Source organism: Cryptomeria japonica, chromosome 10 (assembly GCF_030272615.1).
Source record: "Cryptomeria japonica chromosome 10, Sugi_1.0, whole genome shotgun sequence".
In the NCBI taxonomy this organism is placed as follows: Eukaryota; Viridiplantae; Streptophyta; class Pinopsida; order Cupressales; family Cupressaceae; genus Cryptomeria; species Cryptomeria japonica.
In genome coordinates this window covers 559,983,080-560,055,168 of record NC_081414.1, presented here as the reverse complement: position 1 = coordinate 560,055,168, position 72,089 = coordinate 559,983,080, and the positions used below count along the sequence as shown (strand labels likewise).

General features: G+C 36.2%; 1 protein-coding gene across 2 annotated transcripts; it reads left to right on the top strand.

The window, feature by feature from the left end:
• Positions 1-33,605: 33,605 nt before the first annotated feature.
• Positions 33,606-59,339, top strand: LOC131060737 (nucleobase-ascorbate transporter 12). 2 transcript variants are annotated; one of them, XM_057994099.2, is made up of 11 exons: positions 33,606-34,917; positions 35,017-35,349; positions 36,957-37,054; positions 37,220-37,390; positions 37,556-37,656; positions 51,432-51,567; positions 51,704-51,754; positions 52,017-52,304; positions 56,846-57,080; positions 57,238-57,518; positions 58,784-59,339. In XM_057994099.2, the coding sequence occupies exons 1-11, from the start codon at positions 34,638-34,640 to the stop codon at positions 59,003-59,005; spliced, it is 2,196 nt and encodes a 731-aa protein (XP_057850082.1). In that variant the 5' UTR covers positions 33,606-34,637; the 3' UTR covers positions 59,006-59,339. The 2 variants fall into 2 exon arrangements, with proteins under 2 accessions (XP_057850082.1, XP_057850081.1); XM_057994098.2 differs by having other exon boundaries at positions 33,609-35,349.
• The last annotated feature ends 12,750 nt before the right edge of the window (positions 59,340-72,089 follow it).

Below are 72,089 nucleotides of genomic sequence, written 5' to 3'. Positions count from 1 at the left end.
AGCTTACTGCAAAAATGATAGAAGAGGTACAAAAAGCTCTAGCTATTGGCAAAGTCAAACTTGTCAAATTCATTGCTGAGTTGTCCCCTCAACTCAAGCACATTCTTTATTTATTTCAGAAACTCTATACATTTTCTATATTCATTAAAGATATTAAGAATAAAACTAATGCAATTGAGAAAGAGATCACCGATCTCTCAAATAAGTTGACCCCAGAGCCCAATTCAGTTCATAATTTTTATACCAACCTTCAACAGCTCATGGCTCAACAATTGGAACTAAGAAATGAAGAACACGAGATCAAGATGGATATAATGACACTCCAGACATTATTCCTTCCTCATCTTTCATCCGTCCAAGAACAGATTAACCGAGCCACACGCCTATCTACTACATAAGAGGGAAGCACTCTTGATGGCTTAATATCACTATTAGCTGATATTCAAGCACAAAATTCTTTAATGGAAAGTGTAAAGGATGCACTCTCTGTCACTCTCACCGATGCCTGGAAAAAGTACAAATCCATTTTTGACCAGTTACCGCCCCCAGATGGAAATTGAAGTTTTTGATGTTTGTCAAAAAGGGAGAGTAATATGATAGTCTTGAGGGAGTGATATAATATATTTGGGGAGTGATACAGTTTTGATACATATAGTTTTGATATAGTATTGAGAATGATATAGTATTCGGAGTATTGTATACAGGGGGAGTATACCGAGCAGAGTATGCAAAGTATCCAAGGATAGTAAGTAGAGCACACAAGCACAGAACCGAGCATGCAAAATTAGAGTTATGTACAGTATAATGATAAGGGGAGTATATCTGAATATACTATTTCATTGACTATTGTATATACTGTCAAGTATAGTCATTTTGCAAAGTATATAGATTTTTGAGTTATGACTTTGAAAGTAGTTTTTGTCAAACATCTCAACTAATGTCAAAAGGGGAGATTGTTACTACTTATCAAGTTGCCATTACTTTTTATATTCAAAGTCATACTATATACTCTAGTCGGTTAACAGTACTGAATCATGCAGTCGGTATACACAGAGAAGTTGGTATGCACAGTCTAGTTAGTTACAGAAGAAAGCAGTCATAGAACGCAGTACACACCGAGTTGTCTATCGAGTATCTTTTTATGTCTACCGAGCAACAAAGATGACACACTGAGTTGATATACACTGAGTGAAACGTGTTACCAGATTCATTGAACCTAGACATGCATATGAAAATGTGTTACAAGATCGAGGCACATCTAACCGTTATCACATTGGAAATTGCACTAGAAGATTGTGTATGATTTTGAGATCAATATAACCAATGAAATATTTTGTATAGTTATTCATTTGAGGAATTGTGTTTGTAAGATCGAAGCAATGAATTGGATCACCGTCTTAAGAGATCTATTTATACAGCATGAGTTAAGAGTTAAAGGTGTGTGCATGAGTGTAAGAAGATTGTTACAGAGACACAGAGGTCACCGAGAAGGTTTTCAAAGAATAGTCGAAGAACAGAGTAAACAGAAGGGTTTACCAAGTTACTATATGGGTTACCGAGGTATGCTATAAGCAAGGTAATCTATTCTGAGCACATAGAATCTGCTATAACATTTCAGATGTAAAGTTGCAGATATTTGTATTGATTTTATTGTAATATTGTGACGTTGTAAGAGAAACCTTTAACAGGGTAAAAGACTCTAATCAATTCTATAAATTGTAAAGCCTCTAACTAGGTGCAGCATTTAGATTAAATGTTGTAAAATCCTTTAGCAAGGTAGATCTAACAGATCTTGTTACTCCTAACAGGGTAAGCTATCAGAAATAGCTAATATGTAGCTCTAACTGAGCAATCTTTATTATTGCAGTAGTGAAGTTGTGGGTGCCATCCCCACTACAGTTTTTCTCTCTAACCAAGAGTTTCTGTGTAACCAAAATATATGTGTTATGGAGTGAATCATGTATGATTGTAATCTATTTGTTTTAACTTTATTTTATGTTACTGCACTATTCTATTTATGCATAATGGAAAAGTTATTATTCAAGAAAAGTTTTGGAGTACTGATTCACCCCTCCCCTCTCAGTACATTAGCTTTCCATATTGGGCCTAACATAAATGGGTAGGTCCTAACATGCCTCACATTGTAAAATCCCCTAACAGGGTGACTCAATATCTGAGTTCTAAATCCTCTTGCGAGGTTGATCCTAACAAATCAAAGCTCCTAACAGGGTTGAGGTAAATCCCTTAACCGAGTGACTCCTAATAGGGTGTTCTCCTAACAGGGCATCATTGTAAGCTTCTAATCGGGCTTGGCTCCTAACAGGGCACATTACAAAAGAGTGCAAAATATTTGTGGGTACCAATTCCCATCGTGGTTTTTCTCTATTTGGGTTTCCACGTGAAAATCATGGTGTTCATATGGTGAATATTTTGATGTGATGGTTTTCTTTACTTTCAGTTTATGCATGGTTAATGAGCACTTAATGTGCAACATTGATATATTAGTTTAGCAGATGTTTATCAGTAGATACTGATACTGATAAATGACTCTAGTGTTGATCTATATTTGATTTGGTGAAATTTTTATGAGTCTGAGTTTCTGATTTCAAATTCTTGTTAATACTAATTCACCCCCCCTCTCAGTATTAACCAGATCCTCTAAGATTAACATTGACAATAAGAGAGGTCGGTGGCTTCTCTCTATAAGATGGAGGAGGAACCACGCCATATAAAGGAGGAATGAGAGGAGTAGGAAGGAGATTGGGTCCATTATGAGGAGGAGGGATAGGTATAGCCTTAGAAGGAATAGATTGATGTTTAGGAGGAAGAGTTTTTCCACCTTTGGGAGGAAGATTGGACTCATCCATAGGAGAAGGAATAAATTCTTCTTTAGGAAGGGGAATATCTCTTTCCTTAGGAGAAAGGATGCTCTTCTCTTTAGGAGAAGGAATAGGTGCATCTTTAGGAAGAAGATTATTTTGTTCCTTAGGAGGAAGAATAATCTTATCCTCAAGAAGGGGTATATGATCATCAAGAGGAATGTTAAGTGTTGGATTTCTCGGTTTACTTAGTGACAAAATTATTTCATTTTTTAGTTTTGATATGATCTAAAGAGAGCATCACTTCTAGGTTGAAGAGGCTTGAATTGTTCGGACCAAAAATAGTCAAGACAAACATCTCCACGCCTCATTGTAGGTTGTTATATGCTATGGTTAATAGTTATGAGTTCACCATTATGAGGAAATTTTAAACACTTATGAAAAGTAGAAGCGATCTCTTTCATGGAAGAGAGCCAAGGATGTCCCAACTTCGCATGAAATTGATCGAATGTAGGAATGATAGCAAATTGAACATCTAAGCATTTAGTGCCAACATCAATGGGAAGTGTTATAGAACCAATAGTAGGACAAGAGAAGCCATCAAAAAAATTAACCATCACATCAATATCATCATATATCACTTGATGCAATTTCAAAGTATAAAAAAATTCTTCAGTTATCACATTAACCACGCAAGCAAGATCAATAAGCACTCCTCTAGCAGGTATATCTTTGATTTTCACACTTATGTATAATGGGCCATCGGATGCCTTAATGGTCTCACTAGAATCAAATTTTATGCACAAATCCTTAGGAGGTTCTTGTTGATCTACAAGGTTCACCATATTATTAGATTCAAGGGTCACATCATTGGGAGAGTAAGTAGGATGATCAGTCTCAATCACATTTGTGGAATGGGATGGTAAAGGATCAGTAAAAATTTGAAGGTTTCTATTAGGAGGAGCTACGAATTTATTTCCTTTATCATTCACACCTGCCACGGATATAGTATTGTTATCAATCAATTCTTGAATCTTACTTCTCAATGAAAAGCACTTTTCAGTATCATGACTAGGCTGATGATGATATTGACAAAAAGATTTAGCATCAAAGTAAGGTGAAGTTGTCTTAGATGGATCAATTGGTTTGATTTGGGGAAGTTTTAACACATTTCTTTTTATTAACTGAGATATAATGCTATGCAAAGATTCATTCAAAGGAATAAACTCCTTTTCTCTTTTAAAGAATTTAGACAAAGGAGGCACACCTATAGTGGCTGCTACTTGAGTGTTGTTGTTGATGTTGTCATTGAATTTGATGAATCCTTTGTTTGGTTTGAACTTTGAAAATGGTTGTTGAGCACTATCACCCTTATCACTCGGAGCCATGGAAGGAGATGATTGCTCCAATTGACTCACAGTCAACTGATAATTGTGAAGTATTGTGCACAACTGTGGAAAGGAAGTAAACTCAGTTAAGGGAAGTTTATCCCTAATATCTTTTTGTAAATTAGAAATGAAAATATTTTGAATGTCTTGATCAGGCACATGAAAATAAATTTGAGAATACAAATGCTTATATCTACCAATAAAATCAGCCACTTTTTCTTTAACTCCTTGTTTACAATGCATCAAATCAGTCGAAGTAACTTTAGGACCAATGTTATTGTGAAATTGTTGAATGAAAGCATTAGCCAATTGTTAAAAAGAAGTAATAGAATAAGGAGAAAAAGAACAATACCATTGCAAATCTCTATCCCTTAATGTTCTAGTAAAAACTTTCACTAACAACCTTTGATCATGAGCAAAGTCACTACACAAAGTTTGGAATATTTTAACATGAGTTAAGGGATCACCTTTTCCATTATAAAGTTCCAATTGAGGGACTTCTACATGTTTAGGAGGGACGACTCTAACAATGTCATTGGATAATGGGATCACTATATCAAATGTGGGTACATTATACTTGTATTGATCCATAGAAGCTATTTGTTGTTGTAAGGAGACATTGTTTGGGTTAGACTATTGATTGTAGCTTCAGTAGAAGGATTCAAATTAGACATGTTGGATTGAGAGGGTGGAGTAATATTATTAAATGAAGGAAGAGATTGAGAATAAGGGGGTGGAACAATGTGATAAGTAGGTAATGGAGAAGATTGGGTAACACGTGGAAGACTCATAGGAGGAATCAAGGAATTGTGATTGAGTGATTTGCCCCCTTGACTAACATTTATAGGTGGTGAATGTGACTGGGTAACAAGGGGAACATTTATGGTAGGAGAAACGAAAGAAGAGGCATTTCCCCCATGACTAACACTTTTAGGTATAATATTTTGTGTAGAGGTATCCATGATGTTTGATGTTAAGGTAGGAATACTAGTCATAGGAGTTGTTAAAGGAATATAATGATTAACTTGACTAGGAGGTTGTGTATAACCTAGGTTTTCAGCACAACTCTTCATAGGCATGATATTAGAATCTACAATATGAGCAATACCACACAAAATATCAACACCATGTTTATCACTTTGAATCATTATTTTTAATCCTTCAATAAATGGGAAACTTCACTTTCTGGATATTCTTGACTCATCCATTGTTGAAGATTGTCAAAATGATTGTCCATCTTCGCCAATTGGTCAACGGATACTCTAGTTAGTGAATCATCCTCATTGTGAGAATTATCAAGAGGATAAACAAGAATATTTGTATGATTAGAAGAAGCGCTGATATCCTCATTGAAAAAGCTAGCCAAATTAGGCTCCATTTCCTCAGTAATTAAAACCTTAGGTAGCCTTAACTCTACAACATCTTCTAACAGGGATACTCTAGGTAGGACTAATAGTGGTAAAACTCATGCACTAGGAAAAAGAAATTGGAAAGAATAATGCAATCTCCTAGGAATTTAAAATTTGAAATTAGGGCTTTGTTAAAATAACCTCTGAAATTAAATTTGAAATTATCCCCTAGAAGATAGAAATTTGAATTTAAAATTAGGGTTGGAAATGAACTCTTAATTTTAAAAGTTTGAAAGGAGGGAAAATCAAAATTAAAATTGGGGTTGCCCAAATCTAACCACTTAATTAAAATTTTGAAAGTTTGAAATGTTGAAATATTGAGGAAATCAATTTAATTTTAAAAATTAGGGTATATGTAGTTAACCACTTAATTTTAAAATTTAAACTGAAAATAAAAATTGTTGAAATTCATATTTGTTTTTGACCTTAGGGTGACCTAAAATCAATAAAATTTCACATATCTCTAGAATTGTGCAGTAAAATACAGTCAAAACAAGGTCCCAAAATTTGAGCAGAAAAAATCGAGACCAAGGTGGTAGCAGCACGGTCCGAACACATGGTCCGACCAACTTTTTACCAAATTTTTGAGGAAGAAAGATATTGCAATTTTAATGTGAATTCCAAAAGGATATGGGAACTGGAGGTGTCTAGATATGCGAAAATAATCCTTGAAGGTCGAAATAGGGCACACTTAAGGGCAACCTTTTACAATGTTTAGAGGGATAACAAGAGACTTTAGATTTAATTAAATCAATTAAAAGCTTAAAGGAAAATTTGAATTTGCACAAGGTTAATTTAATTTTTAAAATTAGGGTTTGTTGCATAAACCACTTAATTTTAAAAAATTTAATTTGAAAAATTGAATGTTGCAAGGAGGGAAAATGAATTTTGAAACTGAAGCAAAGACCCAAATCTGAAAATTAATTCAAGATCTATACAATCCACAAGGTCAATTTTGAAATAAAAAATTAGGGTTTTGTGATTTAACCACTTAATTTTAAAAATTTTAAAAAATTGAAAGTGTAAATGAAAACTTGAATTCCAAAATTGAAGAGGTCTCATATCTGAAACAGTCAATCCAATTTGGACAAATTACAAGATCAATTTTGAATCTAAAAATTAGGATTTTTGTGAATTCAACCTCTAATTTTTTTTAAAAATTGCAACCTGAAATTAAACTTGTAAATGCAAATTTGAATTTAAAATTGCATACACTCAGATTTGAAAATCAAAATCAAAATTAAGGTTGTAAGGAGTCGGGTTCATCAAAATGTAAAGTGGAAAATTGGGAGCTTAGCAAATCCTCCACGTGGGAAGTGTGGAAATTTACTAAGCTCAATTTTCACTTGGGAAAAACTTTACATTCAAAAGAGGGGTTGGATCTACTAGATCCAATCCTAAATGATGCAAGGACTGAATACTAAGTAGATTAGTTGAAATTGGGATGTGTCTGACCCTCTTTTGTAAGTTGATTAATTGAATTAAGATCCAGTGCTGGAAATGAAGACAAAGTATGCAAAAACAACAAGCTACAGATTCGAGATGCAGTCATGCACCTATATCTGATAAGTTTGAGATGATTCAGAGCTTCTCTGGGAGATCGGGCAAAGGTTGTAGGGACCATGTGTTCGGACAAGGGCACCCTCCACTTGGTCCCCCGAACTTATCATGCGTCGAAAAGGGTTTTTCTGTCTCTGTGAATAAGGCTTAATTCCAAATGTACATTTGCACACCTGTTTCCTGCACACGAAAAGAAAGGGAAATATGTTGGGAATAGGGGTTTGCCTTCAGGCCAAACCCCGGTTTTGGAATTAACCAAGTGGTTGAAATAATGTAAATGAAATGACTGAAAATAGAAATCCTCCTCTTCGAGGGGATGTTGAATTGCTAATGAAATGCTTATACCTCCTTGTGAATTTTTGCTCGCCTCCACATGGAATTATGATTTCATGAAGTAGAATGATGATCTCCTCTTCAATGCTTGAAATCTTTACTCTATTGTTTCTCCAAAGCTTGAAGGAAGACTAAAAATGCTCAATTGCTCTTGAATGCTTGATAATATTTTTTGTTCGATTGTGTGTTATGTCAAATGAGGGGGGATACATCCCTCTTATATACTTGTCAGTGGAATTAAGTGACTGATTTTTCAACTTGAGACAACATATGGGGGATTTTCTCACTTCAAATTTGAGTTAGGTCTAAGGGAGGGGATCAAGATAGGCCCCAATTAAGGGGTCCTAGGGTGTGACACCCTTGTTCTGCCCTATTTTGGGGTAGGATCAAGGTGGCCCTTAAGTATATTATTGATTTCAAGGTGTTTTGGGTTTGCATGAGCATATTTAGGTATCTGATCAGGCCAAGGGGCACAAACACTAAGGTGAAGACCCAAATGCAATCAAAAATTACGAGGGGTGCAATTTTAGGATGTTACACCTACCATAATACAAAATTACTTATATAATAAGAATGGAGGTCAACAATGAAAAGTGGAGAAAACAATAATAAGAAAGAGGCCTACAAACATGCAAATGTGCCTATCATAATGAAAATTGACCTACGTAGTAAGAAGGAAGGTTTAGAACTAAAAGTGGTGCGAACAATAAGACTAAAATAATTTCATAGTGACGAGAACCCTACGACATCTATGTAAAACACATAAAAACATCCATTTTGAAAACGTAGGACACAAAAATAGCACAAGTGAGAAATATATAATGGACGAGACAATCATACTTACAACTAAACATAAGATAGACCCATCATAATACTTTCAACTTAGATAAACTAGCTTACACATACCATAGGAGAGTCCATCCTACTCGGAAACCAAGAGAGGCATCTGAAAGGAATATAATGCATCAAACATTTGGATTTATAGTGAAGAACAAAGTATCCATGACCATCCACAAACAAAAGGGGACAAAAACCAAGGCTTTACAAGCCAGTAAAGGAGGTCCACTCAAGAAAGAAGATTAGATATACAAGAGATAACTAAACCATAAAACTAAGTTATACACATGATACACACCATGTTATTTTTTTAAGAATGAAAGGTGGCTAAATAATTTTTTCTATAGGTAGAGAGAAGTAACTACCTTTTCTAGTTAGTTGTTTGTGTAAAATGGGTTTGGAAGAGCCCCAAAATAGCCAAATTCAAGAAAAATAAAAGTAGTTACATAAATCTCCTTGCTACTCTACACTCTACTTGAGTAGAATTCCTAGAATTACAATATTTTTAAAATGTTGTGCAATGGATTTCTTCATTCACTTAAGTGGGCAAGATTTTGGAAGGCTTAAAAATGGAAGTAAGTTATAAGGTGCATCCTCCTCAAGTGTAGGCTAATGTGATAATGGAAGGGGATCAAGTTGAAATAGATTAAACCAAATAAGTCCCTTAAACCATTGATAATCTCTCAAGGGATAGAGTAGAACAAAAAATTCAAACACCAAAATCCCAAAAGGGATTTATTCATTGCAGACATGGTTTCAAAATGGTACTATATTTAGTAACAATGCCCATGGATGTATCTTCAAATATTATAAGCCTATAAAAATACTTAGGATTTTGTAGCCCATTATTATCACTTATTACATTCAAGAAAAGAGAAGAGTCTTTTGCATCAAACGATGATACGATGAAAATTTCTTCAAAAATATCTTCTATGGGGGTTCCTCTTTATACACAGCCAAGTGAGAAGGATTGTCTTGGGGTACTAAAATATTGAGAACATGTCTCCCAAACACATGACAACACTTTCTCCGTTCTTTGTATTTTTACTCCCATAATTGCACTTCTTTTGATTACCTCCCTTCTATTCAATCTAAGGCATCTCTTAACCTTTGTTCCTACATGAACGTGACCACATGACGCTACTTAAAAGAATTCCTATCAATGATCATGGATTCATTTTTTCATCTAGAATCATACATCAACTCTTAGACCCTAGTAAATAAAGCTTTAGGCTCTTGGTTTCTTCTCATCTCATCTTCTCTTGTACTTAGATTTTGCATTTTATTAAGAAATTTAGATTCAGACATTTGTATGTTATTTAGTTCTTTTAAGGTTGCATTTAGCTTCTAAATATCATTTGTTACATTATTAGTAAATTCTTAGGGGAAAGACATAGTCAGATGTTCCATTTGGCACATGCAGAAAACACATAAGGACAATGATATTATTGTAATATGGTGAAATAGGGTTCACTAGTTCTTGCATGCAAACTAAGAATCTTAGGCCTATTCCACTCTTACAGTGGAAGGAAGATGATCCACTAGGCTCAAAATGATTCAATAACAAATTGGATGTAATGGTCCTTCATTGTGAGTTGAAAATGACTATGCAAATTGTGGGAAGAGTGAGGAGATGAATTTTTCTACATGTACCTGATTATAGTAGGTCGAGAATTTGATTTTGAAAGAGGAGACAATAAGGCAAATTGTAACAAACTCGTAGTCCAAATTTGAGGCAAAAGTGCAGGGACTCAATCACCTAGCTCGATCCACTCTTGTGACTTAGTCGTCCAACTCAGCCCACTCTCGGGACTCAGTCGCCCAACTCAACCCACTCCTATCAGTTTTGGCTCTGATGAACTGCAGACTGTAAATCTCCATGTGATTAGTCTATACTTATTTTCATAGCTTCGCCACCTATTCTTGCATACACAAAAAAGAGAGGAAATTGTTGGGGAGAAAAGGGTTTGCTTAAGTCAAACCCTTATTTTGGAATTAACCTTGAAATGGAATTGAAATGAACTTGAAAGAAAAGTGTGTTTTTAGGCAGTAGAGGCTAGATCTAAAAATGTTAGTGTCTTATACCTTGATGATGCAAATTATTATTTAAAGATGATCATGAATGTTGATGCAATAGCATGACTCCACATAAAAGACTTGAAAAGGACATCACAAAAGACATGTTTGCATGAAGGTTGTTGAAGTTGCCATAATGAAGAATATGGTAAGATGAAATGCCTTAAATGTTGAACACTTGAATTCATGAATGCCTTATCCTTCGTATATTCATGTTTAACCAAAATGAGGGAGGATACCTTGCTTATATACCTCTCCCAAGCATTTTAGGGTGCAAAACACAGAGCAAGTCAACATGAGAAAAAATTTCCCACTAAATCCACCTAACTGTCGTGTGATTTCAATTTGGGGCCAAAGTAAGGGGAGCGGGGTGCCCTAGGTGCCATGCTCCCTCCAAAGCATGCCCAAATTGAGACTCAAGGTCCTAAATGAGGAGGAGAAGCTAAAATGATATGTTGAACTGGGTTATGATGATCGAAACTAGATGCGGGAGGCCATACGTGCTAAAATAGGGACTAGTTGATCAATAAATTGCATAGGGATGCAATTTACGATACTACAATTATGTATGTGGTTGCTACATGAAACCACATCACTAGAGGATATGCATGTGAAAACCTATCATCATTATCAATCATAGGCATACAAACAATTAAAAAACTATATAATAATCTACAATGCTAGGTTCAACCATATAGTCATCAGGTGAATAAAATGTACTCTCACCTGAGAAAATAACTAGTTTTTCTTCACCAAAAACCATGATTTGAGTGTAAAAATTGTCAATAGTTTCCTCAAGATTTCTACCCAAAATATTGAGCTACTACAAATATGCTCAAGGTTTTCATTCAAAAAATAAGATCCTAGAAAACAAATATATTTATGAGAGATTCAAGAATGAAGTCCCATTGGGTGTGTCATAATTCTTGATTACATGTTCCAAATGAACAGTTAAAGGGATTAGAGGCAAGGGTTGCTAATTTGAGGGGCGGTAACATAGTTGTAGGTGCTTGTCCATTTGTCAGATGTGTAGGAAACCTCCAAATAAGATTGCTTCCTATCAAAATTAAGAAATAAAATAATTCTTGGAAGGAAAATATATAGGAGCAGACATAGGGTTCATAAAGGAGATAAGGGTTAGGAACTTTTTTTTTAAATGGTGGTCAAAGGGGCATACAAAGGGAGAGGTCAATAAACCATCCTTGTAGTACACAATCAAACTTCCTCCACAAACATGCAAATACTCATGGCAAGGTTGCCTCAACTCTCTCTTTATAGGTTAATCAGTGAATAAAATAACATTGAAATTCATCAATGGCCAATGGGTATTGAATGCCCATAGACAATCCACTTTAGTGAAAATAGAATAAGTAGACAAACATAAACACATTATACTAGAATCAAACTAGAGGACGTTCTTTGGGATGAGATATGAGAAATAAAGAACTTAAAACAACATTTTATTTACCAAGAGCTAGTTAACCATTTTCACAATAACGAAAGATGAATATAAAATTATAAATAATACCAAAATATACTTAGATGAAGAATAATATCTATATATGTAGATTGCTAATAGAAGGCAATCTCATCCATGGATCCAAATAGGGTTGATCCAAGAGACCATAATGACTTGCATGCTAAACCTAAAACAAACATCTCCCTTTTTAGGGCAACTTGCTTCATATTCCTTGCAAAGGGGGGTGAAGTTCTAGATTAAATATTTTAAGGGAAAAAGACAACAATAAATGTTAATTTGTTAGTTGTATAACTTTAAAAGATTTTAATAAAATATAGTGATTAATCACTATAGGTATATCATTAATGGTAGAAAGAAAATAATCATTATAAAGCTTATCACTTAGATATAATCACAAATGGACAATCCCAATTCAACACATTGATTGTTTTCTTGAGGACATATATAGGAAAAGGGACAAAAGTAATAAAATATATAGTTGTAGATAACAAGCAATATAGTCCAATTAACCCAATAAAGAGTTGTGATAGATTATGTGACATAATTTAGAAACTTGAAACTAAGAAGAGTGAAAGTATATATCTAATTTTGATGGTCAACAAATAAGTTCCCATTATTTTGATAACAAACTTTGAACAATAGCTCATAATTACTTAAACTTGGATTCATTAAAAGAAGAATGATGAAATATAAACCTCAAATCTACATAAGACTAATTTCATAGCTATGAGAAAGAATTTTTGTGGATCTAATTTTTTTATTAATGAAAATGATTTGTTGACTAAATTCATGTCAACCTTAGCCCTAAAAATTACCGATTTGAGAAAACCCAGTTGGCTAAGAAAACCCTAAGAAAAAAACCTCCTTGAAAAAAGCCCTAAAACTTGAAACCCTAAGGTTTTATACCTTTTAATCCTTCTCGGGCTCTAAATTTCTATTTTTGTGTTGACTGACCTGTTGTCACAGGGATTTGCACCCAATGCAAATGTGAAATATCTACAATCCCATGAAACATGGGACTACTCTTAGGCTGTGGGTATCCTATTGTGAGAGTAGACCTCCGGATTATAGGTCGACTTCCTTTTTATCACCTAAAACTAACTGAAATTCTGACGTGGGAAAAGGGATAGGAAGATGCTTTGGAAACTAAAACTAAACTAAGAAGGTGATGCACCAATAACTAAAAGACTTGTTCTTCTAATGATCTTACAAAAAATACTCAATAAGGTAGCTAAATCAACACACAACTCAAATTGACATGTCTACAATAATGTTTCATGTAAGAAGTTCACTGTTTTTAATGTTTGTAGAAAGGAAAACCATATTGTTTTCACAATTTCATGCATCAAAAATTACAACACACTCAATGACCTACACTATGACATGTTGTTTCTCATACCAAACATTGAAGAACTATATAAAAATAAAGGAATACTGAGTAAAATTCACAATATTTTAATCAAAACATTCACATACAATACTGGAATAGTCAACAAATGAGAAGGAAATGAGCTTCTTTATTGAGAAATAGGATCTATTTTCATTACAAATCCAAAAATTCTTACAATGTAACTGAAATACTCATAAGAAAATGAGCTACAACAATACAAATCTTGTTGCTATAGCAAAAACCCATACCGAGAACTAAGAATTCTAACTTATGACAAAAGAGGCTCCAAAATTTGAATTTCAATTGTTGGTTGTCAATGCTCCATGTTGATTGTTGCTCTTCCTCAAAATCAACTCTCTAACTGGCTGTGAATCATCTCCTTCAATAGTTGGGCATATGGAGTTGAAAATCCTTAAAAATCAGGGTCAAAACTGAAGATTTGGAGCTGATAACTGCTTCAAAAGTTCCCTTGATTGGTAGACAACCCTTTGAGGCCCTCAAATTAGGGGTTGAACTATTGAATAGGCCTCAAAAACCTCCTTAAATCATGGATCTTGTATTTGGCCACCCCTTGATTGAATTTTGAATTTTGGGCTTGAGCTTGCATTAAAGAGTATTTTGAATTTGAAATTCAAATCTCAATAAATGACTTGGATTTGAAGGATGAACTTGATTTGAATATTGCCTCCTCCTAACTGAACAAAAGATACATTTCATTCTTCTAACAATATTCTTATGGTGTCTTCATTGTCTTGAAGACTGAAAACACTGTTTGAACATACATGTCTTTGTTTTGACACTGAAGTGCGTTGTTTTGGGCCTGCAAAATGTTCTTGTATGACTGTGATGCAAGGTATTGTTTAAGTATTCTCCTATAGGTTTGAAACTGTCCTTATTGACTACACTTTGGACAGTATCTTCTCACTGAGTGACTAGGCAGCCTCTTTGATTTGGATAATAGCAAGCTCACTGTCTTTTAGGTTGCTCAATATTATGACAAATCCCTCCTATGGAATATTCAATGTACTTAATCTTTGAGTTGTGATACCTTGCTACAATGTTCTAACTCTAATCCAAGGATGGAACTTGTATGAGTTTTGATACCTTAATGCTCTCATGTTGTATCTTGTTCTACAACTCCAAGGACTGTAGTTTTGAAATTTATATGCCCTTGGTAGCATGCTATCTCTGTGTCCTTGACTGATATGATTGATGAATACCCTGGTATACTTTGCCTTCTGAATATGACTATCTTCTAAAAAAATTTGATTGATTGTTGTGAGATCCTTTCACTATATTCTTTATTCACTGTCATAATATCACATGAACCTTACTTTTCCATGGAAGACTCTCCTCTAGACATGGTTGTAACTGTAATCATGCATTCATTGTGTTATCCATGGCTTCTATGACCTATGAATGATGACTGTTATAGATGAAATGTTGTGGCAAGGTTGTCTTTGGCTTTTCATTGTGGTTGTATCTCCTTACTGCTATATAGAATACATTTAGTTGACCATTTGAAGATGCTAAGGATTGAAATTTATTGCCAAGACCTGAGCTATGGATTCTCACACACATTTCATATTGTAGCTTTGCATCCTTACTAATCCTCTAAATGTGGATATGACTGCACCTCATAACTTGTTATTTCAACTGCTCACTTGTTACTATTTTATAACCCTTTCTTTTTGTCAAAACAAGGTCACACTCTAATCTTCAAATGATTGCTCCTAATGTCTTGCATCAAGGTTACATAACCCATATCCTATTAGGATACCTTTAATGAATTTTGGAGATGCTACAAATACAGTGACACTCTTATCTATGATTGTCTTTCCTCTGATTTCTGATATATGACAGTGGCAAGCATACAAATGGTAGCTCACTCCATGATGCCACTATCATGTGACACATGTGTTGCAACAATATATTTCATTTGGAACCTTTCATTACAATTACTGATGCAATCATATCATGTTCCTATCTTTTGAGTTTTCCATTATTCCTGGAAGATATTCTAAGATACATGTGCAATCACTGTTGTTAAGATTGATTTCTACTACCTTTTCATCTTCTTTTGAACTTTGGGTATGGCTACTCCGCACCTATGAACAATGATTGTTTGTTCACTCATCTCTGTCATAGTGATTTTTGAAGGAAAATCACTACTATACAATAATTAAAGGCCTTTTCTATTGCTCTTTAATTCACTATTATTGTGGTTGAGAACTAAGGCTGCTCTGAGATAATGGACATGGTTGTCTACTGCTCATCTTTTCTAGACTTCTTGAGGATCATGAAAGCTTTATGTGATCTGTGCTTTCCATGGCTGATCATAACTACTCTTTGATTCTTTGACTTGTCATCAAAGGCATGACTATTCTAAACCTTGTTTGTTCATGGTTGCTAGCTTGTGGTTGTGATTCAATCTTCCCAGTGATTGTGATATGTTGATCACTGTTTTACTTTGACTATGAAAGGGTTGCATCTTCATTGATCCTCTTTTCTTTACATTAGTCTTGATCCATCACTGTCTATACACAAGGGCATCATATTGCTTTCTCACTGTGTCATCATACCTCTTTGATGGCTACCCTTAAAGACTTGGGACTTGTGGTATGAGACTGACCCATGCAATGATTCATAAACTTTCCTTACTCTCATTGTTTGGATACTTGTGGTAACAACTACAAATTTGTGTCTCTCATTACCAAGTATGACTGTATTTTCTAACTGTGAGAGTTGTACTTGATCATTTTAAGGCTGAGATCTTTTCTTTGGATTTTTGTCTCTTTTTCAATCATCTTTTGGACTGAATGCTATGACCGTGATTGTGATCTTGCTTCTCTAACTATTATTAGACCTCTATTGATTGTTATCTAGCTCTTTGGTCATGGTTATAATTGTTATTTTACTACTATGGTGACCTTAACTGTCATTTGACAGTGAATAGAAGTGGATAGATATCTTTTGAAAGTCCTTGAGACTATTCTTCTAGTGATTTGGCCTATTTAGTAGACTGTCCTAGTCTACTATTGTATTACACAAACTATAAACCTTGTCATTCAGACATGATATAGTTGTGTGATCTATCAATTTTTACTATTACTGCCCTATGATTCTTATTCAATATTTTTACAGTTTCCTCTATGAAAGGAGACTATCTTCAAATGATAAATCCATATCCAGTGTATATTGTCTTCCTTATTTGAACACAATACTCTCAAAGAATTGTATCTTCTCCATGAAGACTGCCAGTAGTGAACTGATCTCCCCTTAATAAGACTGCTTTATACATGTCATGATAGTGATTTTTACTATTATTTGACAGTCATATTGCCTTCAGGACTGTTGCCCTTGTCATTGTACTCTAGGCTATGTCACGTCATGGACTTTTCTTAGTTTCCTTTATCATTGTTATTGGTGTCTTTGTTTTATTCAGCTCCACTAAACTGTTCTTTATTATCAAAAGCATGTCTTTTGTTGTCTGATAAATATGTAATCTCTACTATTTGGTTTCATAGAGATCACAACCAATAAATCTCTAAACTTGTGAGATAAAACCTTTTGAAAATAACATCAATCTCATTGAAACAGAGCATAATAGTGAAACTCGTTCTCAAAATAATGGAACAGTAAGGTAATGAAACCATCATAGCTACCATTCAAACATTGTCATATAGTCACCTAAAATCCTTGAAGGCAACAAAATAATACTTTAAAGAACAATAAATCTTAAAAATAATCCTCATAGATCTTACTTATGAGAACTCAATGTTATTCATTGCACTTTCCTTTAGCTTGTTGTTACCACATAGGTTTTCTGCATGTCTTCTAAAGACTATCTCCATATGATTTCTTTAACAGAGTAACATGTGTAGAGTGAGATTGTATGGATCTCGTTTGGCAGAAAACTCAAGAGAACTAAAAGAAAACACTTTGATAACCCACTAAAAACCCTAGAACAACGTGGATTCATCTTTTAACTTATTAAAAATTCCCTCCCAAAAGACTCAACCTCATCTACATGAAAGGAGACTTTCACTACCTTCTTTACTCATACATCATGGGGTCCATTTTTCTTGAATGTATGGTCTCCAAAACTCTCACTTATGTGGAGTTTTTTGGTTTCAAAACTTTTTTCCTTTTGATGAATACAACACTTGACTTTGCCATTTTTTCCATTTTTTAAACTCTTGAGATATTTTTTAATAGAAATCCTAGGGAAGTCACAAGGTTATTTTTTGACCCCTGGTAAAAATAGATAACACGGCCCAGGTGGTCAAATCACTTAACATCCACTGGCCAAAGGGGCCTTATTCCATGGTGAGACCAGTTTCCCCTTTCTCCCTTTATCAACAAGCAAGGCTTCATGGTTTTCGCCATTTTGCGGACTGGGGGACTTATTATTTTGTTCCCCTCATGAAATTGCGAACTCAAGTAGTGACTTAAAGGGTTACTTCTATTTCGCGACGCTTAAGGCCAATGCAACATTTGAAGCTGTGAAATGGTGATAACGACTGCGGTGTAAAGGAGAACCTTTTTCGCAAGGTCACAACGACCAAGTTTTGACCGCTGCTTGACCTTGCGATTTAGTGATAGACATCGTTGTTTTGCAGTGATGGTTTTATAAAGGGATTTCAAAGCTGCGAAATGGTGATAGATTTCACCATATCGCAGGGACATAGGATGAAGACTTTTCAGGCGATGTGAAGCAACGATAGATAATGTAGACTTGGCTCGCCACGTGGTACATCTACGACCGTGGATTTTTACTTAAGGGGGTCGATCAACGACCATGTTTTAAACTCTTTTTGAACCCTTTAGAGGGCTTCGTGGTCTAATCTCGCACGTCCATTTGTGCGTGACATGGAAAATCCAAGGGCTATATTTTAAACTCACCAGTAGGATAATTTAAATGTTCTGTAAGTGGTGGTTGTCGACTAGGCAGTCAACAATCGATTACAGACACAAGATCAGATCAAATTCAATCCAACCACTTTCATAACTCCACCATAACTCCAGAAAAGACTCTTCAGACCAAATTCAGACGCCACCTTGTGCCCATTTAATGCAAAATGGAGACTTTCTTTGCTTGTAGGTGCCATAAAGATGCATTGAATGTAGAGATTTCCCTTCATCTGCAGATATTTTGTTTCTTCCCAGATATGGAGGATATTTTTTAACATTGTATGCACACTGATTGGATCAATTTGTTGATTTGATCCTCCTTTTGATATTTTGTAACCTAACCCTAGGTAGGGTTAGCATTTCTTAACTATAATCTATCTTAGTTATGCCTAAACTATAAAGGCAATTTTGTAACCCTGTTACAGTGATCTTCTTTTTTCTTCTGCAGAAAACTTATGTTTCTCTGTATTTGCAAATTTGTCTTGCCTTTGCATGAATATAATTACTTGTCTTGCCTTATTTCAGTTCTTATGAATTGTGTAATGTCTTTACCTTCTTGTTTGAATACATATTCATTTGTTTCCTTAGCATAGGTGATTGTGTTGATTCCTCTTTGGATGTCATCTGTGAACTAGTTTCAGTTCCTCTTGCCATCTTTGCAAGAATTCCAACTTTCACCAATTCTTATTCTTAGAACACTAATTTTGATAGAAGTTTGTACATCTGTTGGGTAGTTCTTATTGGTGTTTTGTGCAGTTATAGGCGGGGAAGATCACATATTCAATCTAGGTGAAAACCTTTTCGCTTTCAAGCATTCCTTCTTCCCCTTTTCCCCCTCAGATCAATAGATTAGGATTTATATGTGTTGGGTTAGACCAACACCTGCATCAAATTGATAAGGAAGTTGACCTTCTACGGAGACTCAACCACACATTTAGCAAGGTCCTACACTTGGAGGTTGTTTCAATGTGATGAGATCAAGATTTCATCAAGGGTGCAAACTTTTGTGACAACATGATCCTTTGTCATTTAATTTAACCTGTAATCCTTAGAAATTATGTTTCTACAATAAATGTTCATCCACTCCTATACCCTATAATAAGATGTGGTTGTACTCATACCTACAATTGAAAATCTTGGTGGTGTTGAGGAACACTAGGGGAGTTTTCATTGCAAGGATCTTCACATTAGACAAAGTTAGTTGATTGGCTTAATAAATTATATGGAAATATGAAGATATAATAAAAAACAATGCAAATGTTATGATAACTATGATGACAATAAATTGAAACTTGAATAAAAAGTGAAACGAGTAATGTGATGATCTAGTGCAAGAACAAGGGTTTCATAACTTGTTGAGAAAGGGAATATTTCATCACAATAGATGAAATAAAATGGTAATATGGCAGGGGCAAGATTGATCTTGAGTGACACAATACTAATGAGTGACTTTAGATAGTAAGGGGTAATTTTGTGACATTAATAATTCTAATGACTTAGAGATGATTTCCTTTTTTATACTAATATTTGGTACACAATTTGCAAGTTTTTATGTAGAACTTAAAACATAATGACTAGGTGGAATTATGTGTCTAGACTTAGGATAAAATTTGAATTTTAAAATCTTGATCTATCTCATAGATATGAACATAACTAGGGTCAAATCCATACTTACAATTTTGAATTTAATATAGGATTTGAAAATTGTATAAGCAAATAGTAAGTTCTATTTATGATGGGGAATTTTGGTCTAAGGTCTACAAGAGAATCATATCAGTCAAAATTATGTGCTTAAGCAATACTTAGAACACCCACATAAAATGACATAAAACAAAGGGTGAAAGTGTTTAGTGTGCACTTTTCATCCTCATGCTACTTTCTTCATATTAGTGGTGACATCTTAATTGATGATCCTAAGTACTTTAACAAGGCTACCTCTTAAAGGGTAAAGGTTCTAACAGGCCTTGAAGAAAATCCCTTAGCTGAGTGGCACCTGATAGTGTCTTTGTAATCTCCTAATAGGGTTGCCTCCTCACTGGGCGTACTCCAGAAGAGTGTAGATTTTGTGAGTTTCTACTCACACTATGGTTTTATCCCATTTAGGTTTCCACGTGATAAACGTTGGTGTTCATGTGTGATTTATTTTATGTGTGCATGTTTCTTATTAATTCTTCTTATAGTGATAAGTGTTAAGTTTGAGTAGAAACTTTGATTAAGGTTAAATCTGGTAGAACTGGTATAGTGTTGATTCACCCCTCCCCTCTCAGCACCGGTTGGGACCAACAATTGGTATCAGAGCTTTGGTCCTTAGATTTAGAAGAGCTTAACAACTTAAGGAAAGATCCAAGATGATACGAAAGGAACGTTCCAAGTTCTCTAAGGAGAATTACACATTATGGTGTGGTAGAATGAAGCTCTACCTAAGAAACTTAGGAGATCAATACTAGAATCATGTAAGAATAGAGTACATTGAATCTAGAAGGGTTCTCACTGTAGATCATATCAAAGAGAAGCAAGATAAAATCACAACTATAGAGGTGATTGCTAGTACTCTATTTGATAACGAGTATGTTGAGATTCAAGATCTGAAAACAGCTTATGAGATGTGGAATAAGCTGAAGACTATTTATGGAGGAGATCCTCATGTAAAAAAGGCTAAGGTGAACAGTTGGAGAGGCAATTTTGATGAGATGAGGATGCAAGAAGCAGAGAATATAGAACAATACAACAAAAGAATAAAGGATTTGGTAAATTCCATCAGAAATGTTGGAGGAAAACTTAAGGAAGATGATGTGGTCAACAAAATTTTGAGAACCTTGCTACCACAATATGCCATAAGGGTTTCTAAAATTTAGGAACTCAGATATTTGGGAATAGTTAATGTTACACTTGACTCCATGATCGGTAAGTTGACTGCCTTTGAACTGAACAACTATGATAACAGTATGCCAAAGATGGATGTTGCCTTCAAATTTTCCATGACACTTACACCAACAATGAGAAGAAAAGAAATAGGAAGTAGTTCTACTACAAGAACTGGTCATTCTCATGAACATGACAACTTGTTATTTGAAGAACACGAACAAGATGAGCTTGAAGCACTAATAGCAAGAAGGCTGCCAAGAGGAAAATGAAAGTACAAAGGTAAACTACCCCTGGAGGGTTTCTCTTACAATAAAATAGGTCATATTGCATCTAGATGTCCTGACAATGATAGGAAGGATAAGTTTAGAAGATACAAAGAGAAGAGAAAGGAGTGCGATCTTGCGGAAGAAGGAGTTACCGATGAAGAACCAGAAGGATCTGATGGAGAAGGGATTGAATTTGTAGTGGTAAAGGAAGATAGCACAGAGGAAAGTGGTATGGCATTGATTTCCAGTTCAAGCCAGTGTGGAGATTGGGTAATTGACAATGGTTGCACTCACCACATGACTGGTGACAGGAACAAATTCCTCAGCATGGAGGATTGGTGAGATTTGGCAATGATGCTCCTAGTGCAATAAAAGGTAAGGGATATATAGCCCTAAATGATAAAACCAATTGTGAAGATGTTTATTGGATAGAAGGGCTAAAGTATAGTCCATTAAGTGTTGCACAACTTAACAATAAGGGTTACCGGTTAGATTTTAATGAAGGAATATGCAAAATAAGTGATAAATCATGAGGTCTGATTACTACGGGTAAATAAACTAGAGGCAATTTGTTCTACGTAGACACCACTGTAGGAAGTTGCCTAATGGAAAAGGTAGAAGACAGTTGGTCGTGGCACAAAAGATTATGTCATGTTAATTTTGATAGCATAGAAAAGGTTAGTAAAATGAAGTATGTCAGAGGTATGCCTGACATTATGAAACCTGAGAATGCTATGTGTAAAGAGTGTCAACTAGGAAAGTTGACCGGATCAAGCTTTAGTAGCAAATCTTATTAATATGAGAATGTACTGGACTTAGTACATACAAAATTGTGTGGTCCTATGAGGACTAAGAATTTCTATGGGGACCGATACTTCATGTTGTTTGTAGATGATTTCTCAAGAATGACGCGGGCTGTATTCTTGAAAGAAAAATTTGAATCCTTTCACGTGTTTAAGGTCTTCAAGGATCGAGTGGAGAGAGGAACTAGTAAGAGTCTGGAATGTTTGAGATCGAATAGAGGAGGAGAGTTCACCTCTCAAGAATTCATAAATTACTGTGAAGAACAGGGGATTATGAGGCAGATGTCTGCACCTAGAATACCTCAACATAATGGGGTTGCTGAAAGAAGAAACATAACTCTAGTTGATTGTGTGAGGACTCTAATGATTCATAAGGATATTCCACATGTCTTCTGGAGAGAAGCAGTGAGTACTTCTATGTATACCTTGAACCAGATACAGGTGAAGAAGGGAATAAATAAGACTCCCTATGAATTATGGTGTGGATACTCACCCAATGTGAGTTACTTCAAGGTATTTGGAAGTAGGTGCTACATCAAGAGGGATGAGTACTCTGGAAAGTTTGATTCTAAGAGTGATGAAGGAATCTTCTTAGGTTACTCCACAAAGAGTAAAGCATATCGGTGTTTGAACAAAAGGACCGGTAAGATTGTGGAAAGTGCAAATGCCAAAGTAGATGAGTTCTTTGAGAAAAATGAATAGGACAACAAGAGTGAACCAGAGGACTATCAAGGATTTGATTACATTGTGTGATGGTGGTAAAATGATGAGTCAAAGATCAAGAGGAAAACTAACCCTTTCCCTGAAAGAGAGATGAGAGTTTCACTATTGATTATCCTTCAAGCACTTTTCACCATTACATTAGGGAGATAAGGGGTAATTCACTAGACCCAATCTCCACACAAAGATGATAGATTGAATTATGAATGAATTAAGGATGTTATGATGATCCCCTTATTCCTTTTTGTTTGATTTGAAATGGAAAGGAAATTGATTGAAATATGTAGTGCAAAAGTGACAAAGAATCGATTATAACGTGAGATCTGAATATGGGATGAAGTTGTGCACTTGATTGGTAGTAAAATGTTGAGACGAATTCGCCCTGCAAATTTGATGAAAAGTTGTCCGGACCATGGCCAGAATGTACACGGTCCTCCGAAAAATCTGCGAAACAAAAAGGATTTTTCCAACTCTTGTAAATGAAGCCTGAATATGAAAGTACAACTGCACACCTGCAACCTACACATAGAAAAGAGAGGGAAATGTGTTGGGATTGGTGGTTTGCCTTTAGGCCAAACCTTAGTTTTGGAATTAACCAAGTAATGAAAGAAAGTACTTGCAAGTAGATGTAAATGAAGGACTGAATTGTAAATCACCTTAAGGGAGGTTGTAGTAGCAATGTTGGTAGAAATGCTTGTGTGGAATTGAATGTTGAAAGGGATCTCCTCTTCAATGGTTGAATCCTTGACTTGAATGCAACCTAGCCTTGAAAGGAGACTTGAGAATGCTCAATGTTGGAAAAGAATGCATGAATGCTCTTGAATGCTTGATCGCTTATGCAAAATGACCTTATCCAAATTCCACTTATTGAACTTATGCAAATGAGAGGATGAATTCCCCTTAAATACATGTTTGAAGGATTTGAATTTTGTCACGGGCCGACATCGGGGAGATTTCTCGCTCATAGCACAACCCACAATGCTTGCACTAGAAAGGTCCTGACCCAAAATAGGGCAGGGACAGGGGCACCACGCCCTTGTCCCGGGAGGACAAGGGCACCACACCCCTGTCCTACCCCTTCCTCTAGGGCAGAGTGTGGACAGAGTGATGCAGAGGCCAAGGAAGAAGAATTTTTCACAAGTCGAGCACTCTCTGGTCTCCGAGCAGGCTAGAGGATCCAAGTTCACATGCGTGAGGAACCTAATGCAGTCGTAAATTGCTAGGGTCTCAATTTTATGACACTACACACTGTATCAGTCGAACCTTTTGCAGAGAATCCTAGTGTAGCTACAAATGAGGAAGCATGTGAAGTAGAACCTGCACAATCGGTAGAAGAAGCTCCAAGAAATGAACCGAAACCACCAAGGTATGTCAGAAACAATCATTTTGCTGACAAGAATGCAGGAGTATTGACTAGAAGAAAAGGAAGGGATAGTACCTGTCCGCTTTCTAAAATTGAGCCCAAAACAACAAAGGAGGCTCTAAAAGATGAAGACTGGATCAAAGCTATGGAGGAAGAACTGGAGCAGATTGAGAAAAATGAAACTTGGACCCTTGTGCCCAGACCGGAGAACAAAAATGTGATGGGACCCAAGTGGGTGTTTAGAAACAAAATGGATGAAACCAGTCAAGTAGTAAGAAACAAAGCAAGGCTAGTCTGCAAAGGGTATGCACAGGAAGAAGGTTTGGATTATGGAGAGACCTTTGCATCGGTGGCCAGACTAGAAGGTGTCAGAATCTTGCTTGCGTATGTTGCTTATAGGAAGTTCAAGGTCTACCAAATGGATGTCAAATCGACATTCCTGAATGATTTTCTAGAGGAAGACGTGTACATTGAGCAACTGGAAGGGTTTGCTTCAGAAGATGGAAGAGATATGGTATGTAAGATGAAGAAGGCTCTATATGGGCTAAAACAAGCAACAAGAGCTTGGTATGAGAGACTGCACTCATACCTGACAAGTATAGGGTTCATGAGAACCAATGACAATAGTAACTTGTATTTGAAGACTGAAGAAGAAGGAAAACATCTGATTGCAGAGATTTGTGTAGATGACATCATCTTTGGAGGAGATGATGAAATGAGCAAAGGTTTTGCAGAAGAAATGAAGAAAGAATTTGAAATGTCCATGATCAGTGAAATGAAATTCTTCATTGGTCTGCAAGTATTTAAGCTAAAGAAAGGTATATTCATTAGCCAAACCTAATACATAAGGGAAATATTGAAGACCTTTGGAATGGAAGATTCCAAACCTATTGGAACTCTGATGGTTATAGGCTACAAGCTCTCCAAAGATGATGAGGCTAATGAAGTGAATGAGATACTATACCGATCCATGATCGGTAAGTTGTAGTATGCAGTGCACAGTAGACCAAATATAGCACAAGCAATTGGCTTGGTTGCTATATTTGCTTCAAATCCAAAAGAGACTCATATTGTGGTGGTTAAGAGGATATTTAGGTACCTTAAGGGGACTGATGAGTATGGTCTTTGGTATCCACATAACAGAAATTTCAACGTATGTGTCTTCACCAATGCAGATTGGGTAGGGAATGTTGATGATAGAAAGAGCACTAGTGGAGGTGCATTCTTTCTCAGAGATAGGATTGTGTCATGGACAAGAAAGAAACAAAATTGTATCTCTCAATCCACAGTTGAGGCGGAGTATGTGGCTATTGCAATCAATTGTACACAGGTAGTATGGATTAAGCAGATCTTGGAAGGTATCCAAGAAAAGGTGACTGAACTTGTGGTGATACACTATGACAATACAAGTGCCATCAACATATCAAAAAACTCGGTAATGCACTCTAAAACCAAGCATATTGCAATAAAATATCATTATCTTAGGGAACAGGTGCAAGACAAAGAAGTTAGACTGGAATATGTGCCAACCAAGGAACAGGTTGCAAACATATTCACCAAGTCGTTACCTAAGGATACTTTTGAGTATCTCAGAGGTAAGCTAGGGGTAATTCCCCTGCATGCTCTAAGGTGAGTGAAGATTGGAACAACATCAATCCGGTATGATTTTCCTAAAAATTCTATGTATTTGGATTGATGATTATGGACTACACCTGTTAGGGGGAGACGTCACTGCAGTATGTGAAATAGGATGTCTATACTACACCTTTGACATTGTTGTCAAAGGGGGAGTGAAGTCAGATGGATCATGAAGGGAGATGAAGTCAGATGTGACATGAATGGAAGCTAGTGAAACATGAAGGGAGATGAAGTCAAATGTGACATGAATGAAATCCAGTGAAAGGGGGAGTAAGATCTTTACTCAAGATCAAACAAAGCAGCTAATCGGTACAATAGAAGCAAAAGCAACTGGTTGCTAAAAGAGAAGTTTGAAGTGTTGCCATCAATGCCAAAGAGGGAGATTGTTGGCATAACTGATGGTGTTGGCACAACTGGTTCATCGGTTAGTATTGTTATTGATGACTAACACTTACTAGTGAATAAGGCCAAGCTCATAGGCAAGGAGGTGTGGTAAACCTTAATGGTTTAATCATGGCTGCAAACAGTATGGAGGATTCAGTGCTTCCCTAATATGCATTTTTGACACACTTAAGTAGTGTGTTGGTTGAAGACTAATCGGTTGAAGGATAAAAAGAGTAGTTGATCAGTCAGTCAAGCATCCGATAGGTGTTGAGATCAGTTTCTTAAATTGGCAGTTGAAATGATGATGCAGTCACAGGAGGTGACTCAAAGCGGAGTTTAGGAGTCTTATGTACGACCAAAACACTCTAGACAAACATGTGATCAGTCTGCTTGATGATCAGTGATCGGTGGCAAAAGATGAAGAGTTACACCGGTGAATTGATGATACAGGCTGAAGAATGCTATCCACCGAGAATCTCGGAGCAGTGACCGGTAAGTTGGATGTGATGACCAAAGGTGAGTCAGTCATGGTGAGATATCATCAAACAAATTGCTAGTGAAGTCTACAGCAGTTAACAACCAGTTAAGGCAAGATTTGTGCAGATTTTTTGGTTCGTATTAAAAAGGCAGAACACAACCTAGAAGTTGCTAAAATTATGAGTTTCGGTGGCAGATAAGTATGAGTTGCTAGCGAGAATGATGGAGAGTGTGGAAAGAAAGTGTGGGAAGATTTGAATTTCAAATCTACTGAGTTTTAGGTTTGAACTCATTTAGGAAACAACAGTTATGTGTTGGCAAAACATGGTATAAAACTTTTTGGTGAAAGCCAAAAACTTAGATTGTAAAATTGCTAAGTGCAATTTTGAAGAGAGGCGATCCAACAAGGTGAGAAGAGTGCAAAACTGCTAAGCGAATAGCAGAGTGGCGAAGAGAGTGTGCAAAGCTCAGATAGTGTGAAGAATAGAGAAAGAATGCAGAGCACTAGTAGAGTGTAGAGCAAGTGAAATACAAAGCTCTAGTAGAGTGCAAAGCAAGTGAAATGCAGAGTACCAGTAGAGTGCAAAGTAAGTCTAACCGGTGTTCAAAACAAAGAGCTTCAATTGGATCTGATTAAGCTAAGAGTAGCTATTACTACAAATCATTCTCTCTGTTGTTTTCTAATAACTATAACAGTAAAATCCCTTAACTGGGTGGACTTTAACAGGTCCCTTTGTAAAATCCTTTAACTGGGTGACAACTTAATTAATGATCCTAAGTCCTTTAACAAGGCTACCTCTAACATGATAAAGGTTCTAACAGGACTTGAAGAAAATCCCTTAACTGGGTGGCACCTGACAGTGTCTTTGTAATCTCCTAACGGGGATGGCTCCTCACCGGGCATACTCCAGAAGAGTGCAAATTTTGTGAGTTTCTACTCACACCATGGTTTTCTCCCATTTGGGTTTCCACGTGATAAATCTTGGTGTTCATGTGTGATTGATTTTATGTGTGCATGTTTCTTATTAATGTTGCTTATACTGATAAGTGTTAAGTTTGAGTAAAAACTTTGATTAAGGTTAAATCTGGTAGAACTGGTATAGTGTTGATTCACCCCTCCCCTCTCAGCACCGGTTGGGACCAACAAAGACTTCATCTAGAATTGGCTCTATTTTGGCTATATATCATTCATGCATATCTAAGAGTGAGATCCCTACTCCAATTCTACTCCTACGAACATGAAAGGTAAAATTGATTTGGACAATTCGATTTGTTTCCGAAAATACATCAAGCTTCTAATAGTCCAATGCCTTGTCTTGGGCCACAAAGTCTAATATGAAATTTTAAAAGAGGTCCTATCAGCAAACTAAACTTTAACCAGTGGATCTGAAACATGTTAATGTCTGACATTAACAATCCCTCTCAAGTTATCACTAAGTCATTGTTATAAATCCATTTGGGATCACAATTATTTGATCAAAGAAATTAACTCCTTACTTAAAGAGACCAATAACCAAATAACACAATCACTATTTAGGCTGTAATGACAAACTCAAATACTCTAAGTATATTGAATTCATATGATTAGAAATGCACAAGTATGAAGACAACTTCATGACAATGATGCTGGTGCTGCACAAAATCTAGATTACATATTTAGAACCACAAATACTTTCTCAAAGCATTTAACTATCCCTTTGAAAGAGGTCCATGAAAAAATATTTCAATTACAAAGATTGACCATAAAGACAAAACCAAGTCTCCTTGAAACATGGAGCTTGTATGACCCTAACTGCAAAATATGGAAATTTTTTCATGATAGTAGCATAATGAATGCAATAATTGGCTAACAATTGCTCATAGAAATCAAACAATTGCAATAAACATATCCCTCTACAACCTAAAACTAAACACTACCTTATTTACATGCCTAAAAAAGAAAAAATCCAAAACCCACAAAGAAGAATACAGGAGAATAAAAAGGAAGAGAAGAAGCTTCTAGAGTTTATCTTTTACTAACAACTGTCGTTTTCTCCCAAGTATAATTTGCATTTGCCACTTGTCATTCTTCCAATCTGATTTGAAAATAAGACCACCTTCTTTCATCTCTCTGCAACTGAAAAATACTCTCCTTTCTCAATATCCTAATCTGCACTTTTCCCCTTTGTTTCAACTGAAAATATTTGTCATTTGTCTCTTTCCCATGAAAGCACTCCTTATTTGAATAAAATAATTGCCTTGTTGAACTTTAAATTCTTGACTGAAAAATTATATGAACTTATTTACCTTTTACATCAAATGTGAAAACAACTTCCACCATTTACTTTTCACATACTTGCATTTGTAACAAGTGAAGACTTGTCAATTTTGCATTTTCATTGAGAAGTTTATCTTATTCCCTTAACTTTTCAAATACATGATTTTCTCTGTGAAAACATTTTCACTTGCATCTTATCCTTTTGGGCAAAAAGATTATTTTGGTGAGAGCATTTTCCCACTCTTCCATGCTCACACCATTCATAAGAATATTCAATTGCACACCACCACTCTCTGATTCACTTGTTACACATTTTGCCCATTATTGTTATCATAAAATGTTTAAAATATGTCCACACTATACATGGATCATTCACTGATACAATGAAAATCACATCCATTAATTATCACTGCCTTATTCTTGTTCACTTTGATAGCGATACTCTAAGAAATCAACAGTTCCTGTATATGAGCGACATTTATCTATGTACCAACCAACCATAACTCAACACTCATCACTTATTGATGCTTGACATTAGATTGGGGCTTTGCCTTCATAGTTTGATGCCTCGCCATTAAAATGGAAAACTTCAAATTCTAACCAAAGTAATTTCATTAACACCTCAGTTGCAACAATAGTAACCTCATACAATTGACCCAATACATCCTGCTCCAAAACTCCACTTCAATGTGTAGGAAAGTTGGAAAAGGTCGTAAGATTTAGCTCTATGCATGTGAATTGCATTTGCTTGAAATTTCTAAAGCATTTTTCAACAAATCTATTATGGGTGCATTCTGTAATCAATGCAATCATTAGATCACATTTCTTTGGAGCACAATACCAAACATTTTGCATACGACATCAATGCAGCACAATACCAAACATTTTGCATACGACATCAATGCAATCGTCTATGGTTCCACATTTTGCATACGACATTACCTAACAAAGACTCCTTTATGCTTTGATGGATGCAAATACCCTAATCCAAAGCTTCTCATCATGGCGCAGGCAGAGAGGGTGCTCACAAAAGGTTGCTATCAAAGCTAACTTCACACATATGAATTGCATTTGCTTGGAGCTTCTAAAGCTTTTCATTCAAATATATTTTGTGAATATCTTGTGATCATTGCGGTCAAATAACTTACTTTGCTGCCCTCAATCTGGAATAGAAAACCCTAACCTTTTCCTGTGGAGGATTTGGGGAACAGTTATTATTTACTTGCCACTCATTGAAGCTTCTTTCCATTCTCCCTGAGTGCCAAGGAAAAAATTTGGAATCATCCTTCATACCATTTATCTCGGGCATTCGCTAAGGTGTAAATTTTATTTCACTGAGTTGCGGAGTTTCCAGTGAACAATTTTTTTTTATTAACATAATTTTCTTTTCACCCTTGGTTGACATGGCTTTACTCGTTACTCGTTACTCGTTGCTCGTTGAAGTTTGATTTTGATTTCACCGAGCCGCTAAGTGATATACTAGCTCAAGGAGAAAACAATAGAGCCCACATGTTGAAATATAAATTTGCATTTGATTGTATATATTTAATAATGTATTAAACAATGATTTTAAAATTTGCTTAAACCCCTTATTTCTTTGCCCGAGATATCCGGGTGCACGACATGAAAGGTAGGCCCCACATAACTATTATTTAAAACTATGCCCTCATTCCTCACATATACATGTTGTTATTTAAATCATGAAAATGATTTAAATAACAAAATATTAATATCAATTTTGATAACACAACCACAACCTGATGAGGTAAGTCGGGTCTCCATGTGGGTTCGACCTAATTTTTTTTGTTTGCAAATAGTTGGGCCCTGAAACTGAATTGAAACCATTCATGGATGCACTTGGGTCAAAAAATACAAAGCACATAATCATTGGAATTTGAATTTTTAACCTTTTGCAAAGTGACCAAAACAAGCTTGGAGCCTCCGGAAACCATCTTCAAAGATTGATCCAATGATAACTTGATACCATGGAAACTGATAGGCATGTAAAATGATATGCTGGGAATCATACTGCAGAGTGGATTTGCATGACGCTATCTGTAGTGTGAGATATTAATCACCAAAGTTGACTACTTAGTGTTTTCTGCACTGGAACTTGCTAGAACCCTTTCAAACCTTGTTTCATATGCATCCCGAAAAAATAGCAAAGAAATCACAAGGACTTGAAGACTTGCACAAGAGATCATTGAACTACAAAGAATTCAACGGACCAAAAGGTTTGATATGCAGGTCATTGGGTTGAAAGATAAAAATCAAAATGCAGGGCTACTTTGATAGTTTTAACACTGATTTGCCAATAAAATTGAACAATCTGCATTTGGTTTCGACTTGGGAAAGACATAAAATGAAGTCCGAGGGTTTTACAACCTAGCATGTAAGATCATTAAGATACATGGAATCACATAAAAAATATTGGTTTGCTGTAATAATCATTTGGATGTGAAATTTAAATGCTCAAAGTGAGCCTTTTGAAAAACATTTCTTTGTGCAAACTGCAAATGGTTTGGACTTGACAAACATGTCAAATGAAGTCCTTGGAATCTGAGAATGGATAGAGGGGTACACAAATATGTTGACAATACAAGGGAACAAGCGGTTTGTCATGACAATTAATCAGGTGTGAAATGCAAGCCTCCAAAGTAGGCTACTTGGAATATTCTAAAATGTGCACACAATGAACCTTTGTTGACCCCTCAAACTAGGAACTTGAAAAATGTGTCCAATCTGATCATGCAAAGCTATAAGTGAGCACATACACTTAGTGATAGCACGTGAACACATTCCTAGAGCCATTTCTCATAATATTCAACTAGCTTCAAAATGTAGCTCTCCAAAGTGAGCTGCTTAAATGTTTTTTTAGGGGTATCTTTCATGTGCCTTAGCAAAATTCCAACATAATCACTTCAAATTCCTTCTGAATTTGAAGGTGCCAATAGAAGCCTTCATTCATGCAAGAATAAATTCACCTAAACTAGAAGGGCTCAACACACATTTCATCACACCCAAAGAGACCATATTAGTGTAGTGAAAAATGAAGCTCAAATGCTTATTAAATAAGGGTCCCTAGGCTGTAAAGAATGACAATGATAAATCATGTCGTCTTACCATAGAGAAAAACAAATGAAGTTGGTACCATATCCAACCAAAATCTTTATCAAAACACCCTACAAACACATAATAATCCATTAAGAAACCTAGTTTTGTTACTTTTTAATATAAATAACAAATAATAATCTATAAAGAAACCTAGGAGGAAACAAAAAAAATCCAAGGAATTGATGTCATAAATAGAGAGGCCAAGAACTAGATTCCACATGTGTTAGGGGGTTGCACAAGCAATCATAATTCCCCATACACCAAGATTTGAGTAAAGGCTACCACTCTTACCCACCAATCCCTTACAAAATAACCATCAAATGCAAAATGTACAAGAAATAATCAACACTTCATAGGGTAGAAGGGAAGGTGACAACTAATCCTTGTAAGGAAGAAAAACTATGGAAAAAAACAATCAATCACAAGCCAAGCTTCCACACTTTCGCTATAAAGGGGAAACAAGGTGCTTGCTAAAATGCTAACATTGGCTTGCAAGTTTACCACCAAGTTTAATTCATGACAACAACGAGGAAACAAAATAGCATTACATGATTTATGCAACTCCATTGCTTCATTAAGGAAGCGCCTTTCTTCCAACTCAACTACGATTCCTTATTCAAACCTTGAGTCATATTGAATAATCACTTTCCATTACTACTCTCTTACGACCCATCAAAGAGGCTAAGATAACACTTACCACTAAAATTTTCCATTTTGCGCCCTCCCCGACCCTTCCCTTTCGCTCCTCCCCCGCCCCCCTCAACAACCCATCGAAATTAAGCTTAGAAAACACAACTAGAAGTTTCATCCAATTAGATTCCCTTCCCCTTAACTATGTATGCCTACCTCATTAACAAGGGATCTCTATCATATATTATTATTATACAACTAACAATATATAATTTAAAGTGACACATGGTACTTCACTAAATAAACTTAAGAAGACATTGTAGTAAGCTAATTTTTTTGTTAAAAATAATTAAATTACATAAATATCAACATCTTTGTCTTTATATAAAAGACTATAATATTATGAAGGAACATACATCTAAATTAAATATTGTCCTGTAGCTAAATTGTCACAAATGTGGGAATCCATATCCATCAAAACCATCTAATAGTCAAACTTAACTTAATCCTATAAAATAAAAATTGTAACATACTAATGTAAACAAAAAAAACATAACACCATCTTCACGGAATTTAAATTGTAACATACTAACGTAAACAAAAAAAACATAACACCATCTTCACGGAATAAATTCAACCACTTAAAATGTAAGTCTTAATCCCATTAACAATTTCCTTTATCAAAACCTACTACCGTCTTGATATGGGTATGAAAGTAAATAGAGCGTTTCTTTTGGTGGTTTAATACACCATACCTTCTTTTCCCGATCTAATGCGGTTGATTAATGAACTCTGCCTGGACGAGATATTATTAACGAAGTAAATTGATCAAACCCGGACGAAACGCCCACAGATCCGTTAGAATACTTGTTAGGATCACTACATTTAATAAATACCTAGTCAAATTCACCTCAATTATTAGTTTACCTGACAATGCAAAACTAGAAGTTTTCGGTACTTATTTGAGTTCCTATCTCCATCAAAATTCATCTCATCCAACAGTAGGGATTTGAGGTATTCAAATTCTCACACGAATAAGCATCAGAAAAACAAACAAAATTAAAAAAAAGTCCAACTAGCCAGTAGAAGCTCTTGTCGGCATATGCAACGGTTTCAGAATCCAAGGGAAAGCAGAAAAATCAGACTACTTCTTATCCTGAGAGCAGTGGCTCATTCACATTCACATTCTCATTCTCCACAAACATACTCTTTTAAATCTTTGTTTGGCAGGCAGCTGCTCTGTCAGTTAGTTCACTCGAAAAAATTCGGGGACAAATGCTTACCAAAATCACCCTAATCATCCACTCAATCTCATACATGATTCAGGTTATCAATGCTTGAATGCCTCCATTCTTGGATCGTGGGTTAACTCATTCTGCTGTTATCTGATTTCCCCACTTGAAAATATGGTCTATTGGTAACTCCCAAACTTGTGTTAGACACCTGAAACCACAACATAAGGCATACTGCCTAAATATAGCTATGATCTAGTTCGGCAATGATTGGCCAAATTATCAATGCACATTCGTCTGGGATGGGGTCAAATTCTCCAGTGACATTTTGCAAGAAAAGCTATTCATTTGTGTGATGTATTAGGGTGTTAGGCTGAGATCCCAAATCATGAGCACTGTAGTGGCAATTTCAGTTTGAAACGACATCTCAGGACAGGCTCTTGCATACCCATTCTTCCAAAGGCCAAAAGTTGCACACCCATTTAATATTGATATGATTTGAGGAGAATAAGTGAGTGCCCACATGATAAAAAGCTGTATATTAGGAGGAATGATTACCCCTATCTAATGCCGACTGATAACTGAAGTTCTTGACTGTATTGTCTGTTGGGTTTTCACTCATGAGCTGCTTCTGATCTAGCTTGGAGACATTGTGGGGCTATAGAATCATTTGGATCCTAAAATGTTTGCAGCGGGGAGAACAGGAGGCGGAGGAGGAGGCAGGATGCCAGGATCCCCACCCTCAAGGGTCTCGAATGCTCAAGAGCATGATCCAGAGTCACCTCCACTTGGGAAGAGGCCAGGACCTTGGCCCCCAAGGGCACTGGGCATAGAATCTGGCGGGAATGATCACAATCCAAAGGATATGGGCAATTGGGCTAGAAGAACAGGCTTCAAGACTACTGTCTCAACTGAAAGCTTTGTCTCTTCACCAAACACCAGTAAAGAGATCGGCAATGCAGGTAATCCTATTACCTCCCCTCCCGTGCTTCCCAAGCCTCCTGGATATGCAAATCGAGGTGTTAGTGCTTTTGATCTTGAAGCTGGCCCTACTCCAACAGCGACTTTTAAGGCAACGACGCTTTCAAATGGCATGGATGACACCACTCAGAAAATCAAGAAGCCATCACAAGTTCAAAAGCCGGAATTAGCTCCTCCAGATGCACTACCAACAGCATCCACACCTTTTCCTATTGCTGTTCCAGCAGAAAAGAAAGCCTTGAATGCTGATAAGAACAATGGGGTGTTGCCCAGCAACAGTCGTCCTAAGCCAGAACCTGTTAGAGTAAACAGAGACAGAGACCCTGAACAGGACCTTGTGTCGGAGGATGCTGAAGAAATGATGGCTAAGCAGTCTCACTTGAAGTATGATATTAGAGAGACTCCTGGAATTGGTAAGCTTGCCCATGCTCATCTAGTATGAATAGCATCATTGAATCTTCAAATCACAATTTCTCTTGTACTCTCTTGATAAGTACATTGCTTTTTATGTGTTAATTAATAAGTGTGGGAAGATACATTCATCGCTTGAGGACCGCTTGATTATGGTTTCTTATACAGATTCTGTCAAATCACGGCTCTCTTGAGGTCTATGTTAACAGATGGCTGAAGCAAAATGTTCACTTGCTCCCACATTTGGAAACCCTTCTCAAGAAATTGACGTTTCTTATGTTATCTCTGGCTGTGACGAACTGCTGTTCAATCAGCCAACAACATTGACACAGTCAAATATTAAGCTTGTACAGTTTCTCAAGAAATTGATGTTTCTTATGTCATTTCTGGCCGTGATAAACTGCTGGTCAAATCAGCAAAAAACATTCAACATTCAAACATTAAGTCTGTACATATTAGCATTTGCTCAAAATAATTGTCTTTTGATCTGTCACTCTGAGCTCTCCATTGAGATGGACTTCTCTTCAATCAGTTTTCTGTTCGAGTATTTCTCAGATTTTCTGCTGTATTATGTATTATATTTTATATCCGGACTCAAGGATGCCACCCATTGAAACTGAAAGTAAGCCGTAATTAAAGCTGTTGTCTTGTATGAACAAGTTTTGTTGTTTACTAACTCTCCATAAAATTCTTAATATGACGCGCCTGTATTTTATTTGTTGAAAGACGAATGATTTTTTAATTTTTACCCAATTATAATAGTTAAATTAATAAAAATCTAATAATTCTGGCAAATATATGAAACATTCCCAATTTTCTTTTTGTCCCTGAAAGCTTAGAACCCCCATTTCTCAGTTTTAACGTGTTTTCATTTCATTTTATGTTTTCCCATTACTGGTAACACAGCTCTGGTTGGTTCTTGCAAGCAGTTAAATTGTCAATGCTGGAAAGCAGTGTAACAGTCGCTAGCACTGCCACTGGTTATGTAGATTTGTGGTCTTTTGGGTTTTGTTCATGATTGTTTGAGGCTGTAGAATTCATTATAGTCCTTTTGTAGCTTGATCATTTGGTTTATCTGTTATAAATGTTCTTATATTATTTTTGTACTGTAATGGAACTAACTTTCTGCGTAGATGATTTCCAAATGCTGCTATATATAGGACTGTGAGTAGACAATATGACCCTTTTGATACCCATGCCAGTTTTTATGATGTTAAAAGCAGCACATATTTAGATTCTGATATCTTTTTCATATTGATCTTTCTACCATTGTCACTGGATATATACAGTTGTTGTCTTTTGGGTTGTGTTAATGGTTGTTTGAGGTTGTAGAATCAGTTATAGTCCTTCTGCAGTTTGGTCTTTTGGTGTATCTGTTATGGATGTTCTTGTATTATTTTTGGACTGTAATGGAACAAACTTTTGGCATAAAGAGGCGAGTGTTTCCAAATGCTGCCATAAATAGAATTATAAAATAGATATAGGACTTGCGCATAAAGTGTGGACCAATTTCTTAGCTGTGTCAGTCTCTATCAAGTTAAAATAAGCATCTTACATAGATTCTGAGATCTTTTCCTCATTGGTCGTTTCTATTGGTGCTTCTGGACAGTGTCACTTATACTATATGCACTTCAGCACTATATTTCTATCATAGGATCTCTTATCCTAATTCCCCTGGTGATTGTACCTGCGATGCATGGGAGCGATGTAAGTATTTTTTTTTTTGATATGCACACGAAAGTTTTGAAATTGACTTTGAAACAGGATGAATTTGTGTCTCCAGTCCAAGTTTTTCATTTCAGAATTCTCTATTGCATTTTGATCTTTCAATGTAGGTGAAAGTTTATCATGATATTTTTTTGTTCTAAACAGGAGGATACAGCGAAGGTTGTGTCAACTGTGCTGCTTATCTCTGGCATCTCAACCCTTTTACATTCCTTTTTTGGTTCGAGGTTACCACTAGTACAGGGAGCCTCTTTTGTTTATCTTGCACCAGCTTTGAGTATCATTTTTTCCAATGAGTTTTCTGCTATGAGTAAAAATGTACGCTCTCTCCTTATATGCCATTTTCATAGAGTAGACCAAAGACATAAATGTTAAATTTGGGATTAACAATTATAACTGTGCACACAAAATTTATCTGTTTAATTGAAGTTGATTATTAATTTTGTTGTTTGAAATGCATTACTATATTTATTGGCTTAGCAGAGATTTCAACATACCATGAGAGAGCTGCAGGGAGCAATGATTATTGGATCTGTCTTCCAGTTCATTTTAGGCTACAGTGGCCTAATGTCAGTTTTTCTTAGGTAAATTAATTATATACCCTTTTCAATAGTAATTTGACATTTGTGAAAACTGTTGTTCCATTCTTTGCAACTTCCAATATCTATAGAGAAAATAAATGGTGGAAATTTGAATACATGAATGCGTATCTGAGTTTAGTGGAGGGTAATAATAACTATCATTTGACATGTTGTAACTCATGACATTTGAGTGGTCATCCTTAGATATTTCAGTACATTTAGTTTCTTCTCGGGGGCTCACTTATCTATATACCAAAAATAAAGAACTTCCCAGGCTGAGTACCAGAGGATGGGGATCTTTGTATGAGGTAACCATGGAGTATTATTCATTCAATTGCAACAGTAAACCAAAGTGTCAATATGTCATTAACAGTTGCTGAGTGGTATCTAATTGTGTACAGTCAAGGTTCCAACTACTTAATATTGCAATCAACAAACCCTTAACACAATATATAAGCTACAATGCAAAATATATGATTAAAATTTGTAATGGTACTGCTAGAATTGAAAATCCTAGTATGTAGAAAATGTATAACGATTAACTAGATTGCATGCAACTCTACTGCTACATATGCTGCTTTTTTAATGGTAGGTTTATTGATAATAAGGTTGCAATTAGTTTATAATGCAATTGGTATATTCTCAACACAATATATAAGCCATAATGCGAAACATAAGGATGCAGTTCCTAAGGTTACTGCTAGAATCTATTTTGAATTCACCATATCTGAGCTTGTTACATACTCCTGGGAAGTCGTACCATTATAGTATGTAGCATATGCATGATGATTAACTGGTTTGCATGCAACTTTACATATCCTGTCTTAATGGTTGGTTTGATCTCTGTTACTTCAGTGACATGAAAATTATCCCATGAAATACAGGATCTACACAATATAATATACGATGCTATGAAGATGTTGGCTAAGCAACTAGTCATTCTTCCTGCAAATATTGCCCTATTGAGTTGAGAAGTAATTAACTGATCTGTGGTGCATGAATTTTCATTCAATTGGCTGTCAGTATAAAGTTTATTGTTTTTGCCACATAGCTGGACATAGGATTTTAAAACTAGGCTATCGATTGGCCCTCAGTTAATTGCAGTTAATAATGTTTGTGTCCATGGTTAGCAGAATGGAGAATTTGGATTATTTGAGTTAATTTTAAAAAGAAATGGAGAATGGAGCAATTCTTTGTAAATTCACTCATTCTGCAATTCTAAGGCAAAGAACCGCTCTATTCTCTCTTCAAGAATTGCTGTTTTTAGTGGCTCCATTAAAATTCAATTTTGTTCAACCCAATGGGTGGACTCCAAGGATTTCACTTTTCATTTCTTTTTCTTGGGGAAGAGTTTTCTAACTTTGAGCCACTTTCTTAGAATAGAAACCTCCATTGGATTGGCTTATTTGACTAAGCCATCTTTGGATAGGGCAACTTCAAAAGCAAGCTGTAATCACCTTCTCCATAATTGATCACGATTCTTTTCCTTACCATCAAACATTATATTGTTTCTTTCTAACCAAATCTCCCACCTAATTATTCCCAATGCTAAGTACCAGATCTTTGAAAGTTCTTTCTATAATCCAATCAAAATCAAATTTGTGCAAGAAATAGTTCTAGATATCTCTTGTAAAATGATAATGAATATAAGATGATCACTATTCTCTTCCTTGGCTAGACAAAGCGGATGTCTACTAGGATGAAAACATCCTTTTCTTCGTAAGATGTTCCTAGCTAAAAATCTTTGCATGACAAACCAACCGTAGGAAAAATTTATAATGTCATATCCTACCCTAGGAAAAGGTAGACCCATTATCGATCCTTGAATCAACCAAATTATTGTATGAGTATCCTTCTTGAACAAAGTAGGAGCCATTCCCATTGCATAACCATCCAAAAGTAACATCCTCATTACTTCAAGTAGGTTTTGAAGCTATGCAACAAAGAAGAAAGACTAGTTAAAACTTCATTTTTATTTTTTGGGATCTTTAGAAAAGTTCTCCAAATCTTGGACTTTCTAGTTATCTCCACCGTTTCTAACTAGTAGTCTTTGAACTTAGATCCCCACTTATCTCTACAAGAAGTAGATTTCTTGTCGAAGATAGAATTAGAACTGAGATTTTTATCTATCAACCAAAAATCATCCCAAAAAGAGGCGATTGTACCATTCTGGACATTCTAGAAACCATATGTGGCAATTAGATTTTTTTGTTTCATTCATTGCTTCCCATATGACCTATTCTTTGGGGAGATCATTGCAAGAAAGCATGTTTATTGGATTACCTCCTTGAAGTTATAGGTCCATGTAGTTTGCTCACTAGAAATAAGCCTCCATACCAACTTTGCCACAAGGACTTGATTTAGAAGTTCAATATCCTTGATACTTAGACCTCCTCTCCTATTATCATAACAAATCTTTCCTAGGAGACTAAAGGGTACTTAAATTGTTCTCCCGTGCCTTTCCATAGACAACTTTGCACGTAGTATTAATCTTGGAGATAATACTTTGGGAACTAACATTGATGAAAAGAGGTAGATAGGGATAGCCTAGAGGACTAATTTCAAAAGTACCAACCTCCTTGCTAATGAGATCATCTTCCTTTCTGCCCTTCTATAACTTTGCTGAATCCATTCATCATTATATTCCATAGACAACTTTGCATGTAGTATTAATCTTGGAGATAATACTTTGGGAACTAACATTGATGAAAAGAGGTAGATAGGGATAGCCTAGAGGACTAATTTCAAAAGTACCAACCTCCTTGCCAATGAGATCATCTTCCTTTCTGCCCTTCTATAACTTTGCTGAATCCATTCATCATTATATTCCAAAGATACTTTTATTGCTTCCTGAATAGAGGGAAACCCAAACAAGAAGTTTGATGAATTTCCTTTACCAAAGAACAAATATCTACATGGGAAATCTTGTTCCAATCCACTAATTTTTAGAAAGAAAATCTTAGATTTCCATAATTTCCCAAAAGATCTCTAATAGTCTTCACTTCCTTAATTGAAAGAGCTGAGAAAACAATTATGTCATTCACAAACTGTTGATGCATTAACACAATCCTAGTGGAGGATGCTTTCAATCTTTTAAAGATCATTCATTGTTTGATAGAATAAATGCACCTACCTATAGCTTTCACTATAATGTTGAAGAGATATGGGGATAAGGGATCCCCTTGGTTGAGACATCTAGTTGTAGAGAAGAATCCTTCCATAGAAACATTCACGAGGAATAAGAAGTAGATTGAGGAAAAACAATTTCTGACTCATTCCTTCTATTCAAAGTTGCATGGATATAGATATGGATACAAATACGGATATGGTATTGGATACGGATGCAACCATTTTTTCTGAGACCTCCAATATGGATACATTTGGATACAACATTCTGTAATGTCCCCTTCTCAAATTGCACTAACTTTTACCTAAAAACATAAATTATACAAATTAGGGTTAGGGTTTGAACTTATTAATCAACATTTTGCTAACAAAATGAACCCTTGCATGTAGATCCTACATATGAAGCATAAGAACAAATACAAATATATATTCATCTTATTGTTCGGGTTAGATCAAACAAAAATTAAAATACACGAGCTGGAGAAAAGAGACATGAAGGTTTGCTTGGAGCCATTTCTACACCAAGCCCAAGAGAGGTTGCCTTATACAACCTTCTTGCTTCACTTGGCGGCTCACACTTGCTTGCCTATCAAGTCCGTTTCTCCCATGCCTATCAAGTCCGTTTCTCCCATGTTATCATGTCTTGTGGGGAATGGGTAGAGAATGTAACCGGGTTCCTTGACTCCTCCTTGTAAGGGCCATCCGAGTTCTAGATGCCACTTTGGTCATCCTAGAATGGCCTACTTACGAGCCCCTCGCTACCCCTTCATTACATTCCACACCCTTCCTCCACAAGGATATATTTCTAATATGTAAGCATCTAAAGATGTATGTTATACATTTACAATGAATGATGCACATTATATTAAATACATTTTTGCATGTCTAACTAACATAGCTATAATGCATAAGATAACTGATTCATACCAAGGCATGATTAACTCTAATTATTGTTACTATAATCCAAGCTGATTGAATGACAACTCTAAACAGTTAGACCTTAATGATGATGGGAAGTAATTTCAGAATATTCACTCTTTAAGAATGGCACAGATATTACCAGCAACTTGGTCTTCTTCCCTTTTCCTTCATTGGAATTCTCACCGCTGTTGCTGCTTGAAGCCCTCAAGGAATATCTGGATCTGCTTGCTTATTTCTTTTCTCTGAATTACTTATCGCTTTCTCTCTGGATCTGGATTGATGCTTTTACTTGATTCCTTTCTGCTCTTATTTCTTGTCTTCAAGATTGATGTATAGTATGCTGCAAGTAATCTCACAAATGCTTATGGCCGTTTCTGATATAGCAATGACAATATGCTGTTAGTGTTCCCCACTACCGCTTATAGTGACGAAGGTGATGATTGCTGTATCTGATTTACTTGTAAAGTGTGCAATGGATGGTGCTATTTCTGAATGTCACTTCTGATCCGTGCAACCTGAATATGCCAAAAGGCTGTTGCTCTGTAATGTCCCCTTTTGGGCTTTCCACTAACTTTGCTATTTAGTGAGATAATTATACTCATGATGTTTATGGACTCGATTTAAAATTGCATAATGACTCTAGACAAGATTCAATTAGCAGACCCTATATGAATATTAGATGTTCTTCTTGACAATTATATAACCTTTCAAATCTGATGTAGATTCTAATATAATGTTCCAAAAGAAATCTGTTATGAGATCAAATAAGAGGTCTGATAATTATGGATGTATGCAGAATTATCTGTGATTGCTATGTTCACCACCTTCATTATTGATACAAAATATGCCCTTTGACCCTCTAATAATAAGATCGCTGTGTCTGGTTGGTTCCTTTATATCATGCGGTTTGAATGTCTCTGAATCGGGATTCTGATCCCTGATCACTCTATCCGTTATGTCTCCTTGTAAGCATGCAATCTTGACGCTATTTCTGCTTGTTAAATCTATTTGACATGCATCTATGGCCTTGCAAACTGGTGGATACACCACCTTCACTTGGCTGACTTAGTACTCTGCTATGAATCAGTAAAAATAACAAATATCCATGCTCCTTGTCTACAATATGATCCTCCTTTAATATCTCTTCCAGTGGTCATGATGTGAGGGGTTGTATCTCCTCAGTCATGTCTTTTCAACAACTTGAACTAATCAAACTTCTAACAGTTTTGACCTTTTGTTTATTGTCCAGATTATTAACTTAATTAATCATCCTTTGATCAATCTTATTGTTTTTCACTTAATTTGTTATTAGTTAATTAACTAACACAGAGCGGAATTCTCCTTTTTGAACAGCGATAAGGTAGAGGATAATCTCTTGTTTGGGGGTCGATCTATATTACTTCCTTGACAGTAATTATGTGGAAGACTCTTTACTTGTTCATGCGATCTGTAGTGTCTTCTTTGACAGGGTTTATGTGTGAGATGATCCAGGCCTAGAATTGACCCATTGATAGTGATCCATTTCTTGCTTGTAACTTAATAACAGTTCTGATCTGATCTGATCGATGGTCATGTCACTGGATGCTTTTGATTCGTTTTCTTTATATCTTTCAATCTGAGGGAGAGGTCACACCTCTTCGTTATGGATGCCCTTTGGCAAGAGACACACCCTTTCACCATTAGCACCCTTTGAAAGAGTGCAACTCTTCATTACTTCTGCCCTTTGAAAGGGACACAACCTTTCACAATCAGATCTGCATTTCTTATTTAAATCAGAGCTGCACTTCTGATTCCCAAAATTATCCCCCTCAAATGAGGTTCTCTTCTCCCTTTTATATCTCATGTTTGAGGGAGTCACAACTTTTCATTTCATGCCTTTGACCATTCATTAACTTAATCAAAATTTAATTATATTCTTTTATATTTTAATTTTAATTTTATTATTATCATTTATCATTAAATTGTATTTCAAAGTGGGGACATTACATGCTCACATGAGAAGATTCAATAATGGATACAAATAAGAAATAGAGACCAAATCCGATGATCCCCAAAAGTGTTTTAGATCTGCCTTATATATCTCTCATATGTTCTTTCCTTAAGAGTAGTGACTCTTCAATCATTAATAAAGTAATGTGTCTTTTCCTAAATTTCATTATCTTATATAAACATAATCACATCTCTGACTAATTGTGGCTTTTTAGTACAGGTAAGAGACTTGCATTAGTTTGATAAACTGCACCTTTTTGCTATTGTTAATCACTTTCTCTTGTTGCGTTACTTCCTTCTGAAGAATACAATATCAGAATATCACAAGCAAATATCACACCCCTCCATGAGTTAATTCTTGTACTTTAATGGAATCGCTGTTACTTCCTTAACAAGGCTTTACCTAATATCTCATTGAATTGCTCCTTACCTCACTAACTTCAGCGGCCTGATAATGAACTAGTTCCCAAAGAAGATTTACGTACTATAAATGATCACCTGCTGCATAACATCTTATATGTCTTGATGCATTGGACAGAGGACAATCGTTGACTATTGCCCAAGGAGATTGACCATTAATACGTTATGCATTTCACATTCAACATTCTCAGAGCCAGCATTCATGCCTTCAATTGCAGGCGGAACTCATCTTAATATGATTGCTGGACATTACAGGTATTGGAGCGATAGATATAAGAATATCAATGTTAATATCACCACTCTTACAAAGTCACCGTTTTAATATCTCACAATACAATATCAGAAGGTATTGCATTAAATTTGGACAATAGTCTCCTGGAACAACCATTCACTTGATTTCTGATCATCGTCATTAACTGCTGAGCTTTAATCTCATATTTATGATCACCTCATATTATGAAATGTTTATTTGTTATGATGGGGACATTACACATTCATAAAAAACACACACATATATTAACACAATTTTCAATATATTAACACAATTTTCAAGTTATTAGAGGAGATTTTCACATCACACATTCATAAAAAACACACACATATATTAACACAATTTTCAAGTTTAAGAGATTTTCATTATTTCAAAGGCAATATAGGCATATAATTGCTACATTAATAATTGTAAGTTGATTTAACAATTTGCAATATGCAAAAATAGTAGAGTTGCATTGGAAGATAACCCAAAAAACGGGTCGCTGAAATAGAAACACATTTCATTTGTCTTTCTTATTTGGTGTAGGTTTTTGTTTATACCAAAAAAATTTAAAAAATTGCATGAATGAAGTGTTTTTGAAAATTAAATTTAGTAAGATTTACGTCAACTCTTAAAAAATCCAAATCACATAGTATCCGACACGGTAGGAAAATCAAAGTTTTTTGGGTATAGTATCCAACGTGTATCTGGGTCGTATCGGATACATATTTGTTTCAGATATGGGGATACACGTGCCTAGGGAGGGACAAAGGAATTTCTGGCTACTTTTCTTCTATTCAAGATTGAAACCAAATTTCTTGAGAAGTCTATCTAGGAAGGCCCAATTGTATTTGACATAGGATCTGGCTGTATCCAAGTTGATGAGAATTCCTTTCTTCACTGACTTTATATGAATGCAATAATTCATGAACCATAGCTAACCCATCTGAAATCATCTACTTTTTACAAAATCACTTCGTTCTTGCACAATTACGGTAGGAAGGAGGATATTAAGATGGTTGGCTATAAGTTATAACCTCAGAGATGATCTTGTACATAGCGTTACACAAAGAAAAATTTGAAGTCTTCCAAGTGTCATTCTTTATTGGAATAAGAGCTGGGAAGGTCACAAAGAAGAGTGTTGTTGATTCATGGTTGTATATTTTTTGTTTGTTTGTTCATACGTATGTTCATATATATGAGAAAAATTAATGTATATATATGCATGTTTGTATGTATATATTAATTGTGTTTTATTTGCTAAATTAATTAATTTTAAATACTATATGCATACACATTTAAATACTTCATTTCATATTTGCCATTATTTTATTTTCTTTTTTGATCTATTTTCACGTTTAAATTTGACATTTCTTTACTACATTCTTTGCTTTTTCTTTTTTAAATTTGCTTGCTGTTACTTTTTTTTTCCTTATTTATTTTTTATATTTCAAATTTGTTCATTAAATAGTATAATTATAGACACTTTCATACTTAAACATGTCAATTATATCATTCCTTTATATATAAACTTAACAATGTGTTTAAACCATTGTAATTGTCTTATTCAAATTCACATATCTCCTTGTCCTCTTTTTCTCCTTTTTTAAACCTTCTTATTGTCTTTTAGTTTTATATTTATTGGTTTTGATATGTAGATTTCTTGGGATAGTTCTCCTAGAGAGTTTTGGGTCCCAAGAAATCTACAGATCAAATTCCTCCTTAGAAGGTAGAAACATTCATTTGAAATTCTAAGACATCCTGATTAATGACAGGAAAATTCAAAATCCTCCACAGCTGCCATGCATGGATTTGATCTGTAGCTTTGCCGAATTATAATGTCTTCCTTTTGCCACTTGCTGCCATTGTTGCATCTATTTCCTTCTTCAGAATGGTAGAACCTGAACCAGCCATTGTACCCCACCCAGCTAGGTGCTACTGTGGCAAAACCTATAACCAGAGGCTCCAGAAGCAAACACGAAAGCTTGAAGATCTGACATTAAGCTTTATTTTGAACTAAGAAGTAAATAGTCGAATGTATAGTTCTTAATGAGAAAATAACCTTGGAAATAAAAAATGCATAGAATATTAGAATCTTGACAAAAAGGACTATATGGATTTTTCATTTGATGAGAAAATAAGCTTGATATCAAGTGTTAGTTTATTGTAACTTAGTGAAGAAAAGAAATAAGGATTCAAATCCTTATAGGGCTGGCCCCTTCTTCTAGATGTAACATGGAGACTCAGCTGGGTCCTATTCACATGTAACGTGTAGTTTAAGCAATTGATGTCTATAGGGCTGGGTCCTATTCCCAAATGTAACGTGTGGACAAGCAATAGGGCTGAGTCCAAAAGGTAACACGGCACAAATTGCAAGATATATAGGCCCCAAATTGGGCGCCAAAGTGCAAAGTAGAATATGTAAAATAAAGAATTGGTTAAAGCCGACTTAGAAGACTTAAACATGAATCTTGTATATAAACAAGATTCATTCTACACAATAGAAAAATATATTATCCATTGCTAGCCTTATGTGAATAAGCTTTCAAAGAGCAGCGAACTATCTTCTTGTGTCAGTGATTCATTCCTAGGAACAACGAATTGTCTCAGTGGCAGCGAATCATATCCACAGTCAGCAAATTCACTCCTATGCTCTGTGAATGATCTGCATGACAGCAAACAGCAAATCTCGATAGTGCAGATAAGTCTATCAAGCTATTCCTTGTGCCCTAGTTTGGAATCTTCAGTTTGCTGTTCTTATTTATATGTTGCTTCAAGTGCAGTAAGCAAAGTTGTATGCTGATATTGTCTAAGATAAACTTGGATCTTGTTGCTGGGTTTTTCACCTCCAAGAGGGAGGTTTTCCTAGGGTAAACTTGTGTTGTGTGCCCTTTCTATTTGTGTGCTTTTATTGTTGTGACTGCATTATTATTTCCTGCTCATTACTGTTAATCTGATCACGAAATTCAACATGGTATCAGAGCCCTAGGTCTGTATAGAGATTGTAATCAGATTTGTGCTTCCTTCTAACCTGCTGTTCAAAAGTTTAGTCCCCATGGCTTCTTATATCAGGTCTGAAGATAGGTTGGAAGGTCACACAAATTTCTCTTCTTGGAAGGTTAGGATAATGATGGCATTGAATGATCTTGTTGAATATGTTAGCACGAATGCTAAGGAACCTGAGGGTGCAAGTGAGAAAGAAGATTGGAAGAAGAAGGACTTCCAAGCTCAAAGGATAATAATAGACTCCGTCAAAAATCATTTGGTGCCATCCATCTCCATGAAGAAGTCCGCCAGGGAGATGTTCTCTACATTGGAAAAGATGTACGAAGTCAACAATACCAGCTACATCCTTGCCTTAAGGAATCAGCTCTCCTACATCAAATTAGAGAAAGAAGAACCTGTTGCTGCTTACTTCGTGAGAATCTCTGAGTTGAGAGATCAGCTTGCCAACATTGGGAAGAGCATTGAAGACAGTGACCTATCTATGACTGCCCTAAATGGTCTTCCTCCCTCTTGGGAACCATTTGTTCAAGGAATTTGTGCCAGAGTTGAGCTTCCTAAGTTTGATCAATTAATGGGAGATTGCATTCAAGAAGAGTCTCGGTTGACTGCGAAAGGAACATTTAAGAACCCTTATGATGAACAACATGTCCCCTTGGCTAAGAAGGAAGGCAGCCATTGGAAGAAAAATGATTTCAAGAGAAATATAGATTTCAGCTTTCCTACCCCTTCTTCAAAGAAAAGACCAAGAGACTTATCCCACATCCGATGCTTCCGATGCAACAAGCGTGGCCACTTTGCAAGGGATTGTCAAATTCAGGATGAGCAAGAAGATACAAACATAAATGAAGTATCAAATCCTCACAGTCGTGAAGATTTCCTCTTTTGATCTATTGGTTTTTTGATCCATCCTTAAGTTAAATTCTGTTTTAGATTTAAGCTTGGTTCCAACCTTAAGTCAGAAATTTGTTGTGGATTTTTCTTTTAGATAGGGTTTTAGAGGGAGTCCCGTGACATCTTCAAAATACACTTTATTTCAGTAGAATCTTATTGCTGGTTTCTAATCATTGTGATCTATTGCTCTAATGATGGAATTGATAAATGTGTTACTTGATTATTGCAAATGTTTTCCTTTATTATATTCTATGTTGAAACTAACAAGAGTTCTGGTTATATTCTATGATACACTGGGTGCATCATCCACCCTCTGCGGAGTGCAAGGTGGCAGTTCTCTCTCACCCTCTGCGGAGTGCAAGCCCTCTCCACCCTCTGCGGAGTGCAAGGTGGCAGTCCTCTCCACCCTCTGCGGAGTGCAAGGTGGCAGTTCTTTCCACCCTCTGCGGAGTGCAAGGTGGCGATTATTTCTCACCCTCTGCGGAGTGCAAGGTGAGTTTACCCTCTGCGGTGTGCAAGGTGACAGGTTGTTCTTCTCAGTGAAGAAGCTTATGTATCCTCTGCGATTGTGCATGATTTATGTTGTATGGTTATACAAATTTTTGAGTATTAATTATTGCAGGTGTGCATATGGAAAGGTCTCTGTCATCCTCTGCGGATGTGCATGATGAAAGATCATGGTGTTACATGCAGTGTAAAGTTATGAAGCGTTGGTTTCATCCTCTGCAGGCATTGCAAGAGAAGATCATGTAAAGTTTCATTGTAATATAATTGTGTGATCAAATCACGAATTGTATAGTGATTGTAACTTGGCAATAGAACCCACCCCCTCTCCCCTGGATTGGCGGGGCCTGCCCGCTTTGTCCATCCATGCTGTCCTAACTTTCTGGTTGAGTTCAGACTTTCCCGGTAGTGAGATCTCGGTAGATTTTTGCTTCCCCCTTCGTTGCCCCCTCTCTCTTCCTCTAAAGAGTCACACTTAAACGAGGGGCATTTTATTAGGGCTGGGCCCTAATCTTAAACATTGTAATTATTCATGCCATGGGATTGTCCATGTGAATATGGTTATGTATTTATTTTCCTCCCTAGTTAAGAGGGAGTGTTAGTTTATTGTAACTTAGTGAAGAAAATAAATAAGGATTCAAATCCTTATAGGGCTGGGCCCTTCTTCTTGATGTAACGTGGAGACTCAGCTGGCCCCTTCTTCTAGATGTAACTTCTAGATGTAACGTGGAGACTCAGCTGGGTCCTATTCACATGTAACGTGTAGTTTAAGCAATTGATGTCTATAGGGCTGGGTCCTATTCCCAAATGTAACATGTGGACAAGCAATAGGGCTGAGTCCAAAAGGTAACGTGGCACAAATTGCAAGATATATAGGCCCCAAATTGGGCACCAAAGTGCAAAGTAGAATATATAAAATAAAGAATTGGTTAAAGCCGACTTAGAAGACTTAAACATGAATCTTGTATATAAACTAGATTCATTCTACACAATAGAAAAATATATTATCCATTGCTAGCCTTATGTGAATAAGCTTTCAAAGAGCAGTGAACTATCTTCTTGTGTCAGTGATTCATTCCTAGGAACAGCGAATTGTCTCAGTGGCAGCGAATCATATCCACAGTCAGCAAATTCACTCCTATGCTCTGTGAATAATCTGCATGACAGCAAACAGCAAATCTTGATAGTGCAGATAAGTCTATCAAGCTATTCCTTGTGCCCTAGTTTGGAATCTTCAGTCTGCTGTTCTTATTTATATGTTGCTTCAAGTGCAGTAAGCAAAGTTGTATGCTGATATTGTTTAAGATAAACTTGGATCTTGTTGCTGGGTTTTTCACCTCCAAGAGGGAGGTTTTCCCAGGGTAAACTTGTGTTGTGTGCCCTTTCTATTTGTGTGCTTTGATTCTTGTGACTGCATTATTATTTCCTGTTCATTACTATTAATCTGATCATGGAATTCAACATCAAGTTCATTTCGAACTAAGGAAATGGTCAAACACATAGTTCTTAATGTGTGCTTCCAAAGACATAAAGCTTGCCTTAACTATCAGTTCAAGGTTGTCCACGATATATGAAATGATGGGAAAATCAAATAAGACACAAGATTGTTCATGGCAAGTCCTCAGTACCATATATGAATTTATCAAGCACTCTCTACTTTATCAATTAGATGGTACAATATATGAATTTATCAAGTACTGTCTTGTATTATGTCTTTCTTTGGATGGTACAATATATACTTGTATCTCTAGCATTCAACTGGTTCAAAATTGTTAGGCAACAATGAAAATTGGCCTTCTTCAGCAAAGCACCTGCTACTGTGAATCCTCACTCTGGAGTTGTAGAATTAAATGGTAAGATTTTTCTCTTTCCAGGCTCATTTAGTCAGAGAACATCTTGCAGGCCCATTGGCAAGACTTGATCGAGTCTGGCAACTATGCAGTGTGAAGTTTGAACTATACATCATCTTACCAAATATATATGTTAATATGCACTTGTTAATGTGGTTTTGGATTTTAACATGCAAAAAACCAAAGTTCTTATGCTGGGATAATTTCACAATGTATTATATTATTGTTCCCATTCAGTAATTCTTCATTACTCTAGTGTATAGTAGAGGTTTGCTTGTATAGAATTATATCACAGCTGTATGAGAAATAGGACAGTTCATCAACTTTGCATTTATATGTGCCGTACATTTTATTCCCAAATTTTATTTTACGAGATATAGATCTTGGTTTGGGATATTTTTGGCTACATGCTGCATTTTATCTCTTGCAAATGTGCATTAGTCTAGCTCTAAAAATATATAAGCGTTTTATTATATTGATTCGAGAGATCCAGAACTGCACTTCAATATTTGGGTCACATGAGACAGGTCCATAAAATTTTTGTCTTGACGACTTCTTGGACACTTTGGCTCCGTGATGGTCCAAAGTGAGGATCTTTCTGAAGGCAATGTGCTGTATATGGCATTTACTTGATTTTCTTGCATGACAAATTTGTTGCAGGTAAATGAATCTCAAGTTTCCACCTCTTGCAGTCATCAGTGGATCTTTTAGAATCAATCCCTTGTTTGGATAATTGTCTAAGAAATATCTTTTTTAAGGTGGGTCTCCCTCACTTTTTGCACTTCAGAACTGAGTCATTTATATAAGTTTTGTTTCAGGGTAATCAATCCCGTTGTGGTTGCTTCTACTGTGGCTGCTGTTGGGCTGGCATTCTTTACCTATGGTTTTGCTGTGGTTGGCACTTGTGTGGAGATTGGTTTGCCTCAAATTCTTATTATTGTGTTATTTTCCCTGGTAAATAAATACTGTATACATGATGCTAGATCAGACAGGTCATCTTAGATGCTTTTTGTATTTTGAAGTTTTCCTTTTTGATGGCAAGTTTGTTCAAAGCATGCTGATAACTTTGTGATGCCTTCTTCTTCTGCAGTATCTCCGAAGAGTCTCAATTTTTGGTAACCGAGTCTTCCAAGTATATGCGGTATGTAAAGACCTACAATATGAAAAGATTATTTGGATTAGAGAATCTGGATAAATTGCAGTAACTTTTTATGTTCTTTTAAACATTTTTTTCATGTTTGTCAAAAAAACTTTAGCATTTTTTTTATTAAGTAAAATTTCCTGTTGGTAATCTGCTTTTGTGAGAATATCAAGAATATCTAAATGTTCTTTCAGACTAGATAATCTCAAGCTTCAAGGTGGATATTTGAGCTAAATCTGTTTTAGCTCTTTTGACTTTTTAGGTTCCATTAGGGCTTGCAATTACATGGGCATATGCATTTCTACTCACAGAAGTTGGGGTTTACAACTTTAGAGGTTGTAACATGAAAGAGGCAATTTCTAGCATTAAAAATGAAAGATGTCGGAAGCATGTTTATACAATGCAACATTGCCGAAGTGATGTTTCAGATGTTCTTAAGACAGTTGCTTGGGTTAGAGTTCCTTACCCCTTTCAGTGGGGTGTTCCTACTTTCCATTTCAAGACTGCAGCAGTTATGATAGTGGCAACTATTATTGCATCTGTTGATTCGGTAAGTAATTCATGCTTTTGTGGGTAGGCTAGCAATCCCTTTGAACTTGCTTTCTTCTCTGTCTAAATTTTGCTATGATTTGATATGTTGAAGAAGTTTTATTATCCTTAATAAGCAATTTTATTTCATATATTTTTGATTTAAAATTTTTTTGGTAACTTGTAAGAAATCTATTTTTCACCAGCAAGCAATCCACTTTCTTTTGTCTTGATTTTCAAACTGCTTGTTACTCACAAGGAGACCTTTATATTATTATTCCACTAGGGAAACTGTTATTGCTAATTTATTTTATGATATATGGACATACGGTTGGTGAAAAAAATAATTTTTTGAACCAACTCTTGTTGCCCCCTATAAATCAGAAGTGTTGAAACTTGAAATACAATTTATAGTAATTAAGAAAGGATCCATGTCTGAGCCATTATCATCAAGCCATTGATTCTTATTGTAAATCCAATAGATGTAGGAGATTCTGTGTCAGGATTTTGGTCAATGTAGTAGCTGCTAGCCTTGTGCATCTCTTCTCCACATATTTAAAATGTTCAGGCAGTAGTCCTTAAAACTAGCTAGATCTATTTGTTCATAAGTTCATATTAAACTTCCTTCACAATTGTCAGGAACTTGCCATTGGCTCTTCAACCAATACATAATATGTACTTTCTGTTGCTCTCTTATCAGATAACTCCTCTCTGTAGATTCCAACTCTGTTAACAAGTATCAGGTGTTAGTTTCTTTTGAACAGTTGTAGAGACTTTAATCTTTTGCAGAGTATTTATTATCTGTGGTAAAACCTTGATCTCAGACTGTGAAGTGCAGTTCCACCATTGCTTTCAATTTCAAATTGAGTGTGGATCTTTCTCAGGGCAGAAGCTTTGGCAGGCTCTGGTTTTCAGACTCATGATACAGAGGATTGTCTTTGGTATAATACCTTATCAAATAGCAAGCTGTATGATACAAAATATTAGCAATTCAAAACAAAAAAGAGTTACTTGAAATCCTGAATATGTGCTTTGTTGTCTAATGCTGAACTGACCACAATCACTCTTTCGTGATTATTGCAATGTTTTAATGATGGTTTTCTGGCTCATTTTGGTCTTTTTTCTACATCTCTTAAGGAGTTAGATTAATAAGTTTGCTATATTTTTATTTTATCTTATTTTTATGAAGCAAATGACTTTTCGTTTGTGTTTCAGTTCGGTTGCTTTGCGTCTTTGGCATTTGTCTGCTGTTTGGGTGAAGACGTTTGTTTTTCAAAAGAGTAGAACTGACAAATCCTATCTTGCACATTTTCATTGTTTGGGTCCTGTTGTCATGTTGTCTATCTCTTTTGGGGTTTTGCTCCTGAGTTCCAGGCTATCTACTTGATTACTTTTGGTGGTTTCCTTCTAGGCGCATGGTGACATTTGTTAGTTAGAACTTGCAGGCAGTTTTTATTTCTTGATGTAATAACTGCAGAAACTAGGAGAGGACTGTGAGAACCATCCTTAGTACTTATACTTTCAGCCTTGCAAATGGGCTGATGAAAGAAAATATACATGAGAATAGTGGGTTGGAACAGCAATACAATTGACCCCACATCAGTGCTAAAGTACTAAATGCTTCCAAACAACCTTTAGATTCATAGACATTCTGGTATGAATCATACAATCTCCTTAGCTTATTTGAGATTCCTTTGGTGAGATGCTTGTTAGTCTTCTTCCTATTATTAGCGGATCTGTCACAATTAATACTGAGAATATATTTAACCTTTTAGGAAGAAATACTAAATGTTTTCAAACAACCTTTAGATTCATAGGCATTCTGGTATGAATCATATGATTTCCTCGGCTTATTTGAGATTCCTTTCGTGAGATGCTTGTTAGTGTTCTTCCTATTATTAGCAGATCTGTGACAATTAATACTGTGAATATGTTTGTGGACGATAATTATGGATCCTAAAATGACAGTTTAAATGACCCATAACTATTGAGCTACATGAGGCACTTGAATTACTTCCATCTTTTGTGTCATATTTGGTTGTTTAAAGTCTTCCAAGGTATATAGCATTCATTTTATATTTTTGTGTTTTACTTTTGGGTTTTGGGGATGTTGAATATAGTATTAATATGTGTCTATATATAATAGAAGGAAATCATAAAAACATATTTAATAGAAGGAAATTAAATTTTTTTTGTCTTTTTAATTATATGATTAAACTGTTAAACATCATTAAACATTCCAAAGAGCTGAACTTCAAATGACATTAACATCTATGACATTGAACATTGACCATTAAAACTTGAACTTTAAGATTGATTGAAATACTGAAATATGATTATGAAGTTGTAAACATGAATAGCTGCTTATATATATTAATGATCGTGAAGCTAACTATTTGAAATTATTCCCTTTTTTGTTTTATTGTTTTTTTTAAATTTACAAGTTTTTTTGGCTTTACTTTTTTGACTATTGACATGGGGGACGTGAAGATGTCTTTGACACATTTGCAGCAGATTAGGGATATCCCTTGATATCTTATGGATGCCAGGACATCCTAAAACTCCCTCCAAAACGGGGAATATTTCCAGGACGTCCTAAAACTCCCTCTAAAACAGGAAATGTTCTTTGGGGCACCAATGTTTTTTTGAAATGTCTCAGGGATGTGAGGATAAATGGGGATTGTGGGAGGTCTCTTATCTACTCTATATCACTGTGTCTGCAAAACATTGGGGATGACACATAGAGTAGGGATGGATCCTTGTGGAACTCTTTTTAGGCCATAATTTGTGGATGCTAAAAGAACTACATTTTTTGGAAACAGGAAGAGACAATTATGAACATCAAGAATCATTTTCACTCGGTTGGGAGAACTAGGTGAGAAAGAAAGTGAGAAATCAACTAGACTAAGTAGATGAACTAGTCTCAAAAGTAAATTCAGCACTAGGGAATAAGAATCTAAAACTCAAAAAGTAAAAATAAACACTAAAACATTGAAACGATGTAAACCTAATAAGAGGGGGTAAAACAAAAATGGTTGGTTCCCAAACCATATGATCCCTTAAGAAGTACAACTAACCCGATATTAGTATGCATTGTTTCTGTTTTTGACTATGTGAGGAGGAAATCTCACACAGTCAAAAACAGAAACAATGCATAGTAATATCATTAACTGTGGAAATTTGATGTCTGCAACTTAGCTGATAATATAGATTTCATGTTCACAAAATAAATCCACGGTGTACGCCATTGTTCTGCTGTATTTATATGTATAAACATGGATTTGAGATATAGGAAACTTCCATTTGGGATCAGTCCATGGTGTGCCGAGTTAATCAGCCAATTGCTTAGTCATGTAATCACTACTTTTATGATTTGAGACTAAGTTACCGGTTCGGGTTCGAAGAACCCGGTTCGTCGGTACGGCAAAATTTTGAAAAGGGGTTTGGGTTTGTTTGGGTTCGTTAGTACAAAAACATGTAAATTATATATATATGCAACCTATAAGCATGAATTAAGATTAGCATGTCGCATAGCATCATATAAACAACAAAACCAACATAAACTTGTAATCATAGCATCATGATCATACCATAACAACATCATATACATCAAGTTTAATATCAAAATGATAAAATATTCAAGTATCATTGTTTCAACTTTCAACAATTTAAAGTTTGATCATTAAATGGATTCTCTAATGGGGGTTTCGGGCAACGCCCCCAACAGGGTCAAGGGGCAGTGCCCCTTGCGGGGGTCTGGGGGCAGCGCCCCCAGCGGGGTCAAGGGGTAGAGCCCCTTGCGGGGTCAAGGGGCAGTGCCCCTCGCAGGGTCCCGGGGCAGCGCCCAGGGCGCGCTCCCTGTCGCGGTACAGGGCGGGGTCAAGGGGCAGCGCCCCCGCCATCAACACCCAATCACAACCTTCAAACCCACATGGAACTCCATGGCGTGCATCAATTTTCTGCTTTTTTAAGACGTCTAATTTTCTACTTTTTTAGGTTATAACTTTCACTTTTTACAAGGCGGAATTGAAAAAAAAATTAAATTTGCATTGTTTTTTGACTTTACGGGCCGCCCAGCCACCCGGGTTCGACTGGGTTCAACCCCGGGTTCGACCAGGGTCGAACCTACTCTAGGTTTTTCGAACCTTGGTCGAACCCAGGTCGAACCGGACCCGTACCTCGGACCCAGTCGAACCCGGACCCGTACCAGGGGGGCCCAGAGGCGAACCCGGTAACCTAGATTTGAGATGTAGGAAGATTAATTTGTTATAATCAAACCCTCAAAAGACATTTTACTGGCATTTTGTGTGCTGAGATGCTTGCTTCTACGAAACATTAACATGTTTGTATTGTTGAAACTGTGATTTCACTGTTTCTTTAAGGATAATTTCCTTGAAGCTTTAGGATTCAAAAGGAAATAGTGTTTGTCCTAAATATTCTGTTATTCCAAGTGTGAAACAGTTCCACTAGACATTGTGTATGACTTCTCTTTAGGATACTGTTTATCAAGTTACTGTTTTAGTTTCTTTTTATATTATGTTATTGACTATGCATGAATTTCAGGTTGGGACATACCATGGGACATCTCTTTTGGTAGCATCAAAGGCACCAACACCAGGTGTTGTTAGTCGAGGAATTGGTTTGGAAGGCTTGACTAGCTTGTTGGCTGGCATTTGGGGCACTGGTACAGGGATGACGACACTCACAGAGAATGTACATACTGTGGCTGTAACAAAGATTGGGAGCCGGCGTGCTGTGGAATTTGGGGCATATGTTCTGATTGCTTTGTCATTCGTTGGTGAGTTCAATTTGTGGAAAACATTCTGGATGAGGAATCTTATTGAAAATGATTATCTTTTTCACGATCTCAGCTCTATTCCTATGTGCTTATGTGTTTTTTAGCATTGTTAGTTTATTAATTTATTGACATTCGTGTCAAACCATTATTTATGCAGGTAAGGTTGGAGGATTCGTGGCCTCCATGCCCAAAGTAATTGTTGCTGGGCTATTATGTTATATGTGGACTATGCTTGTTGCTCTGGGTCTGTCAACCCTAAGATACAGTGCAACTGGAAGCTCACGAAATATGTTAATAGTGGGACTATCTTTATTTCTCTCGTTATCAATTCCATCTTATTTTCAGCAATATGGTAGAGGACATAGCACCAACTTGGAAAAACAGTTCCAGCCATACATGGTTGGTGCAAAAGGCCCCATCCAAACTGGTGCTTATGGGGTAATTTCTCTGTGCTAGCTATTTCTATTTTATCATTTATCCTCTTAGAAACATTCAAAAACTGTTTAGTTTTATGTGGCTACAGATGATGCACAAATGTTCATTCAAATGTTTGAAGGTAGCTTATATCACTAACACAGTCCCATGTAAATCCCAGTCTAATTTGTGCCAATGTGCTAGTTACAACATTTTGCATGCATGGTGATGACCTTTGTTGGGCCCTTTGGGCCACTGCGTGTGCACTTGGGCATTTCTATTGGGTCTTTTGGCTCATTTTTAATGTGTCAGGGATGAACTTGCACATTCTTCTTATGAGGCATTATATGATTGAAATTAGCCTCACAAATTCCTTTCCTTCGGAAATTCTTCCTCTCCTTTTTTATAATGGCTGTTGCAGGGTCTGATTCAGTCAAAACACATCCCCAACTTCCATCCCTGTTATTGGTCATTTTTTAGTGTAATGGTTGATGGAGGTGTGATAATTTAAATGCTCCCATAACTTCCCTCTGTTTTTTCAGGCTATATTTATCTTTTTTCTAATGGAATCGGTAACAGAGGTAGTTGATCTTAAGTGTTTTACCTTCAAATATTATCTACTGAACTATTTTTGCACCTTTTGAATATCTTCCTTTAGCTTATTTTTACTATTCTTCATGTGACTAGGTGATAGATCTATTGTAAAATCTGCCACATAATTAGCTTTCTTTAGTATACTCTGATGTTTTATAATTTTAGGTATCCCATACTCCCATCCCTGTTATTGGTCATTTTTTAGTGTAATGGTTGATGGAGGTGTGATAATTTAAATGCTCCCATAAGTTCCCTCTGTTTTTTCAGGCTATATTTTTCTTTTTTCTAATGGAATCGGTAACAGGGGTAGTTGATCTTAGATCTATTGTAAAACCTTCAAATATTATCTACTGAACTATTTTTGCACCTTTTGAGTATCTTCCTTTTGCTTATTTTTACTATTCTTCATGTGAATAGGTGACAGATCTATTGTAAAATCTGCCACATAATTAGCTTTCTTTAGTATACTCTGATGTTTTATAATTTTAGGTATCCCATGAACGAACAAATGTTACATGCTTCACCCAGTTCTGGAGCTGGCAGATATCAGGAAGAGATTAGATTTTACTGATGGATGTTTTATTTTTGTTTTGGTCTTAGAGAATGTAGTGCAGACAAACATCATATTTTTGTCGAGTTGTAATGTATATCTCTCTAACCGTGCTATATATCTTTTTTTTTTTCCATTGCTGCAGCTTGACTTTTTCCTCAACACAGTTTTTTCCTTGCACATGGTCATTGCATTTGCTGTAGCATTGATTTTGGATAATACTGTTCCTGGAAGTCGACAGGAGAAGGGGGCCTACAGCTGGTCTCGTTCAAGTGGAGCAAGAAACGAGCCTGCTGTAGTCAAGGACTATGGTTTGCCATTTGGGCTTTCAAGATACTTCTTATGGGCACGATGGGTGGGGCTGTAATTTGTTTCTGTAAAAAATCTGGAAGGAGGAAATGCTATCAAATTTGTAAAATGTTTAGAGCCAGATTTGGATACTTATGATAGATACGTACATATATTTGATTCTATTTCCTAGTAACGATATCATTTTTGGAGAAGGTAAATATTTGTTCCAGGGACTGGATTCTTAGCAAGGTAGGCAGTCTATGCTGAGTCCTTTGAAGAATTTTCATCCTAGACATTCTTTATGTTATTCTGCAGCACAGCTGCAGAAAACATCTATTGTCCATAATGAAGAGAATTTGCATCTTGCCAAGGTATACATCTTGAAGTAATTAAATCAATACCGTTTTTCATTTGTGTCAAAACATTTGTCTACATTCCTTTGGATGGTGTTCTTGTAACATTTTCTACTATTTTCCTTCACTTGATTGAGAAGTGGTAATTTTCTCAATTAAATTGATTGCAGTAAATGTGTATCACATAAGACCAACTCTGAACCATAGGTTATGTAAGATCAATAAAGTACTGTACGTTGGAATTTCTATTGAAACTAACTTGGCTTCCTTTCATAAGGTGGCAAGTGCTAATTATAGCAAACAGATTGAATGTTCAATCTAATTTTATTCTGAATGTTGGCTCTAATAACAGGTACATATTGTTCTATTATTGTTTGCATTTTTTTCCTCCAATTGTGCAGTGAAATGTTAACAGTGTATTATGTTTTTAACCATCCAGCGTAAAGCTGCGTGATTTCAAAAAAAAATGTGTTGAAAGCATATGGACCATGGGTAACAGTGAATGTCTTGTTACTTTTTTGGACTTGTCTGCAGTCAATGCACTTTTGAACTGCACACGTGCATGACATTTATGCTGGGTACTAAAAATAATTCTTCCTAAAATGCATCACAAGTCTTGCTGGCCTCTTGAAGGGAAACTGACCATCTCTGACATGCAAACCTTTATGTGAGCCTACCTTACAGGAGACAGGTCCATACAGAGAAAGGTATAGAACTATTCCCTCAAATGGAACAGGCTCAACCATTAATGTGAGCCCCCCTTACAGGAAACAGGTCCAAACAGAAAAAGTTATAGAACTATTCCATTAAAATGGAACATACTTAGCAGGCACACAATGGCTCCCATAACAGAAATAGGGTAGTGACCTGAAGCCACTAATAGCATAAAGAAAAGTTTAATCTAATGTCTTAATAGATGACTAAAGAGGTCGTTTCCACTACCAAGATCAACTATCAGGTGCCCTATCAAAGTGTCAAAGTTGATACCTTTCATTTGACCTCAGAGAGGTTCTCAAAGTGGTTTTAGACCTTAAGATATTCTCTAGTCTTTTAGGTCCTTTAGTTTTCCATAGTGGCTATGTTTGAAAATAGCTCCTGGGGTTTCTGTGAGCATAAGGCTCTGTTAACTGTGGCTTACATATTTTCAGGTCTCCCTCAAAAGAAGTCAGTTCAGCGCTGTGTTCCAAAGGTGCTTGAGAACAAGAGGTTGGAAACACATCCATGGCAGATGACTAGTGAACAGGTAGCCAAAACAAAGTAGAACGTGCATGCTTCTAGATGGGATTCTGAAAGAGGCTGTCTTTTTAAGAGAAACTGCTAGGCAGCTCAGAGTTGAGCACATGACTGGAAGATGTTTAATATCTTCTTGCAAAATTCAGATTAAGCACAAAAACAAATTACCAAGCAAACCTTGCAATCTTGACTTGCAGCTGTTAACTTTGTGGTAAGTAATCATCATGCCACTAATTGGGAGTTTGGAAAAATTTTAGATCTCCATATTATGTGGCTGCAAGGCATCCACATGTATTCGTGATACTGCAAGCTCTGAAACTTGTTTACCTTGTCTGCACCAGAAGAGGATGTCAGTAGTCATTTGGAGACAAATCTTAAGAAGCTTCTAACAATCCATTATTTGGCTCTGGTAACTGATTGCAAACTGTGTAAGCAAGCTTGAGAACAGACACAGATCCTTGAGGCAGGTTATACCTTGGGAAGAGGGACATTCTTGAGAGAAAATGCAATAGCAAGGGTTGCACCATATCTCAAGGAGCCTATTTTAGCAGATATATGGCAAGGCTTTCAGATGAGCACATCCCACAAATACGAGAAATGTCTTGATTTCTTGACAAGAAAAACAATTTCTTTTGCACTCTTGCATCTTACAGTAGAGTGGAGCTAATCCTTTTTCCGAAGTCTCATTTTATAAAAGTAGCATTAATAATAACAATTCTGTTTGTCAGAAACTCTCAAGGTTTAGCCATCTGTTTGAAAGTCAATGCCTCACCTTGAGTGAGGATGTCATGTATATCCAATCTGCCACACTATAAGTTAGCATGCGTTGTTTCCAGAAGGCTGTTAGTTTTCGTGATCAGATTAACAATAATGAGCAGGAAATAATAATGCAGAGTCACAAGAATCAAAGCACACAAATAGAAAGGGCACACAACACAAGTCTACCCTGGGAAAACCTCCATCTTGGAGGAAAAACCCAGCAACAACAGATCCTCAGATCTGATTATTCATTATGAATAAAATTGCAGTCTTACAACACTTATTTCAGGCTGAATACATGTGCAGATATCTTCAGCTTCAAATGACCTTTTTGTAATCAGCATAACCGTGCCTTCTTCAGCATGAACAATAGACTTAAGTTTGCATCAATCAGAGCAGAGACACATCCATAGATCAGGTTTCTTCACACCAAAGGAGAGCAGATATATTTCGCACTGTTATTGCAGATCTGATTCGCATGTATAATAAAATGTATCAAGATGCCTTCTATGTAGCTTTTATATATGAGGATTGGTGCCTTATCGGGTCGGCCCAATAAGGCACTTTTTGGCGCTAAAGTCTTTGTACTTTTCCCATGTTATATGTGCAAAATAAGGTCAGCCCTATATCTCACTCCACGATTTATTTAGGTTCAGCCCTATCCTGGGCACTAAGGTAGATGCTACAATCTCACACGTTTGACCTTGCTTGGCGGTGGAAGAGAAAGGGCCCAGCCCTATCCTAATTTGTGCACATAGATAGGGCCCAGCCCTATGTGCCCTTTTACATAAATACATTAGATGGAGATAGGGCCCAGCCCTATTTACACGCCTCCTTAATGAAGAAGGGCCCAGCCCTATAAGGATTCGGATGATGCCTTAAGGCAATCCAAATCTTTTTAATTTTCCTATCGTAGTTACACAAAAAAACAACAAAGGCTGCATATGTATCTTGTCAGTGTTACCACATAGCCGATAGGAATTTATTGATAAGCTGGAATAGCATGGCATAATTGGCTTTCTAAGAAATCAGCACGAGTAATAATCTGTGTCCAGCCATTCCAAAGGTGACAAAAATTTGTATTTGCCAATGAGAGACATTCTTAGAGCATCAATAACCCAGTATTTGGCAGGATTTGTATAGAATGCAATCCTACTTCCTTGTGTGGCACTTAGCTTCCGAAGATGATAGCAGAAATTGAGAAAGATCTCTCCTTTTCTGATTTAGTCCAGCTTTGGATTGATTCAGTCTGAGCACTCCTTGTAGCCAATTGGGATGAACGTTGTCTTTAACTCACAAAATAGGGTTTATATGAAGTCACGATGACCATAAATTATTGTTGTTGAAATTTCTAACTCTTCCTTATCCCAACTCGCAAAAAATTGAGACTAACACCAGCAAGTTAGAATTTGACATAAAGTTCATTTGGGAGGGCACCAAGCATTCGTACTGTGGTCCAAACCATATTTCCCAATGCATCAACAATCCAAACTTTGAGCTAACAGGCATAAACTGTTGACAGATGTGAGAACAATTGACTATCACCCTGGCTGATGTGCTTTGGCAAAGCATTTTTCATATATACAATAATCATTATGTCTCAAACACTTCAACATCATGATGATTTAAGGACCATTTGAACAGATCATGGGCCTTCTTGAAATCAATTTGATAAGAATACAATGCCAACCAGAATTGTCAACCTAACCCATGTGACTATTTTGTACCACCATTAACAGGTTGTCAAAAATATACCTTTATTTGAGGGATGCAATTGCTCTTGAATAAAGCTGCGAGTTCTTTTCTTTTTGTCTCCTTGTAATGACCTAAGCAATTATCTCACAAGATACATTTAACAATGGTATAAGCATAGAAGAACATATGACAGAAGAATACAAATTGTAGAACAATAATTTAAAGGAGTTTCCTTTGAAACTGATGTACATTCTTCATTAGCATGGTTTAAGTGGATTTAGGATGGTTAAGATATGTGTTGGCTGGATAAGACCAAGCACATGCATGCTGCCCATGAATTGAGCATATGCAAAATTCACCTCAGTTATTCCAACTTACATGAAGTTAGTGTGACCCCATTGAACTTGAATATGCCTCAAAAATTTAATTTGCATCTAACTAATGAGGCTCTAATGAATTGTGCCAAATATACACATAAATTTTCAGAGTATATAGTTAGGAGCAAGAGGGGAGATAAATACAAGGTGATCACATCATTCCCTCCTTGTTGAAAGAAAATTTATATTGACATCTACTTAAAATAAGAAAGCTTGTCTGCAAAAGCTTTAGAGAATTTTGTGTTGTGCTGACAACAATAGGGCAAGCAGGGTGTGTTTTTTTGCAATATTTGTGAATTTGAATGTTGAGCCAAGTATCTCTTGACAAAGGGTCTTGAGGTGTTCTCTAAACAAACATGGGGGAGGAGAACTTGACCAACAAGAGAACATTTGGTCACCAAGGCCATTGAGGCATGACCAACTCCATGATGTTGAGATATGAGCAATAGCAATTTATCTCCCTTCATTTGTCAAATCTTTCTACCGAACCCTCAAACTAATCAATGGAGTGCATAAAGGCCTCTCTTTGGCAAGCATATGTGTCCTAAAGTGTATAAACCTATGTTACCCCGCGTTTCAAGGAAAGGGTAGAGTGGGGACGAGGGGATGCATTTTGGGATTGGGGACAAAGGGAGCCATTTTTTAGGGGAAGGCAGGGGATGGCTATTACAATCATGCACAATGACAAAGAGATTGTGCAAAAATGAAGGGGCAGTGTATTTTCTATATTTAAGATACGAAAAATTTCAAATATTTAAACTTTTCATTGTTTGAATGTAAAAGACTACTTGTGTCTCGTCCCTGTGTCCTTGGGATGTTTTTGGGACGAGGACAACCCCATTTTGGTCGAGGATGGGTCCTTGGGTAACATAGGTCTAAACCAATTTATGCTCTTGATGGTATAAGAAAATTGATGTGACCAACAAGCAAATATTCACAATGACAAAAACAAACATCAAGGTGATATGCAAGATATAGGAAAAACATTAGGCCCAATGTTTTGAGACTACTATAAGGCTTTTCCTTCATTATTTGATTGCTTTGGGAAACCATTGCTTGTCCAAGTGAACCAAAAACAATTCATAATTTAAAAGGAATGAGTTAGTCAATGTTTGTCACACATTGCCTTGACCTTAGCTTTAGTTTGGTGAAGAATAAATTGAATTTTGGCTAGTCTTGACCAAGCTCTTCACAAAGGAAGAAGATTGTTTTGTTGTTTGTTGGATAAATTTGGATCTAGGTGTAAATGGTAAAAAATTAGGGTTTCCACCACAAGAAGGATGAAAACCGCTAATTTTTGTTTAGGGACCTTTACATTCAAAAGAGGGGTGAATTCAATAGATTCAATCATAAATCAGTTTGATAAGGATTGAATACTAATTGGATTCAAGGGTGTGAATTTGTCTGCCCTCTTTTGTGAGTTGAATCACTGAAATTGGGGAAAAGCGCTGAAAATGAAGGTAAAAATGTGGAAATAGTAAGCTACAGTCGTCAAATTGAGGCACACTTGGATCCTGAAAAATATAAGTAGATTCGGACCCGATCCTCGAAATGTCAGGATCAGAGCGCTCGTTGCTTTGGTCCTCCTAGTTTTTCGTACGCCAAAGAGGGTTGATTCGTCTTTGCAAATAATGCCTATTTTGAAGATCACAGCTCCATACTTGTTTGCTGCACATAGAAAGAAAGGAAAATAGGTTGGGAATAGGGGTTTGCCTAAGTCAAAATCCGGTTTAGGAATTAACCTTGATTGAAATAAATAATGGAAAGATATACCTCAGATTTGCAATGACTGATAATGGTGCTTTGCTTCTTGAATGTAATCACATATATTGTATGAAATGACATGAACATGACAAAACCCTAATCACACACACATGCTTGCAAATGATTGATGTAATGTTGCTCCACAATTGATGAATGAAGAATATGCAGCCTTGAAGACCCTTAGAAATGCTTGATGATAAACATTTCAATGCTATAATTTTTCCCTTCTATTTTTTCTATATATCCAAATGGGGGGTGTGGGGAGGGGGTGGGGGAGGGGGGTGAACCTCCTTATATACTTGCCTATTGGGAAAACATCTTAATTTTCTGACAAAGGCCGACATTCCCTCCAACTCATTATGACCATTGAAAGGGGTCAAATCGGGGTCCTATTTGGGAGGACCAGAGCGCCACGCCTTGGTCCTACCCCATTTTAGGGGCAAGATCAAAGGGCCATGCAAGGTGTAAAGCGAAAATAATACCATATTTGCATTATGTAAGCATAACCAGGTCTTAATTAAGCATTAGGGGACAAACACTAAGGTGGGGGCCCAAAATGTGGACTAAATTGTAAGGGAGTACAATTTAGGACGCTACATTTAGCCCCCACTTTAGTGGGAGTATGAGCCCATGCAAATACTCACGGTAAAGTAGACAAAAGAGAGATGAAGAAGAGGAGCAATGAGGAGCAAAATACCAAGGAGTATAAGACATCACAAATTTTGAGGAACCAAGCCCCCAATCTTAGGATCTTAACTCACTCAAACATAAGCAAGGGCACACAAAAACAAGACAAAAACAAAAAGGCAAATAAAGACAAACAAAGGCAAAAAGAAACACAACACACAAAAGCTAAGAACCAAAAACAAGACCTCAAGTCAACTAGGTGAAGAGATCTTGATATCAAAATGTCTCAACCACTAGTATCATTCTTGAAAAATGTCATCTCAAGAACATGAGTGATCACATAAAAGAGCAAAGCATGCATCATCCATGAACCATCAATAGCAAAGTTATGAGTTCATGAGAAGAACGAAAGAGAGAACATGGATACACGCTAGATGTGTTTTTCTAGGTGATCCATGAGAAGAATGATGAGAAAGGACATGTATACCTCGCCCCTACATGTGTTTATCTAGGTGATCCATGTTGGGGAGGAGAATAGGAATAGTCTAGCTGTTTTTAGCTAGTTCCACTCATCGTCGTGCGTGCGTGCAAGAGATGTCTGGTTTCAAAGCATGAGGATGAACCATAAAATGGGGATGAAGCATGAGGATGCAACAATCCCATGTTGATAAAGGAAATGAGGATTAAGCATGAGGATGCAATAATCCCATAAATGATGGACGAAATAGGAATGAAACATGAGTATGCAACAATCCCATATTGATAATTGATAGTAAAAAAAGCAACTAGGAGGCTACATATATGCCCCCCCCCCCTAAGATGTTAACATAGTCCTATGTTGATGTCTTAAGGTATATAGAAACAAGGACACCCACCTTCAACACCAAAGAGATATCCACTAATGCATGCATTCCAAGCTAGGAAGAAAGACTCCTGAATAGGCTTCGTTTCTTTAAGCAAGGAAGAGATAATTGCAAAAGAGATATCTTGCAACAAATGTAAAGGGATCCTTTTGAGGGATGCACAATTAACAAAGGATGAAGAGATATTTGCTTAAAGATATCTACGTTCAAGAGTAGAGGAGATCCTTAATAAAGATGACATCTTGGAAGGATAAGATGACTAAGAATACACACCTTCTCCAAAGTGGATTCTTAGGATTGCACACTTTCACTAATGAGAGATTATTCATAAAAGATGCACCATTTCAAACAAGGAATGCACATACACTCATAAGAAATGACATCAAATGATGAAATATGCAACTCAACAAAGGAAAAAGGCAATTTCTTAGAAAGGGAGAGAGAGAGTTGAAACATTCTTCTTGCTCCCAAGCATGGAGACAAGGACACCAAAGAGAGATCATTTATAAAATAAACATTCTTCTAAAATAAGAAAAAGATCCTTAGTAGGGATGCATATCACAATATAGAAAGGTTCATTATAAAAGATACAACTCAATAAAGAGAAGAATTTGATGAATGGTTATAGACTTTCAACAATAAGAGGTCCAATTAAGGATATGCACTTAAAGGCAAGGATAAGATCTTCATTAGAGATACTTGTTCTAATAAGAGGAAGGAGATCCTCAAAAGGGATATACACCTCCATAATCGATAAGAGATCCTTAATAAAGGTCCTACTTCACAAAGAGAAAGCGAGTCCCTAGAAAGAAAGAATGATTGAAAGGCTATTCTTGCCCCCCCAAGCATGAAGACAAGAAAAAGTACTATTATTTTGCTATCAAAGTATAATTGCACTTGAAATTGTACCATCATAAATGACAATGAGCCCCTAATAAGTAAGCTATCAATGTCACATAATGAAAAGCAAGATAATAGGAACTTATTGGCTAGTACTCATGTTTTTACCAAATTTGCTGACTTGCCTGCTGATGTTGAGGTTTTTCCATCTGCTAGTTCCGGTGAGGCTGTGTCTATCGGACTGCGGCAAACTGGTGATGCTGGGGTTTTGCCTTTGCTATCCGTTGGTTCTAGTGAGGCTGAGACAACGACTGCTGGCTCTCTCTCTCTCAGGATTTTGGTGTGCTGGATTGACATGTTAAGGCAACGCAAGTGGAAGAGGGATGGATTTCTATTAAAGGCAAAAAGCTTAGTCCTTTAAGCCTTCTTTTCATACGACTCTCCGATCCCATAAGAGAAATTCTAAATGTAAACCTTGATGGTTCTTGGGTAGGGGATGGTTTTTGGTTGGCAACAGGTTGTTCTTTTTGTAGCTTTGTTGTTTTTGGTGATGGGTGTCCTTTTTACCCATGGTTGTCTGGTGCTTTCCGGTTCCTTTTATTCAGACAACTTTCTGGTTGAGGTTTCCAGATCCTCTTTTTTTCTGGTTGTAAAGGGTTTCGGGTCCCTTCAAAACCCATTTTTCCCTAATCAAAAACATAATAGGAACTTAAATGCTATATAAAAGGAAAAATATGAGAGTCCAACTCATTGCCATCTAGTATTTGAATGGTACTAGTTGCAAAAAGTTGTTGAATTTTATCCGCTAAATTATGACATTCATTAGTGGCATGACCATGGATTTGATGATATTTGCAAAAAGAAGAATTGTATTGATTTTTTGTACGATTCTTTCTCTGCTTCTTCACAGTAAGAGTAATCAAGTTGGCTTTAAGAAGCTCATACAAATTACTCTCTTGTTGTGATGAGAAGTTGTAAGAAGACATAGATGTATTAGACAATGGGGAAGGGGGTGTCGACAAAGGAGGACTTTGGAAACCTAGACCTTCTATAGATTTCTCATGACCATCAAAACTTTGTTGCACACGTCCTAAACCATGTCCATTGTATCCATGTGTAAAATCAGATATGTGTTGAAATGTCTAAAGGAGAGGATTCATTCCTAGTAGCAAAATCTAAAGAGCCCTCATCATCATCAAGACGCGTGTTGGAAGGAGAGGTGGGAATTGATTTTGAAGAAGTTTGGATAAATGACACACAAGGATCCTTCAATGCTTCATTCTTAGATTGAGGGATTTTATACCCATTGATGGAAGGCATAAAGTCTAATGTACCCCAATTCTTTGCTAAGGAAGCATCATTGATAGGAGATTGTGTTATTTAAGGAATCATTGTATTAAAGGGAGAAATGCATCCTACTTCACCATGAACAAAATCATAAGGATTAGGATCAACCTTGATTGTGTGAATTTCATTGTGATATATGAATTTTACTAGGCTTTAAAGAGTAGAAAGGACTTCTTTCATAACATAAATCCACAGTCTACCTAGAAGAAGGTTATAATTAAGATGGTTGGGCATGACATTAATAGGATTAGGTAAAGTCACGGGTCCTACTTTGATAGGTAATATGACTATACCAAGTGACTCTCTAGCAACATTATCAAAGCCACAAACACAAAGAGGATTGGGTTGAATAGAAGAATGATCCCAATTTATCTTGTCTAATAAGGTAACACAACAAATGTTAAGTGTTGACCCATTATCAATTAAGGTACCTTTTATGTTTTGATCATAAATGCGAGGAGTAATCATAAGGGGATCATCTATATTTCTAACCTCTATAGAAGGCAAATCATCTTGTGAGAATGTGATATCATTTGGTTTAGAAGAAGGATGAGGAACCACTTTATGAAAGGCTTCTTGGATCAAGCTATGGTATGTAGGGGAAGTTTGAATCAAGTCCCAAAGGTAGATCTTTGCTAAGATATCATGGAGTTTCTGAACAAGATCCTTATCAATCTGTTTCTTAGGATGAGAGGGGGAAGAAAGAGAAGTGAGAAGAATATTGGGTTCTTTCTTTTTGACACAAGCATTAAATGTGTGATGTATTTCAGAACCATATTTCTGTTCTAGTTGTCTTTCCATAGCATCTCTTTCACATATGTATTTTACAAATTTTAGGATATTAGGAGGTTCCTTGGGTTTAGGTTTCTTATAACTAGAAACATGAATGGTATTGACTTGATTAGGCTCTTTACTCTCCAAGGATACATCTTTAGAAGGGAGAGCATTAAGGAAATTGCTAATAATTTCATCCTCTTGCGCCAAAGTATCTTTATGGGTAAGACGAGCTTTAGGAGAAGGACAAACATGACCCATTAATGCTTCATCTCTACTGGGAAATCCATTGAAACGAAAAGAGGGAATGGTATCACAAGAAAAGTGTTCTCATTTTTGTTTAAAAAAATAAAGGACCATTACTTAAAATTTTTACTCTAGGCATGCTTCCCGAGGCATAATTTCGCCTAATCCTTGGACTGGCTTAATCCTCAGTCCATCCTTGAACCACGGTTCAAATTTCATCGCATTCTAGGTTCGTTTGCTATGTCTTTCCTTCAATTTCGGGTTTTGTCTCCCTAACTGCAAGTGGGAAATTTTTCTCGAATTGCAAGTTTTAATGATTTCCCTTGTTTTAGTCTTTGTAGGGAATTTTTTGGCTAATTACAAGTGCACTTTATTGAAAAAAGAACTTGTAACTTACTTTTTATTTCCCCCTTGATGCTTTTTGGTTTTTTAAGTCATAATAGGGATTTTTTGGATGAGTCACAAGTTAATTTTAAATTGCATATTTATAAATAACTTGTAATTCTTTTCTAGAACTCCTATTTTATTGTCTTTTGCTTGTAATAGGGATTTTAAATCCCTATTACATGTGTTAAGTTATTAAAACTTGTTGTAGGGATTTTATTTTCCCTTTACAAGTAATTTGTAACTTACACATCTCTCTCCAAAACCCGTTTTTGCTTAGAAATGGAATAAAGTGGCAATTTTAAACTTGCTATTATGCCCAAAAAACCCTATTTTCTTCATTAAGTGCAAATTGGGGAATTTAAACTTGTAATTGTATTTCTAAAACCCGATTTTGCCTTGTTGAGGGAAAAGTAACATTTTAAACTTGCAATATGGGAATTAAAACTCGATTTTCTCTATTGCATGTAAAATGAAACTTGTATTTCATTCCCAAGAACCCGATTTTCCTCTCCTAAGACAATTTTGCCAGAAATTCTTCCCAATTTTTATGGAGAGATTCATGGAGCAAGGAGGCGTTTTCGTTGCAAGGCGATTTGTGTGAGTTATGGGACACGTTGCCTTTGATTTGGTGAATGGTTCAACCCTTATTTTCTGCTAAACTGTTTTCCATGTGATTTCCAAGACCCACGTTTTGGTGGATCCAAACTCCACGAAGCTTCAATCTCCTAAGTCATTTTTGCTTTCCATGCTAAGGCTTTGGGGTTTGATGAAGGATTGACCACTTCTTATGCCTCTAAGTTTGTATTTGTTGCCACGTTTTTCTGCCCAAGGCGTTTTGCTAAAACATGGCAAGGGTTTTAGAATGCGGTTTAATCTCTATTTAAGAGGTCTCCATTCTTCTTTCAAAGATTGATCATCTTTTTGAAGAGGCATTTTTCAGTTTGAAGCAAGGTATGATTTCTTTTCTTCCTTTGTTTCATTTTCTTGTTTTCTTGTCTTCTTGTTTTTCCTTTCTAGTTGTAAATTTGCGTATATGTTTATTTTGCCCCATAAATCGGTTTTCTGAGAGAGATTTTCCCCTTTGTAAAGCAATTTTTGAATTGCATTGTTCTTCCCCATTTTCCCTCTTTACTTGTATTTGAGATTTTAATCCCGATTACAAGTTGGATGAAAATCATTGTTCTTCCCTTATGGTTACAGGAATTTAACCATCTTTTGTCAAAATTCCAAGTTGTAAAGATGAAAAATACCCACCCTTCTAAAATCGGGTTTTTAGGACCGGATTGCATGTACAAAGTTCTTCCCATTTTCTTGGAAATGACATTCCCAAAATCTTCCCATTTTTATCCATCCACATCGCCTATATCCGTACTTTCCGTTCATGTCATTTCCCGCAAATCTAAATCTCATTTTTCACTCATTTCTCCATTTTTCGTTTTACAAGTATACTTGCATTCGGGTTTTAAAAACCCGATTGCATGTGCACTCTTCCCAACTTGTATACTTGTAAAATTTTCCCCAAGATCTGAAATTGGTCAAAGTCAAATTTCCACCATTCCCATTTATTTCCCATCTTTCTCTCACAAAATCATGAAGTGCAAGGGTTGGAGTTCTTCCCATTTGAAGAGGGAAAAATGTTAGTTGCAACTGATTATGAAGTTGCCTTAACACTTTTAAGTCTTCATCGCAGTATACCAGGTTGTCCTTCAATGTCAGATTTACCATCCTCTCCTATTCCAAAGAAGATGAAGTATAAATATGACAAGTATCAAAATGAAGTTTCACCTTCACAAGTTTCCTCTCCTTTGGATCACATACAAGATATGAAGATAGGGCATGTGGACATGTCAGAATTTGTCAAGAGAGTGGAGGATCCGCAGGATAGTAATATGCAG

Coding starts and splice junctions, on each gene's coding strand:
- LOC131060737 (XM_057994098.2), top strand. CDS start 34,638: ATGTTTGCAGCGGGGAGAACAGGAGGCGGAGGAGGAGGCAGGATGCCA. Junction 51,568..51,703: donor TTATTGTGTTATTTTCCCTG/GTAAATAAATAC, acceptor CTTCTTCTGCAG/TATCTCCGAAGAGTCTCAAT. Junction 51,755..52,016: donor GAGTCTTCCAAGTATATGCG/GTATGTAAAGAC, acceptor TTGACTTTTTAG/GTTCCATTAGGGCTTGCAAT.